This window comes from Felis catus, chromosome E2, assembly GCF_018350175.1.
Source record: "Felis catus isolate Fca126 chromosome E2, F.catus_Fca126_mat1.0, whole genome shotgun sequence".
Lineage (NCBI taxonomy): Eukaryota > Metazoa > Chordata > Mammalia > Carnivora > Felidae > Felis > Felis catus.
In genome coordinates this window covers 10,481,866-10,548,805 of record NC_058382.1, presented here as the reverse complement: position 1 = coordinate 10,548,805, position 66,940 = coordinate 10,481,866, and the positions used below count along the sequence as shown (strand labels likewise).

The following is a 66,940-nucleotide window of genomic DNA, read 5'->3' as shown; positions in this document are numbered from 1 at the left end:
CACCTCTTCCCTTTTTTTTTTTTTTAATTTCATTATGGAAAATTTAAAATATATACATCAGCAGAGAGAACAGTATAGTAGCCTCCAGCTGTAACAATGATCAACTCAGGGCCAATCTCATTTCTCTCTACCTCTTACCCTCTCTTTTTTTTTCTGGAGTATTTTGACAATAATCTTTTAAGAGAGAGATTATGGCTATTTATCTTTAAATCTATTTATTTTTAAACCTAGAACCATCGGGCATCTGGGCGGCTCAGTCGGTTGAGCGTCTGACTGCTCAGGTTATGATCTCCTGGTTCACGGGTTCAAGCCCCACATTGGGCTCTGTGCTGACAGCACGCTCTCTCTCTCTCTCTCTCTCTCCCTCGCTCTCTCGGCCCCGCCCCCACTCATGCCGTCTCTGTCTCCCTCAAAATAAATAAATAAACTTCAAAAATAAATAAGTGAATAAATAAAACCAAGGGCCCGGACACCAGATAAACACCCAAAGGTGAAACAGAGAGGAAGACGGTGGAAAGGTGACCCCAGACCGGAAGTGCAGAGATGGGTCGAAGGATTTGGGCTGCGGGGATGTGTTGTCATGGAAACCACAGCACCGGCTTCCGTCAAGAGCGCTTCAAAACTATTTTTAGATCTGCTGGTAATCAGGGCGGCTCCTTGCTTGGAGAGAAATCAGGTGGCTGACTCCACTTAATACACACGCACACAGACACACACGCTCACCCACCCACGTACACACACGCACACACACACACACACATATATATATACATGCACATGTATAATACACATCATTGTACATTTACAAATATATATGTATATATCCCTTTTGATATGTATAAACAAGCTTAAAATTCTTATCTCTTCAATATTTATCTTTTACTCTTTTGGAATGCCTAATTAACCCATAGCAATCTGCTTCTCTGATTGATTCCTGATGGATGCCGCCTAGGCATCTGTGCAGTAAAGGATTAACTTGGCAGGCCTGGGTTGTGCCAACCTGCACATCCCAAAAAACTGACCAGCTCTTGGGGCGCCTGGGTGGCTCAGTCGGTCACCTGTTGTCCAATTCTTGATTTCAGCTCAGGTCTTGATCTCACAGGTTCGTGGGGTCGAGCCCCGCATCGGACTCTGCACTGACAGAGCGGAGCCTGCTCGGGATTCTCTCTCCCTCCCCCTCTCTCTCTCTGCCCCTCCACCCACCAAAATAAATAAATAAACTAAAAACAAATCATAGTTGCGAGATTCGTCTATAATGTTGTGCGTAGTTGTAGATCAGTTTTCTAATCACTTAGTATTCTATGGTGTGACCATGTCACAATTATCTATTCCTCTGTTGTGGGCATTTGGGTAGCTTCTAGATTCTACCTATTAGGAAGAGTGTTGCACCCACTGGTTCAACCATCCCAGAACAAACTCCGGATCGCTGGAAAGAGCCTAAAAGAAGTTTGCTCAACACTGGGGAGGCCCCTGGAAACTCTTGCCGTTACAATAATAATAACAGCTCGCTCTGTGTTAGGACCAAATACACATTTTAACAAAATATCGAATGGCTATTTGGTCACAGGCAAAGATCGCCATTATAGAATAAACTTTAGGGAATATAAGAATAAATCTGAAATTGTATCAAAACTTTTAAATTTGTATCACAATTTTATTTTTTTAATTAAAAAATTTTAAATGTTTATTTATTTTTGAAGGAGAGAGAGAGACAGAGGGTGAGCAGGGGAGGGGCAGAGAGCGAGGGAGACACAGAATCTGAAGCAGGCTCCAGGCTCCGAGCTGTCAGCACAGAGCCCAACACAGGGCTCGAACTCAAGAGCAGTGAGGTCGTGACCTGAGCCGAAGTCAGATGCTTAACCAGCTGAGCCACCCAGGCGCCCCATGTTTTCTTTTATAGTAATGCTTTGTCAATTGTCATTGATTCTTGCCACATTCTACCTCTGCAGTATCTTCGAGTTATTGATTGCTGCCTAATAAGCAATCCTAAGACGTAGTGATGTCGAACAACTGTTTGCTTACACTCTTTGACTCTCTGGGTCAGGAATTCACACAGGCTACAGCAGTGATGGCTTGTTTCTGCTACATGGTGGCTGGGTCTCCACCAGGAAAATGTCAATGGTTGGGGAGTGAGTCAAACGTTTGGGAGCTGGAGTCACCTAGAAGTTTCCTTACTCCCATGTCTGGTGCCTGGGCTGGGATCAGTTGCAGGAGGGGCTAAGCTGGGAATTGTTGACTGGGACACACACATGTGGCTTCTCCAGCTGGCTTGAGCTTCCTCACAACATGGAAGCCGGAGGAAAGTTGACTTTCCTCCTTGGAGCTCAGCGATCCAAGAATGAGTGTCCCAATGAACAAGGAAAAAGTTGCATGGCCCTTTATAACATAGCCTGAGAAGTCACATGGTTTTCCTTCCATGATACTCTTGGTTCAATCTTTTCCCTTTGACCACACTCTTTATTAGTCAAAGATCTTACAAGCCAACTCAGATTCAGTAAGAAGGACAGAGATCACCACTTTTCCACAGGAACATCAAAGAATTATGGCCGTGTTTGAAAGCCGCTGCATGATGAAATACATTCATTCTTCAGTTGATTCAATAGAACTCCAACAGGTAAAGTGCATGAGCTTTTTAAACTCTAGTTATAGCTTGAGTGTTTATTGGAATGTGATATTCAGATTTAACAATGTGAATGACAGGTTTGTTTTTTGGTTTTTTTTTTTTTTTTTTTGGCATGAAACATCATGGGAACTGGGGCAATCACACACATACTGCTACATCAAGGTATCGATCCCACCCAAGTTCAGGGATGCTAGAGATGAGTGGAACACGCATTTTGGCTATTTGGTCTTGCAAAGGCCAGTTCCAAGATAGGATTCAAATAGCATTCAAGTTGAATACTCAGGCCCAAACTGTACTTCAGTGCATGCGTCACATATGATATCCCTTCCAGATCAGGGTGGTTTTTATTGCTACTCCTTTGGGGAGAAGAGGAAGGAGCTTGGAGAGCTTAATATGTCCGAGACTGCACAGCCAGTAAGCAGCATTCTAGATATGTCAGCGAGGGCCCGACCAGGAAACAGCCGCTCTAAGAGTCACTGAGGAGTGTTTCATCAACTAACAACAAAGGTGCTGCCCCTGGGCAGCAAGTTGAGGAAACCAGCAAGGCAAGTGAGGCACTATATCCAGGCCTGCAGCGCACGTGTGGGCAGAAGCCGGGAGTTTCTAGAAGTTTCTGGATATTTCTGGAACCTGGGAACTGTAGCCGAAAGGGCTGGCAGGAGCTGTGGTTTTGTTAGAGGACCTCATGGGGGGTTAAAGCTGCCCTTTCCTCTCGCCCTCTGATTTCTGGAGGCTCCCGGAGGGGGGGGGGATGGGGGGGTGAACCCAACAGGAAGGCGGAAGACAGGAGGGCTAGTTGGTTGCCATGCTAAAGTCAGGGCATTCCACCTCCATCCCCGAGGCCCCCGTTGAATCGAAAAGGATGGAAAGAGTGCGTCTGGAGGGAAAATCGGAGAATGCGCAGACCCCCGGGTCGGCGAGCTGACCGATCATCCGCTCTCCAGCCGGGCTCCCGGGGCCCCAGGGGCACGTCCCCAGCGCCCCTGCCAGCGGCGGCCGGTTGCCATGGCGACCGCGGGAGCCGCGCGGCCGGGCGGCGCGGGCGCAAGTGCGCAAGCGCGCGCTGCGACGCCGGCCTGGGCTCCGCGCAGCTGCAGGGCTCGAGGCGCCGCGTGACCCGTCCGGGGCCGGAGCGGACGCCGGCCCCTCGGCCCTTTTCGCCGGGAACAGCCGGCCTGGGTGGCCCGAGCTGGCGCCTGGCGAGCGGCTGCCTCCCCGGCGGCCTGTCCTCAGCCCGACCCGACCCGGGAGGCCGGGACGCGAGGCTGCAAGGATCCCTCCCGGGCGGCCGCCACCCGCGGGGCGGGGCGCGGTTTTCGGCCGGTCGCGGAACACGTGTGAGCACCCGGGGCCCGGTTTGGGGAGGAGGGACCTGGGAAGGCGCGAGGCCCGCCGGGAGGCCCGCCGCGCTGGGGGCAGCAGAGATCCCTGAGCCCGGCCGTCTTCCGGGGAATCTGACCTCCCTCTCCTGTCACTTTACAGGATCAGTATTTGGGGCCCGCTGCAGCCCTCGCCCACCTTGTAGACGGTTCGGTGCACGTGGGATTAGAGCCGCCAGGTGCCCGCCACCATGGCCATGAACCTTCTGGAGGACTGGTGCCGGGGTATGGAAGTGGACATCCACAGGTCCCTGTTGGTCACGGGCATCCCAGAGGACTGTGGTCAAGCAGAAATTGAGGAGACCTTGCATGGGGTCCTCTCCCCGCTGGGCCCGTACTTCGTGCTCAATAAGATTTTTCTGAGGGAAGAGAACGCCAAAGCTGCCCTGATTGAGGTGGGAGAGGGTGTGAGTCTCAGGGCCGTACCCCGGGAGTTCCCAGCAAGGGGGGGCGTCTGGAGAGTGGTTTGTAGAGACCCCACCCAGGATGCTGAGTTTTTAAAAAATCTGAATGGGTTCTTAGATGCCGAGGGGCGCACGTGGGAGGATGTGGTCCGCCTGCTCCAGCTCAGCCACCCCCCGCGGCCCCAGAATCAGCGCCCGGAGAACCGGGCAGAAGCCTTGGGGGTGCTCCTGGGGGCAGTGGTGCAAATCGTCTTCTACATGGATGCCGAGATCCGCAGCCGCGAGGAAGTGAGGGCGCAAGAGGTGACTGATGCCCAGGCCGTAGCAGCTTCAGCTTCGGCATCACGGAGGAAGGTCAAGAAGGAGCCAGGATGGGCCGCAGAAGTAGGGTCTGCTTTGAAGACGGAGAATCCCGACAGCTGGCATGACATGGAAGACGAAGGTGACCCCCCCAAACCTCTGGTTCGCAGAGCTGGAGCTAAAAGTCGCTCCAGGAGAAAGAAGCAGGAAAAAAACCCCAAGCAAGAGTCAGTGGCCTGGAAGAAACCCAAAGGCCACCATTCCAAGAGCTCAGCCGCCTCGGAGGATCCTGAGGCCAATGGCGCGGAAAATATGGAGGTCTCAGAAGCTATCAGGAGCAACAGAAAGCCCTGTGTGAAGCAGGAGGAGTCGGCTTTGAAGAAGCCTGCGGGCAGATGTGCCTGGAAGGCTCCCAGCAAGCCATCCCGTGATGCCCAGTCGGAAGCTGTGAGTCCTGGGGTTGCTTCCGAGTCAGACCAAGATGGCGGTCAGGAAGGCCCACCAAAGAAGAAGGCCGTGGGCTGGGCCTTGGCAAAGAGCCCTGCCCCCACGAGAAAGAAAAAGAAGGTAAGCTTGGGCCCTGTCTCTTACGTCCTTGTCGATTCGGAAGATGCCAAGAAAAAACCGATGATGGCAAAGAAAGGGCCAGCCGCAAGAGAGGCATCAGTTCAGAGGGCCCTCCGAGGCCCACGGCCCGCGGAGTTGCCAGCCTCGACCTCACAGGGCCCAGAGGCCGACCCAGAAGGCTCCCCTCGTGCCTCCAGTGGTGAGAACGACCACAGAAGCCATTTGGGGTGCGCCGACAAGTGGATGAGTGGGGAAGAGCCGGAGCGCCGGGTGGGGGCAGGTCAGGGGGTGCATGAGGAGGACCCCAGTGCAGTGGAAGAGGCAGATGAGGTTTTCGAGGGCGAGAGCCCCGACCTCCCTCCTAGGAGCCCCTGAAGGCCAGCATGGGGGACACCGGTGGGCAGGAGGTGGCCACGCAGTTCCGCCACCTCTCATTTGTCGGTGACTGTCGCTGTGGTAGTCTCCAGTCATTCTGCCACTCCGTCTGACCCAGCTCCCTTAATAAAAACCCAGTGGTTTGGAGTGATAATGATCAATGGGGTCGTCAAGGTAGATGGCTTTGAAGGTGGAGTTTTCTGGAGGCCTGGTTGGGGGATAGGAATGTTCAGGCACTGTAAAGGACCAAGGGAGTGAGAAGAAAAAAAGATTCCACAGGACACCCACTTCCCCTTTTGAGCTCTTCTAATCCACAGAACCCAGAAAGCTTTGATTTGGAGGACCACCCATAGCTGGTTAGTTGAAAGACGTCCAAGGAAGAAGCATCACATTGGGAACAAAAGTTTTTTCTTACTGAGTGAACTTTTGACTCTTAAAGGACCCCGTTTGTAAAGATGGGGCTCTCAGAGGGGAAGTATCCGTGAGCTCTTAGGTGAGAGAGATTAAGGGAGGGAGGTACATCGCTCTTTTCTCTGCCACGCCTGCCTTTGCCCCTCCCCTTGACTCACCTTCAGAGGTTAGAGGGCCACTAAGCAGATTGGGAAAATTCTAGAACATTTACCTTTACATACACAGGCGGGATCCCTGTTAACGTCCACCCGTGTTCTCCCTTTCTTCCTCATTCCCTGCTTCCTGGATGGCCAGCCAACCTCTGCATGCAGGGTCTGGCATATTCTCCCACCTTCTCTGTGTTTCCGTCATGGGTAAGTTAAGCTGAGATCGTCCAAGCGGACCTGCCTGCCTTGCTCCTGTTGGTTTTCAGCTTCCATCCTCCAGTTAACTGGCCAGAGGGTGAGAAGATCCCAAGAGTTAGTTTTGGGGGACTTAGGCCTTGACGTACTTGAGCTTTAGATTCTGTTAATAAAAGTGGTATTTGGATTCCTGTTTAGCGTCTGGCCGTCTCAGGACGCCCATGGGGAGAGGGGGTGATCGGTAGGGAAGGACTGAGGCACTTCGGGCTTCCCAGCCCCTAATTCCATCCAGCGCCACCAAACTCTGTGTCTTTGGGGCTAAAGACCCTCCTCACGTTGGAATCAGAGAGGGAAGAAATTCTTAAAAACTTGGCTGTTAATTTCTGTCATCCGAATAGACCAACATTCCTTGTCTCCCGTGTGTGTGTGTGTGTGTGTGTGTGTGTGTGTGTGTGTGTGTGTAGGGGGAGGGGGTGGGGTACCTGACACCATTGGTTTTCAAATAGTGTCCTGGGAGGCCCAAAGCATGCTCGAAGATGTAATCCAAACCTTTTTTTTCCCATGTATTTTATTTATTTATTTAATTTATTATTTTTTTGAAAGAGTGTGCGCCCATGCGGGGGAGGGGGAGGGACAGAGGCAGAGAGATTCTTAAGCAGGTTCCACGCCCGGCGCAGAGCCCTATCTCACAACCGTGAGATCATGACCTGAGCTGAAATCAAGTCATCAGATGCCCAACCAACTGAGCCATCCAGGCTCCCCCACGTGTTGGGAAAAGAAAGAAAAAAAAAAAGGTTCTTGCTTCGGCAGCACATATACTTAAAAAAAAAAAAAAAAAAGCTGGAACTTAAACAGTTGTAAGCCAAACCAGTCACATAGGAGACTATCAGAATATTACCTTGTGTTCATAAGTGAACTTGACTTTGTACAGATCTCCCATGAGTTGTTTCTCCCATCCGTTTGCGTATAATTGAACTTGTAAACGTGGCGGCCGAGAAAGGTCGGAGGTGGGAGAGATTCAGTCACGTGCATGCCCTGTGACGACGTAACCCTGCGGAAGAAGTTTCCCTTTGTAATTCACACGCTCCTGTTAACTTTAGTTGTGTGATAGCACATCCGTGTATTCGCCTAATATTGTCACGCGGTTTTAGCCCTTTCTGTGTTCAGGGGCCTCCCTTCTGTTTTTGTGATGGAGAACGTGAGCACTCGTTAGACGTTGTTAGTCATTCCGCTTTGAAAATACATTTCTTCGTAACAGTTAATTTCAAAATCCTGGAGGAGTCTAACTGAAGGTGCAGGGGGAAGAAAAGAAAAAAAAGAACCCGGCTTCTATCTGCGGCCCTTCCGCCGTGTGCCTCGAGGCTTTCCTTGGGTTTGTGCAGAACCGAACACAGGAGTGCACTTGCTCTCAAGCTGGGAAAGCCTGTGACTCTCCAGCACCCAGTTTCAAGGACAGGTCCATTAAGGGCTCCATTGTGTTAACAGATCGACACCATGATGGGTAAATGTAAACATGTATGGTACAAAATAAAGTTTAGCAAATTAAGTAGCTGTTGGCTCTCTTGTAGGCTATGTCCTGGCTTATTTGAGAACAGGGTTCCCCCACCCCCACCCCCATCACCAGTGAACTACACACAGCGGCCCAGCCTGGCACGAGTTGTCGTCAGTCCTGCGAGGGTTGTCAGTTTTCCATGACAGAAGATGCCACCGAGGTGTCCTTTCTGCGCTGTACCCTTCCACCGACGCGAAAGGATGTCCCGCAGATCTTGGGGGTTTCCAGAAGTTTCGAAAACAGGTAACTGGTGACATGAATTTGTGTGAACACGTTAGTGTGTTTTGAAAAGCGGCCGGAAGATGAAAACCCTTCCCTCCCCTCCCTTCAGACAGAGGCAGGTTTTCAGCTTAAAAATTCAGTTTTCTCCTGCCCAACGCCCTCCCCTGCCAGGGCTTCCTGAACCAGGGTGGCGGCTGCATCAGTCACCTGGGGTCTCTGTGAAAAGTACCATTCCTGGGCCCCACCTGCTGATCCGGGGTCGCTTGGAGGTGGCATTTGTGCTGGGAACCTGTATCCTCGGCAACTTCTCCTGAGAATTCTCATGCACGCCCAGCGGAGCAGCTGGTGGAGAGCTCTGGACAGAGAAGTTTGCGCTTGAGGAAAGGGAAGGATCCTTCAGGGGCAAGGTTGGGGGTTTCTGAAAGGTGAAGGGAAAGGTCAGGGAGGGAAGATGCACAGGAGACCGAAGGGGAAGCCGGCCTTTGGGGAGAGGGGATGGGGGGGATGAGGCGCCAAGGAGGAGGCACATGGAGACCCGGTAATTGATCTGGTATTGACTGGGTGCAATTGATCTGGTATTGACTGGGTGGACCGTCCTCCCTCGGTGCAAAAGCCGTATCTGGCCAACAACTTTACCTCCCGAGATGCAGTCAGTTACTCCCTCTATCTAGTTCACCTAGCCCTGCAGCAGAGGCTGAAAGGCTGACACGGCCGGAAGTTGAGGGGACAGTCAGGGATGCCCCCCCCCCCCGTGAGATGCAGGGGAAGTCGGCCACCTGCAAGGAAGCCCTTCAGCCCCTCTCACACGTGGGGGCGGCATCCTGTTCAGGGTCGTGCCTGGGAGCCACTGTGGGGGACTGGAGTGATCCCCAAGAGCCTCTGCATACACAGGCCGAGGCCCCGCAGGCAGTGTCTTCCCTCATCCGTGCTGTCCGCCCAGATGTGGTGGGCATCCACTGTGTGCTAGCCAGGAACAAGACAAAGACTCCCACCCTCCCAGGCTGGCGTTCTGGTGGGAGGTAGACCGCGCATCCGGAGACGCTGACAGGTAAGGGGTGGTGGGTATGACGCTGAAACAAAGCGGGAGGGGGGTCCAGGTGAATGAGAGTGTATTGAGACAGAGTGTTGCTGTTTCAACGCAGCGGTCAGGGAGGGCGTCTCTGGGGAGGCAATACCCGAGGGAGGTGAGGGAGCCAGAGAGACGGCTGGCTGGTGGAACAGCATCCCAGACAGAGGGAAGAGTCAGCATGAAGGGGGGCAGGAGAATGCCTGGTGTGTTTGAGAAAAAACAAGGAGGAGGTAGGTGTGGCCAGAGGGGGGTGGCGAGGAGGACAGGAGGAGGTGAGGTCAGGGCCGTTTGGGAGGCTGATCTCTCAGGGATTGTGGGCTTCAGAAAGGGCTAGATTTTGGCTTCAGTCTGGGTGAGTCCGGAGCCATGGAGGTTCTGAGCAGAGGGTCAGGATCAGACTTAGGTTTTCACAGGCTGCCTTTGGCTGCTGGTGGGGAATGGGGCTATGGGGTTGGGGGGTGGTGGGGGTGAGGGGAGAGCTGGAAACCCAGTGAGCATGTGACTGCAAGAGTGCTGGTGGCCCGGCTGGGGAACCCCGGAGGCTCTAGAAAGAGCTGCCAGTTACGTACTTACAGGTCAAGAATAAAGATGTCAACTTACCCATGATCCATTTATCCTTTTTTTTTTTCATTTTTAGGTAAAATGCTGCATATACAGTGAAATGCATACTCTTAAGCGAACTCAGTGGTGAGTTTTGACATAAAATTTACCATCTTCACCATTTTCATCTTTATTTTTTATTTTTTTAATGTTTATTTTTGAGAGAGAGAGAGAGTATGAGCAGGGGAGGGGGAGAGAAAGAATCACAGAATCTGAAGCAGGCTCCAGGCTCTGAGCTGTCAGCACAGAGCCCGATGCGGGACTCGAACCCACGAACTTCGCGATCATGACCTGCACCGAAGTCGGACGCTTAACCGACTGAGCCACCCAGGCGCCCCCCACCTTCACCGTTTTTTAAGGGTGCAATTCAGTGCTGTCGAGTACGTTCACATTTCTGTGCACCTGGCATCACCACCATCCACTGAACTCTCTTCACCTTGTAAAATGAAAACTTTACAAACAATAACAGTGACCCCTTGTTCTCCCACCTCCAGCCCCAGCAGCCACCATTCTACTCTCTTTTCTTTCTTTTTTCTTTTCTTTTTCTTCCTTCCTTCCTTCCTTCCTTCCTTCCTTCCTTCCTTCCTTCCTTTTTCTTTCTTTCTCTTTCTTTCTTTCTTTCTTTCTTTCTTTCTTTCTTTCTTTCTTTCCTTCCTTCCTTCCTTCCTTCCTTCCTTCCTTCCTTCCTTCTTTCTTTCTTTCTTTTCTTTTCTTTTCTTTTCTTTTCTTTTCTTTTCTTTTTTGAGTTCTGTGCCCACCGTGGGGCTCGAACTCATGACCCCCAAGATCAAGAGTCGCGTGTCCCACCGCCATTCTCCTTTCAGTCTCTCCACTCTGACAAGCCTGGGTACTTCCTGTAAGTGGCATCACACAGTATTGGTCTCTTTGTGACTGGCTTGCTTCTTAGGATAACATCCTCAAGGTTCATCTCTGTTGTAGCCTGTGTCAGAATTTCCTTCTTTCTCACGGTTGAACAAGATGCATTGCGAGTATGCAGTGCATTTTTCATTCATCCCTTCGTCCACTGATGGGCATTTGGGTGGCTTCCACCTTTGGGCTGTTGCAAACAGAGCTCCCAAGATCATGGGTGTACAAATACGTCTTTGAGTCCCTGCTTTCCGTTCTTTGGGGTACGTGCCCAGATGTATCTGCTGGATCATATGGTCGTTCGACTTGTCATATTTTGAAGAAACGCCGTGTTGGTTCTCATTGGGCTGCCTTGATTTTAAAATCCCAGCCCAAGCATGCCCTCTACAATGCAGTTATAGAAGCGAGGGAGCTCAGCCACATGGCAGAAACTTCTCCGGCCCATCTACCAACTGCTTCAGTTTCACTGCAGGGATTATGAGGGAACCTGGAACCAATTTTACGGGCACGGTCTGGCATTATAGCTGACTCTGTGCCAATTGTCAGTTGAGGTGTTCTCCCGATACCGCTTTGTGGGAAGGAATGGAAGCAGTTGTCCGGGTTAAAGATTCAACACTGAAAACAAAACAAAACAAAACTACCGTGACTCCTCCAAGCCTCTGGATCGGGTTTAACTTGGGCATTTCCTGTATGTCCTGTGATTGCAGGACGAATGGCTTAACATTTTTACAGCTGGGGTAGCCAAGAAAATTCTAGAACAGACAAGGCAAGAGGATGGGCTTGTGGGTTATTAAAAGATACTATACACATATGTTATGAATCCAGAGTCACAGATGAACCAGTAGACCAGGAGAGCAAATCCTGGAAGAAACACATAGATTTGGGGCATTTCATTTGGTGGTTTTGCAGATCAGAGGGAAAAGAGAGATAAAGAGTGGTGTTGTGCCAGCAACGGGGAAAGGGGCTAGTTTCCCTAAAAAAAAAATAAATTTGAGGGATCCCTGGGTGGCTCAGTCGGTTAAGTGTCTGACTCTTAGGTCATGATCTCACGGCTTCATGGGTTAGAGCCCCGCATCGGGCCCTGTGCTGGCAGTGTGGAGCCTTCTTGGGAATCTCTCTCTCCCTCTCTCTGTGCCTCTCCCCGACTCACGCTGTCTCCGTCTCTCTCAAAATAAAGAAACTTGAAAAGAAACTGAACACATGGAAGAATAAAATACTTAAAATGGCATTACAAAAGTGATAGAAGAAAATATAGGTGAGTTCATCCATCATTCTGGTGTGAGAAAGCCTTTTCTAAGCAGGATATAAAACCTCAGGGCCATGAAAGGAAGAAAATCAATTGTCAACATAAAAATTTTAACCCACCTCACGGCAAACGTTACTATAAACAAAAAGACAAATGGCTCACATGGAAGATATTTCCACTATATATCACAGCAAAGATCTACTTTTTAAACTTTATTGACAACGAATTCAAATTAATAAGCAAAAGACAAACAACCTAATAGAAAAACGGGCAAAGCGTCTGAACAGGCAATCCACTAATGACTGAGAAATTGCCTCACCGCACTCACGTCGCGATCGACACAATCAAAACAAGGTAGCATTTTGCCACCTGATGGGCAAAAGGTTTTACACTATACATATTCCCTGCTGCAAAAGTATCAGGGAGAAGTCTCATAGAGCATATTTGTTTACTTAAGTTGAGGCCAAATTTCTGGAGTTTTTATTGACTTCTGACAATTACAACTAATACTTCCAAAGAACACTGGTAAACCTGTGTTGCTTTTACAAAATATCAATTTGATGGTGCTCCATCGGTTGATGGGATTATGAGTCACATGTGTCTTATGTTTCCTTTATATATGTGTGTATATATATATATATATATGTATATATACATATATATACATATATATATATATATATATATATATATTTCCCCATATGAAAAAAATACCACGTCACGGACTTGTAAAAAGCACCCAGACGAATACATTATTTACTCCAAACGACATGAGCTAGTGTGGTCGGATTAACTCGTTCCCCCATAGATGACACAGTAATTCTATCTACCACTGCTCATCGATTTGCACTTTTTGTGATGGAAGGGGTGCTAGGGAAGACCAGAGAGCTGTGCTGATCTGTGCTAAAGCTCGCCACGGGCCATGTCGGGGCCTGTCATGTTGCCCCTGGGAGTCCTGGCTCTACCCAGCACATGTGTCCCGCTCAATGAAATGTCAGGTGCAGCTCTCACAGATCCGGTCCTGGCTCGTGTCCAGGCCTAATGGCCACGTACTAGCAAGAGAATGTGGGGCAGGTCTCTGCCAAGCAGCATGGTCTTAGGGATTATCTTAGTGCTTCGTGTGAGAGGGGCATTTCTCCTGCGACTTTTGCAATTTCCAGGAAGATAAGGAGTTGTCGGAGGCTTAGTGCTTCCGTTGTGATACCACGTTTCCTAGGATTTCCACTTTCAAGCTGCTGGCTGTGTTTAACCAGAGCCATATCCTGGGTTGACAACACGAGCTGTTGAAAGATTGTTCTCATATGAGAAGATACGGAAATGTCTGGGAAGGAATGTACTGGGGAGGAGCGACCCTATAATCCAAAAATACGTACACAACACATAAACGTGCAAACTTATGTTACGTAGTGTAATTCATTTAGAAGTGTAGAGTCTGTGCTTTTGGTCGCTGGAAAGACAGTAGGGGAAAAGAAAAGAGAGAAACCACAAATGGGGAAAAATACTCACAGCACATGTAACAGACACAGGCTAATTTGTTTACCAAAAGCTAATCATGGAATAATTCGACAACCTGGCAGAAGAATACGCAAAGGACGTGAACAGAGAGTTTAGAGGAAAGAAATCAAGATGGCTAATAAGTGTGTGAAAACACAACGTTCAACACCATTCTCATTTAAGAATTAGAATCAAAAGCGATGAATTATATGGGGGTGCCTGGCCGGCCCAGTCAGTAGAGCATGGAACTCTTGATCTCAGGGTTGTAAGTTCGAGCTCCGTGTTGGGTTTAGAGATTACTTACAAGTAAAATCTTAAAAAAAAAAAAGTGTTTTTTAAAGCAATGAATTACACAGTTGCGCACCAATCAGAAATTTAAAAGTTGGGTAAAAACCCACTGCTGGTGAAGCTGTGGAGAAATGGGCAGTCTCACCCACTATTGGTGGGAAGGTGGATCCGTCCGCTCTGGAGGGAGTCTAGATGCCTGTGATTTCAGGGCTGATGAAATCAATCACTGGGCATTCTTGGGATGAATTACCATGTGCTGAGGGGAGAAGATTTCCAGGCCATCGTTTAAGGAGAAATTCACAAGAATGCATATTAAGACTGCATTTGTTTAAAGGTGACAGATTTGTATGTGAATGCTGATCTGTGGGTAATTTATTCTCCGGAAGTGATAAGTAAATAAGCAGTAATAAGAAATGGTCACTGTTACATTTTGGGGAGAGGGACCATGGGAGGAATAGCGATATGGAGAGTCTTACTTTTCACATTATGCTTTTAAATACTCTTTGAATATTACGATCACACGCACACACAATAACTAATTAAACAATGAATGAATTAACTAATTAAAAGTAACAGAGAGGGGCGCCGGGTGGCTCAGTTGGTTAAGCATCTGACTTCGGCTCAGGTCATGGTCTCACAGCTCGTGAGTTCGAGCCCCATGTTAGGCTCTGTGCTGACAGCTCAGAGCCTGGAGCCTGCTGTGGATTCTGTGTCTCCCTCTCTCTCTGGCCCTCCCCCACCCACCTGTGTCTCTCTTTCTCTCTCTCAAAAATAAACATTAAAAAAATAAAACAGGGGTGCCTGGGTGGCTCAGTCAGTTAAGCATCTGACTTTGATTCAGGTCATGATCTCACAGCTCGTGAGTTCGGGCCACACGTCGGGCTCTGTGCTGACAGCTCAGAGCCTGGAGCTTGCTTTGGATTCTCTCTCTCTGCCCTTCCTCTGCTCATGCTCTCTCTCTCTCTCTCTGAAAAATAAATAAAACATTAAAAAAATTTTTTTAGGGGCACCTGGGTGGCTCAGTCGGTTGAGCGTCCGACTTCGGCTCAGGTCACGATCTCACGTTTCGTGAGTTCGAGCCCCGCGTCGGGCTCTGGGCTGATGGCTCAGAGCCTGGAGCCTGCTTCCGATTCTGTCCCTCCCCCATTCATGCTCTGTCTCTCTCTGTCCCAAAAATAAATAAACGTTAAAAAAAATTCAAAAAAAAATTTTTTTAAATAAGTAAAAATATACGATGAAATAAAAATAAAAACACTTAAAAAAAAAAAAAAGCTAAGTTACCCCCAAACCACATTCACGGATATTGCTACATTAACCAGTTTTTCTACAGTTCTTAGACGTGTCTGCTGCCGTTTCTGAACAAATATTTGCACTTCTTATAAAGCGTCTTTGTCTTGGAAAGTGTATCCCTGCGGACACCGGGTTTTAGATTAGGTTTGGGGTCCGGCCATGCCCGTGCCTGAAAAACTCCGGCAGCTATTCCTGCAAAACACATGCCTTGTCACGCTTAATTCAATGGCAAGCACACCGCGGGGACAGCTGCCGTGAGCGTGATTAGCCCATAAAAGCAAATGGATGTGTAAGAACTGGGTGGGAGCTCATGTGCCCCGGGGGGGTGGGGGGGGACGGGCTAGGGGCCTCCCGCTGACTTTGACATTCAGGCTAAGCCATGCGAACGGCTGTCAGTGGTCTCGAGAGCATAACCAAAACCCAAAAGGTCTCCACTACCTCTTCCAGCTCCTGGAAGCTAAGGTAGGAGGGCGAGATGAAAACTTGTTGCCACGTGAGAGTAACGGAGAATTTTTGGGAAGGAGTGTAATGGCGAGGGGAGGGGGGTTGGCTGGGGTGCAGAGAAAGCCCCATCGGACTGTAAGATGCATTATAAATGTACGGGATTCCTAACAGTTTGGTGCCCCCACATACGAGATTTTCGGGGTGGATGAAGGCAGTATTGCAAGTCAGCACCAAGCGGCCAAACCTTTGGAGAATAGAGAGATGAAAACCGGTTTCCTGTGTTCCTTCCACGGAAATAAATTCCAAATGGGTCAAAAACTTAAATGCGAACCATGGAGGCGTCAAGGAGGCTCAAAACCAAAGCAAAACAAAACAGTGAGTTGTGTTAACTATACTGGAAATAAAATAAAATGATAAAATAATAAAATAAAAGTAAAGCAAAATAAATATGAATTAATAGGCGCTCTTAGAAGTGGAGGAAATATTTTCCCAGGCAGAAAAACAAAACGCAGAAGGTATTAGAAGCAAGCTTGATACATTTATAGTCTAAAGCTTGTACGTGACCAAAGAATTCTAAAGGAAGAGTTATTTATTTATTTATTTATTTATTTAAATGTTTTTTTTTTTTTCATTTTTGAGAGAGAGTGCGAGTGGGGGGAGGGGCAGAGAGAGGGAGACAGAGGATCCAAAGCGGGCTCCACGCCAACAGCAGAAAGCCAGATGCGGGGCTCGCACCCACAAACCTTGAGATCAGGACCCGAGCCAAACCCAAGAGTCCGGAAGCGTAACTGACCGAGCCACCCAGGCGCCCCTCATAAAGAACGTTTTAAAAACTAACAAGCTGTGAATGCTGTCTTTAAAATACTCCCGCTGATGTGTTTTTCCCCCTCTATTTTCAAAACTTTGTTTTTCTAATGTTTATTTATTTTTGAGAGAGAGAGAGAGAGAGAGAGCACGAGTGGGGGAGGAGCAGAGAGGGGGACACACAATCAGAAGCAGGCTCCAGGCTCTGAGCTGTCAGCACAGAGCCCGACGCAGGGCTTGAACTCGTGAACCCCGAGATCGTGACCTGAGCCGATGTTGGACACTTAACTGAGCCACCCAGGCGCTCCTCAAAACCTTTTTTTTTTTTTCTAAAGAAGTTTGTCTTTATTTTAACTAATTTCTGCACCCAATGTGGGGCTCGAACTCACAACCCCGAGATCAGGAGTCACTCGCTTTACTGACCCAGCCAGCCAGGCGCCCCCAAAACGTTCATTTATTGTATTTTTTTATTGTCTTTTTCTTGAATGTTTAAATGGTTGTTAAACGAGCGGGTCCCATTTTCTTTTCAACAATGTCCTGTCTCGTGCCCCTGGTTTTATTTTTTTTATTTTTGTTAATTTTTTTTTTAACATTTATTTATTTTTGAGACAGAGAGAGACAGAGCATGAACGGGGGAGGGTCAGAGAGAGGGAGACACAGAATCTGAAACAGGCTCCAGGCTCTGAGCTGTCAGCACAGAGCCCGACGCGGGGCTCGAACTCACGGACCGCGAGATCATGACCTGAGCCAAAGTCGGCCGCTCAACCGACTGCGCCACCCAGGCGCCCCTTGTGCCCCTGGTTTTAAACAGCTGCCTCTTCTGATCTCAGTTGCACAGATCCAGAAGGATTCAAAGTGTGACAGTGGGGGAATGTTTTGTTTGTTTGTTTATTTATTTAATTTTTTAAATTTCTGAGCAGAATTGCAACACTCTTGTCATTTGTTATCACAGATGGAAAAGTCATGAGGGAGATACCCTGACTTTGCCAGGATGGGGCCATTTAGAACAGCAAAACCCTTGTGTTCGAGCTCTTTCCACAGCCACTTGTTGCTATAGAGTTCTTATGTCACCATGGCTGAATGAATCCTGGACAGATGCTCCTGTCATTTCTCGGAGCCTGAGGAATGTGAGCAGGGTGGCAGCTGCTGGCCGGGACAGTCTCACATGTGCGGACGTGTTCGGGCCGGGATATTCAGATAGGGCTCTGTGTCTTATTCGGGCAGCAGATTTGCAAGGAGCGATCACGCCCGCAGAAAAAGAAAAAAGGAACAAAGAAGAAAGAAAGAAAAGAAAGAAAAAAAAGAAAGAAAAAGAAAAGAAAGAAAGGAATGAAGAAAGGAAGAGAAAGAAAGAAAGAAAGAGAAAAGAAAAAGAAAAAAAGAAACACTGTTGCTGCAGCCAGTAACGTGGTCTTGGCTTCTAGCACATTTTATTTTTAGGTTGTGGCGATTTGGTTTTTATTTAATCCGTGTGCCTATAAAGAAGGAAACAAGAAGTGACCCGCAACCCCACTGCCAAAATAGCCCCTCGTGGACATTTGAAAACAAAATATGCACAGTGTTAGACATCCAAACTGTGCAGAATTGAAAAGAGGGGGCACTCCACCATCGCGCTCCTCTGCCGTCCCCCAAAACCAACGCTCATAACACGTCCTCGCTTTCCCTTCCAACGGGAAAAAAAATGCTTGTGTTTATACTAGCACGTCTCTGTGTGGGTGCATGCATTTGTGTGAATGTATATGTATTTATATGTGCCTCTATTTGCGTCTATATGTGTGTAAATGTTTGCATTTATGTGTATGTGTGTATAAACGTCTGTATATATATGTGAGTGTGTGCGCATGTATGTTTTCACGTATATGTGTGTATATGATTGTGTGACCACAGCAAGGCGTCTCAGGACCTCGCCTTGGAACTTACACTCCCTCACCCCTGCCCCCTGCTAGGGGTCAAAGCAGTCGCAAGACCCGCCCAGATCCAGGAGGCAGGAAGCGGACCAGCCCGGTCAATGGCAAAGGCACACAGCAAAGGGGTGTGGCCCAAGGAGGCGCGCTTCCTCCGGGGCCATTATTTTCACAGTCCGCCACAGTGAATTATTGTACCGCATTTTCGGTGCTTTACTAGTTGAGTTGTGGATTCAAGAGTGTGTATCATAAACGGAACAAACAGATGGGTGCATACCTAAAGCAGAAACTAAAGAGTGCCAGCGAAAACAGAAAGGGGTTTAGGAGTACCTGACTTCTCCGCATCGAGGTCCAGAATTAAAAACAAGATTCTCTATTTCTCGTTCACACTTCATATATCCAGATCAAAGATGACTCATCATGGATGTTCCAGTTGATTTTGGAGCATCTCCTCCAACTTTTGAACAAGTTTTGTTAACGCTTCTTTATTTTTGAAAGAGACAAAGAGCGTGAGTGGGGGAAGGGCAGAGAGAGAGGGAGCCAGAGTCTGAAGTAGGCTCTAGGCTGTCAGCTCTGAGCCCTACGCGGGGCTCGAACCCACGAACTCTGAGATCATGACCTGGGCCCAAATCAGGAGTAAGACACTTAACGGCCACCCAGGTGCCCCTTGAATACAGTTCTCAGTGGTTATTTTATCCAGTCTTTATCGTTTGTTCTTTCGTTATTTTAAAAATTAATTTCAGGGGCGCCTGGGTGGCGCAGTCGGTTAAGCGCCCGACTTCAGCCAGGTCACGATCTCGCGGTCCGTGAGTTCGAGCCCCGCGTCAGGCTCTGGGCTGATGGCTCAGAGCCTGGAGCCTGTTTCCGATTCTGTGTCTCCCTCTCTCTCTGCGCCTCCCCCGTTCATGCTCTGTCTCTCTCTGTCCCCCAAAAATAAATAAACGTTGAAAAAAAAATTTAAAAAAAATTAATTTCAGATTTGGCTGGTGGTCTGTCCTTCTGGAATGTGTGCGACCACATTCTCTGATATTTGCATTTACTACTCTTTTTAAATACGTGTAAGCCTTTCAAAGTTGGCTTCGTCACAAAATCAGCTGCTTTTATAATAATCATCTATTCTTTTAGCGTTTTACTCTTAAAAAAAATTTTTTTAATGTTTACTTATTTTTGACAGAGAGAGAGAGACAGGGCACGAGCGGGGGAGGGGCAGAGAGAGAGGGAGACACAGAATCTGAAACAGGCTCCAGGCTCCGAGGTGTCAGCACGGAGCCCGACACGGGGCTCGAACTCACGAACTGGGAGATCACGACCTGAGCCGAAGTCAGACGCTCAACCGACTGAGCCACCCAGGCGCCCCTAGCATTTGGCTCTTAAACTACAAATTATTCTTTTATATTTCAACTGAAAGAATTTCAACTATAAACAACATGAGAAGAGTTTTGTTCCTTGTTACACCAAGAGCTAAATTCTAAATGGGACACCGTGTGTTCAGATAAGGACAGTCGATGGAAATGAGGATAGTGGCTGGGTCCCCACCACTGATGGGATTAGACGGATGGTCACCTAGGCAACCAGAGCATCGCTGATGCTGCTGGGCTCAGGGTGGGGCAGAGATGGCTGCTTGGCTCTCCAAACACTCAGTCCGAAGGCTGGGGGGGGGGGGCCAAAGTGTCACATCTTTCTGAAATAGACTATGCTGATCCTGCCGTATATCTCATTGTTCCCTACCCTTTCCCATAGGTGTTTTGTCTCTGAGCTCTGTCCCTGTTGCTGTGTGGAAACAATTATTAAATTCCTATTCTGGAAAGTATTGTAAATGAGAAGGAAGGGACTCTGTCTGGTCCTCCTTCTTAATGATCGGAATTCAGATGTGATGACTGGAGCTTGAGCAGCCATGTTGGGCCATGAGGTGGAAGCTACCTGACAGAGAATGGCAGAGCCACAAGTTAAAAGGAGCTTGGGTCTCTCATGATTGTGGAGCCACATGCAGCCCTGAGCTGTCAGCCTTCAGATTTCTTCCCCCCCCTCTCTCTCTCACATTAAATATTCATATCTTTCACTTGAGTGGTGTACTAAATGCATTTTCTTACCGTGCTCAAGGACCGTTAACATGTCCAAAGGAAACATCACAGGCATTACTAAACTGTAATTGGGAGAACTTCAGGGAAGTTGCATTGAATCTTTAGATGAATTGAAGAGACAGGCACCTGGGCGGCTCAGCGGGTTAAATGTCCGACTTCGGCTCAGGTCATGATCTCACGGATTGTGGATTCAAGCCCCATGTCAGGCTCTGTGCTGACAGCTCAGGGCCTGGAGCCCGCTTCGGATTCTGTGTCTCCCTCTCTCTCTCTGTCCCTCCCCTGGCTTGTGCTCTCTCTCTCTCTCTCTCTCTCTGTCAAAAATAAATAAACATTAAAAAAATTTTAATAAAACATTTAAAACCACGGCATCATACACCTTGCTTTATTATGTAAGCCATACCTCTTGAGGATTTCAGCATATCCTTTCACAGAAAAGGAATCTTTCCATGTTAGCATAGAGAGACGCCCTTCCTGATATATATATATATATATATATATATATATATATATATGTATATATATATATATTTTTTTTTTTCTTAACACAGCAATTTGTTCCATACTATGGATGCTTAACTGTCCTCTATGAACGGATATTTGGTCTAACTGCAATCTTGGGCTAATGCTCTTTGCTTTTCAAACTCCCACTCTTTGTGTTCTCCTGCCCCTCCTCCTGTACAATCCCTCTCCATGATTCCTCCTCTTCTGCCTGACATTGACCCCTAGTGGGGCCTGGGGGGTTGGGCCTCGACCATTTTCTCTCCCCTCTGAACACCCTCCGTCTAGATGATCTCATCCGGCTCCGTGGCTTAAAATTCCTCCCATGGCCCCATGGCTTCTAAATTTATACCCCACCCTATGTCTCCCCTGAGCTCCTGGCTCGCGTGCCCGACTCTGCTTGGCTGTCTGCTGGCCATATCAAATTTAAGACCTCTAAAAATGGGACTCCTGAGCTCCCACAGCCCGTTTCTCCCTACAGCTTCCCCATCGTGGTGAATGAACCCACCACCACGTAAGCCAAAAACGAAGGCAGTAAAAAAAAATTTTTTTAACCGAGGTGAAAGTCACATAGTAGAAAACGAACCCTTTGAAGTTGCACGTGAAGTGGCCTTTAGTGCGTTCACAATCTTGTGCAACCATCACCTCCGTCTAGTTGCAAGAACTGTCATCCCCCACAAAGAAATCCCGACACCATGAAGCAGAGGCTCCCCCTTCTCCCCCTGCTCAGTCCCTGGCAGCCGCTGATCCACCTTCAAACTCCGGATTCATCTATGTTGGGTATCTAATCCAAGTGGAATCATGCAGTGTGTGGTCTTTTGTGCATGATATCTGCAAAGTTCACTCTTTTTGGAGACTGAATATTATTCCATTATGTGGCTATTCCTCATTTTGTTTATCCATTCATCCACACAACGGAGAGATCTAGGTCTGTGGGAAGGTACATGTATCATGTGCCCTGTGTAACAGGGGCACCTGGGTGGCTCAGTCGGTTGAGGGTCCAACCCTTGGTTTCGGCTCAGGTCACGATCTCGCGGTTCGTGAGTTCGAGCCCCGCATCGGGCTCTGTGCTGACAGCTCAGAGCCTGGAGCCTGCTTCAGATTCTGTGTCTCCTCTCTCTCTCTCTCTCTCTCTGCCCCTTCCCCCACTTGCGCTCTGTCAAAAATAAACCCTAAAAAAAAAAAAATGAGCAAAGGGTTTGCATCGACATTTCACCAAAGCGGATGTACAGAAAAGCACATGAAAAGACGCTCAACGTTACTAGTCCTCAAGGAAATGCAAATCAAAACCACCATGAGATAGCACTTTGCACCCACTAGGATGGTTATAATAATAATTAAAAAAAAAAAAAGCAAACAGGCATTAACAAGGGTTGGCAAGGAGGCAGAGCAGTTGGAGCCCTCGGGCGTCGCTGGTGGGAACGTCAGTAAGATGTTACCGCAGCTGTGGATATTGCCACGCGATCCAGAAATTCCATTCCTGGGTATACACCAAGGTAATCGAAAGCGGAGGCTCGGATATCATAGCAGCGTCATTCACAACAGCCAAAAGGTGGAAGCAAAAAAAAAAAAAAAAAAATGTGTTTATTCCACACCATGCAGTATTTTTTTTTTAAGCTTCTTAATTTATTTTGAGAGAGACTGACAGAGCGCATGTCTCGGGGAGGAGCAGAGAGAGACAGAGAGGGAGGGAGCGAGAATCCCAAGCAGGCTCTGCGCTGTCGGCACAGAGCCCAAGGCGGGGGCTCAAACCCACGAACTGGGAGATCATGACGCGAGCTGCAGTCGGATGCTTAACTGACTGAGCTATCCAGGCGCCCCCGCGATGGCTACCCTTAAAAACGAATATATCTGTTGTGGTTACACGCATCAACAAGCCCCCGCGGAACTTTAAACTGTGGCAGAACATGCCCCGGTTAGCGAATTCCGTATTTTACGCCCCACACCGGGGATCAGAACACATCTTCATGATAATTACAGGGCTCCCCTGTCTGACTGTCAACAGGCTGACCCAGCCTGTCCCAACCACCAGACCAAGCTCCTAAAAGCGGAGCTTGTCTCACTCACTCAAGTATGCCCAGCACGTTGCCCAGAGCCTGGGACAGGGAAACTTCTCAGTGGGTGTCGGGGGATCGAATCAATGGACCATTCTGCCGCCCGCTTCTCAATTTGGAATGTGCCTAAGCCCAGGGATATGGCGATGGCAATGGCACCCCAAGGACTCACGAATCTACGGCAGATTTTCCTTGACATCCCTCACAACACATAGTTAACGACAATTTTTTTTTTCTTGTGATGAGAATTTTTCAGATCTCCTCTTAGCAACTTTCAGATATACGGTCCAGCGTTCTTAACGACAGTTACCATGCTGGACCTCGCATTCCCAGGACTCCTTTATCTTGTAAGAGGAAGGGTGTGTACCTTTTGACTACCTTAGCCAATCCCCATCCGTGGAAACCACTAGACTGTTCTCAGTTTTGGTGTTTCTTTTTTGTTTGTTTTTGCGTTTTTAAGATTCCACATATAAGTGAGATCATAAGGCATTCCCTCTCTCTCTCTGTCTCTCTGTCTATTCACTCAGCATAATGCCCTCCAGATCTATCCTTGCTGTGGCAAATGGCAGGATTTCCTTCTTTTTAAATTTTTTTTAACATTTTTTTATTTTTGAGACAGAGAGAGACAGAGCATGAACAGGGGAGGAGCAGAGACAGAGGGAGACACAGAATCCAAAACAGGCTCCAGGCTCTGAGCTGTCAACACAGAGCCCGACGCGGGGCTCGAACTCACGGACCGCGAGATCATGACCTGAGCCGAAGTCGGCCGCTTAACCGACTGAGCCACCCAGGCGCCCCAGGATTTCCTTCTTTTTAATGGCTGAGTTATCGTCCTATGTATAATATTCATTCGTATATGAATATTCATTTGCATATGAATATTCATATATATTAACATACATATGAATGACTACATGAACACTTAGGTTGTTTCCAGCCTGGCTATTGTGTATTTCACAATACACAATGAACTTGGGGGGTACAGACACCTTTTCTAGTTAAGTGCTTGCATTTTCTTTGGATAAATACCCAGCAGTAGAATTGTTGCATCCTATGGTAGTTTTCTTCTCTTTTCTTTCTTTTCTTTTTCTTTCTTTCTTTCTTTCTTTCTTTCTTTCTTTCTTTCTTTCTTTCTTTCTTTCCTTTCTTTCTTTCTTTTCTTTCTTTCTTTTCTTTCTTTCTTTCTTTCTTTCTTTCTTTCTTTCTTTCTTCCCTCCCTCCTTCCTTTCTCTCTCTCTCTCCCTCCCTCCTTCCTTCCTTCCTTTCCTGGAGAAGGGACAGAGGGAGAGGGAGAGAGAGAATCTTACGCAGGCTGCACGTCCAGGACAGAGCCCCTTGCAGGGCTCGATCTTGCAACCAGGAGACCATGACCTGGGTGGAAATCAAGAGTCAGCAGGTTAACCCACGGAGCCACCCAGGCTCCCACCACCCCGCCCTTTTTTTCCCCACCGTGGTTTGTTTTTTGAGGACCTTCCATAGCGGCTGCACCGATTTCCATCCCCCAGGGGGGCCGATAGTTTTGGTTGCTGATTGTACTTCATACTTTGAGGGAAAACTCATCTTTGTGTTAAAACGAACTGTTGTGTTATGCAGCCAAACGTGAATTTTCGATGCCAAAATCCGAGACGCCGAAGAAAGGCCTAGGGAACAGCTGGTTCCTCTCACCCCTAGATGAGAGGGCACATTTTCCTTCTTTCCTGGAAAACTTGAAAGGCCATGCATTCGTCCAAACGTGCCATTTCATAAAGGAGGAGTCCTGGTTGTTTATGATCAGTCAGTGCGCAGGCGAGGCAGGTGCACTGTGAGTGACCCGGGGTGAGGCCCTCCTTCTGGGGACCCGCGGGACTGGGGCAATCGTCCACGTGGAGGAAGCTGGGGGGAGGGCAGACCCAGAAAGGAGAGGTGGGAACATCAAAAGTTACTAAATACGGGGGGGGGGTGTTGGTGGTGGGAGCTGGGTGGTTCAGCCTGTTAAGCTTCTGACTTCGCCTTGAGTCATGATCTCAAGTTGGTGAGTTTGAGGCCCCCCTTCCCCCCTCCCCTCTCCCCCTTTCCGCCCTTCCCCCCTCCCCCTCCCCCTTTCCCCCCTCCCCCTCCCCCCCCCCCCCCCGACAGTGCAGAGCCTGATTGGGATTCTCTCTCACTCCCACTCTCTCTGCCCCTCCCTCACTGGCGCTTTCTCTCTCTCTCAAAATAAAGAAAAGAAACTTTTTTTAAAAAGTTACTAAATAGGGAGCTGGGGGGGTGCTAAAAAAATATCTATACTGGAGGTCTGTTCCTCTGTAGCTAGTATTGGGTTTGGGGTTTGTTGTTTTTAATGAGTTGGAAGCTTTTTTTTTTTAATTTATATTTTTATTTTGAGAGACAGAGACAGCGCGAGTGGGGGAGGGGCAGAGAGAGAGAGAGAGAGAGAGAGAGAGAGAGAGAGAAAGAGTGAGAGAGAATCCCAAGCAGGCTCCGAGCTGCCGGCACCCAGAGCCTATGCAGAGCCTGTCTCGGGGCAGCAAGGTGAGCCGGCAGATCAGTGACAGCGTGCAGGAACCGCTGTGGGGCCTGGGGCCTGCGTAGACCTTCCCTCCCTAATGCCCATCTTGCCACCTAAATCCCATGCAAATCTCTCTTGCAGATAACTCTAAGCCAGAGGCACTTGGGGGAAAGGAATTCTGAGATGCGTAAACCCAGGTTGGCTAAATTAGAACAAAATCACATGGTCCAGAGAAGGAAAGCCGCCTGCCCAACATCACACAGCAACTGCCTGAAAAGAGCAGGAACTAAGCCAGGTGACACCCCCCCCAGACCCCCTTTTCTCAGGGGACGGCGTGATGTTGTATGAGGTCGGATGTTTGGGCCCGGGAGTCAAGGCGCTGAAGAAGGAAGCCTTGGCTTTGCCATTCATTAGCTGTGTGGCCTTAGGTAACTGAATTAACTTCTCTGATCCCCAGTTTTCCTGACTCTAAAATTGGGGTCATTAATAGTATCCATGTCATAGGGCTGTTGCAAAATGAGATACATGTGCCAAGCTTAGCCTGGTGCCGGGCACATTATGAGAGTTGGGGGGGGGCATTCCTGTGTTACTATTATTTCCAAGTGCCCTACACTTCCGGGTCCATGGGTGATGGCACCTTCCCTCCCCCACCCACCCTTGAAGTTTCGGTGTGGTCCTGTGATTTGCTTTGACCAACGAAAGGAGAGCAAGAGTCACCTGTGTCCCCTCCCGGTGGAAACGTCCGGATGCTCCTTCGAGTGCGTCCCCCGTGCTCTCTCTCCCCTTGCCGTGGTGACCATGGGAACACACGTGACATGGAGATCAAAGCAGCTTGCGACACTAAACCACAGCATGAAGGAGGTTGTCCCGAGAGGCACCTGGACCCACAGCCGACTTTGCACTTTGCCGGTGAGAAAAAAAATAAAGCTTTCTTGTGTCAAACCACCGGGATGTGGGGGCTTAGCTGTTACTAGCCGCAGAACCTAACTTATCCTGACTGATACAGAAGTTAACCAGTGAATGTTAAAAGTACTAGAAACTGTTTTAGTAATTTAGTCATAGTATTTGTGATGGCATTTGTTTTTTATTTTAGAGACAGAGAGAGTACATGCGAGTAGGGAAGAGGGGCAGAGGGAGAGAGACTCTCTCTCTCTCTCTCTCTTTTTTTTAAGTTTTATTTATTTACTTTGAGAGAGAGAGTGTGTGTGAGCCAGGGAGGGGCATAGAAAGGGGAAGAGAGAGAATCCCAAGCAGGCTTGTGCGGTCAGCACAGAGCCTGACACGGGGCTCGATCTCACAAACTGTGAGATCACGACCTGAGCTGAAATCAAGAGCCAGACACTTAACCGACAGAGCCACCCAGGCACCTCGAGAGAGAGAGAGAGAGAGAGAGAATCTTAAGCAGTTTCCACGGCCAGAATGGGGCCAAGTACGGCGTCTGGGGCTCCCCTGACCCCGGGATCATGACCTGAGCCGAAAGCGAGAGCCTGACGCCTAACCGACGGAGCCACCCAGGAACCCCCAGATTCTCTTATTTTGAAGGAAAGCCAGAAATCTGTCTTTTCGTCTGAATTGGGAATTGAAAAGCTAGCTATCGATTCAGATTTTTGAGAAGTAGACGGAGCCAAATTAAAACCAGCCTGAAGTCCCATTTCCCAGGCTGAGGCTTGCCGTCGGTGGCCTCGGACCTGAACAATTCCCTCCAACTAACAATGGACCTTTGCCAAGACGTTGTCCAAGGTCATCCCATCACCAGGTGCCGCCCCGGGTTCTCGCTGACGTAACACTCCGTCATTCAGTGTGGACACTCACGGGTGGACGAGGGTGCCGTTGTGAGGTGCTGGGTGTAAAGTCTCACGGAGGGGCCACATTTGGAGTTCAGGCTGATTTCCAGTGAAAGGACTTTTCACATCCCGGGTCACCCCCGGGGTCCCCGCCAGTCCTACCCTCAAGTTCACACATTCTACTTGTCCAGTCTGCTTCCAGGGTGACCAAGGGGGGGAAATACTTTGAGAGCTGGAGAAGTGTCTTTGAAACTTAAGCGAGAGAGAGAGAAAAATCGCACAATAAACGTCAGCCCAATATTGTGCCCACGTCATATATTACAATATAACCGTGGCCACCACAACTCCAAGGTGTGAAAAAGACGAAGCAAAAGGTTGTATGCAGTAAATACTCGTGACTCTTTCTGTGTTAATAAAGCTTCATTTTGGATGCGAGTTACAGAAGGTCCAGGTCAGATCAGCTTCAAACAATCAAGACAATATGCAGATTACATAAAGAACTACAAATCGATAAGGAAAAGATGACAATCTAATTTAAAAAAAACAAACAAACAAGGGGCGACTGGGTGGTTCAGTCCGTTGGGTGACCGACTCTTGACTTGGGTGACCGACTCTTGACTTCGGCTCAGGTCACGATCTCAAGGTTCATGAGTTCGAGCCCTGCACTGGGCTCTGTGCTGACAGTGTGGAGCCTCTCTCTCTCTCTCTCTCTCTCTCTCTTTCTCTCTCTCTCTCTCTCTCTCTGTGTCTCTCTCCTCTTCCGCTCGCTCTCAGTCTCTCTCTCAAATATCCTCAACGTCACTGGCCATCAGGAATATTCAAGTTAAAAACACAACGAGACTCCACTCCCCAGACACTGCGCTGAGAAACACACCCAGGTTGCCCACGTGGAAAGTTCTGACAGTAGCTAGTGTTGGCGAGGACCCTGAGGGCCCCTGGCGGAGTGTATCTGGTCATAATCTCACAGTTCGTGGGTTCGAGCCCCCTCTCCTGGGCTCTATGCTCTATGCTGACAGCTCGAAGCCTGGAACCTGCTTCAGATTCCATGTCTCCCTCTCTCTCTGCCCCTCCCCTGCTCACCCTCTGCCCCTCTCAAAAAATGGAATAAACATTGGGGCGCCTGGGTGGCGCAGTCGGTTAAGCGTCCGACTTCAGCCAGGTCACGATCTCGCGGCCCGTGAGTTCGAGCCCCGCGTCGGGCTCTGGGCTGATGGCTCAAAGCCTGGAGCCTGTTTCCGATTCTGTGTCTCCCTCTCTCTCTGCCCCTCCCCCATTCATGCTCTGTCTCTCTCTGTCCCAAAAATAAATAAATAAACGTTGAAAAAAAATGGAATAAACATAAAAATAATTGTTTTAATCCTAAACTTCGTTCTGATCGGACTGGGTTGAGGTATCCAGCCCTTAACCAATCTCTGTGAGCTGGGAGATGAAACACGCTGATTGGCTTAGGCCTGGGTTACCTGGGTGACCATTTCTGAACCAATCACTGTGGCAGGGGGGTGGGATTATGATGATTAGTCCAAGCTTATTGGCCCACTCTGGACCTGGGGGTTCGGAGGAAGTCAATCCAACTGAAACTTTATGGCTTTTATTACTGGGCTGGGGAGGGGGGCGAATGGACATTGTGAAGGTGATCGTATGTGCAAGCCATTTCTTTTTCTTTTTTTTTAAATTAATTTATTTATTTTGAGAGAGAGAGAGAGAGAGAGAGAGCAAGTGGAGGAGGGGGAGAGAGAGAGAGAGAGAGAGAGAGAGAGAGAGAGAGAGAGAGAGAAGGAATCCCAAGCAGGCTCACTGTCAGCGCAGAGCCTGATGCAGGGGCTCAAACTCAGGAACGGGGTGAGGTTGGGGGGAGATCGTGACCTGAGCCCAAGTCGGACACTTAATGGACTGAGCCACTCAGGGGCCCCTCTTGTTTTTTTTTTTTTTTTTAAATACAGTTGAGGGGCTCCTGGGTGGCTCGTCTGTTAGGCATCCAGCTTTGGCTCAGGTCATGATCTCACGGTTGGTGGGTTCGAGCCCCGCCTCAGGCTCTGCGCTGACAGCTCGGAGCCTGGAGCCTGTTTCAAAAATGTATATATTTCGAAACAATCACAGACTTACAGGAAAGTTGCAAGTGGGGCACCAAGCATTCTGTTTCCCTCCTGAACCATTTTGAGAGAAAATGGCCAGTGTGGTGCCCTGAATGTTGCAGTGGGTGTGTCCTTCAAAGACATTCCGAGGTAAAGAGACTTATGTTCTTTTTGGTCCCTAAGTTTAAAAAAAAAAAAAATTTTAACGTTTATTTATTTTTGAGACAGAGAGAGACAGAGCATGAACGGGGGAGGGTCAGAGAGAGAGGGAGACACAGAATCCGAAACAGAATCCTCCTCTGGTCCCTAAGTTTTATATGAGCCAACGTACAGCCCACATTCCTCCACCACACCTCCCATTTACTCACGTGTTTGTGTCTACACAGACTCCTGGATTCTGATTTTATCAGGGGGTTATGGTCTCATTTGTCACATCGGTGCTCAAATTGTCCCAGATGGGGCCAGCGGGAGCCCTCTGAGCTGGCTCTCGGTCCTTCCACCTGTTATCCTCATTCTTTGGCCATTTCCTGACTTTCTCGACCCCCCCTCCAAAAAAAGATGCTCCGGAATAACCTTGTATCTCCTCTGTCCCCTCTCCCTGGAATCAGCCATTCTCTCCAAGGAGAAGGGAGGGTGCTATTGAAGGCAGGGGGCTGACCCCTCACCCCTGAATGACCCCCTCCGACTCCGATTTCAATGCGGCTGGCCCCGGCCAATGGCAGAAGCGATGCTCTAGCGGTTGCCATGGAGACTTCAGGGGCGCCCGAGCCGAAGGAGGTGGTGACGTCACTGCGGGAACAAGTGCAGCGGCCACAGCCACATCCAGGCGGCCTCTGGGCCAGCCAGCCTGCCTTCTGGGCCCCCACCCACGACACCCCGGTGGCAGCAACCCCAGGGAGATCTGGCCTCCCAGATCCGCTGAGACCGCCAGGGCCGGCGAGACCTTTGGAGACCATCCCCAAGAAAGGACAGCCCATCTCCGGGCCCTCCTCGGTGCGGCCTTGCCCAGGCGGGGGGAGCCCCCAGCCGGCTGGCAGACGGCACCTCCATTTCACTCGGCCTCAGTCCCCGGGATCTCCTGAGAGCCCCCTCAGGGGAAGGTTTACAAGAAACCTGGACGCCGGGGCCCTGTGGGCAGGGCCAGGGGCCTCGTCGACTAGAGGGACCGACCGGGCCCCCTGCGGCCTCTCTCCGGCTCAGCCTTTGCGAGGGGATCGTGGCATCCTGGATCGCCTTCCGGATCCCCGAGGCAGCTCGGGGGTGCCCCAGCGGGCATACTGCTGCCTCCGCGAGCTGGGCAGGATGCTGTTCGGGGTGAAGGACATCGCCCTGTTGGAGCACGGGTGCAAGGCTCTGGAGGTGGACAGTTACAAGTCCCTGATGATCCTGGATATCCCGGAAGACTGCGACCACGAGGAATTCGAAGACATCATACGGGCCCCCCTGAGACCTCTGGGCAAGTTCGAAGTGGCTGGGAAGGCCTTTCTGGAAGAAGAGAGGTCCAAGGCAGCCATCATCAGGCTGGCGGAGGACATCAATTATGCCGTCATCCCCAGGGAGATCAAGGGCAAGGGCGGCCTGTGGAGGGTGGTCTACATGCCCCGGAAGCAGGACATTGAATTCCTGACCAAGCTGAACCTCTTCCTGCAGAGCGAGGGCAGGACGGTGGAGGACGTGGCCCGGGTCCTGAGGCAGGAATTGTGCCCCGCGGTGACGGGCCCCAGAGAGCCACCTGCCAGAAAGTGCCGCGCGCCCGGGGCCGGGGCCACCACCGGGGCGGATGCGGCGCCGCCTCTGGACTCCACGGAGAAGCCGAGCAAGCCTGGAGATGACAAGAGAGGCAAGAGGAAGCATAAGAGAAACCGGCGAAGGCACCATGCATCTGACAAGCTGTGAGGTGACAGGGGGAGGGCGCGGGGGCGGGGGGGGGGTGGGGGGTCGCGGCAGAGCGGGAGGTGGGTGTCATCTGAGTGGGTGTGGGTGACGACTGGGTAGCCTCTGAATTCGTCTGGGGAATTTGAGGGAGTGTGGATAATACAAAGGATGGGGAGTAGTACTCAAACGTGGAGGTCACTTTGAATGAGTGTCATCTGAGTGAGCCAGGGGGACATCTGACTAGCGGGGAGGGAGGGCGGCTCTTCTTATCCGAGTCAACTTCTGGGTCACCTCTGCGTGGTGTGGTCCCTGTCCGGTTGGGCCTGGGTCATTCATTCATTCATTCGTTCTCAGATATTTCCTGCACACCTACTATGTCCCAGGCGCTGTTCTAGGAGCTGGGAGAAGCGAGTGGACCCAACGCACATCCCTGCCTTCGTGGCACTCATAGAGGCTGGGGGACATTCGAGTCACGTGGGTACATCTGAGTGGGTGTGGGTGCCGTTTGAGCGGATGTAGGTAATGCTTGCGCAAACTCACTCACTCAACCAGTGTTTTCTGGGCACCCACGGGGTCCGAGGCACAGCTTCGGGCACTGGCCGTACAGCCGGGAGCAAACGGACCCACGCCTTGCCCTGGCGACACTCCCAATTCAGTATCCGAGTAGGTGCGGGGAACACCTGAGTCGCTTGAACATACGAGCGACCCAGGTACCATTTGGATGTGCGGGTGGCATCTGAGTATGAACGGGATGTGGGCGTAGTGGGGGGCAACATGTAAGTGTGGGGGGAACACCTGGGTATGTGCGGGTGTATCATTTGAGGGGGCGAGGGTAACTTCTGGGTGAAGAAGGGTCTCAGAGACCCTCCAACAACGTCTGACAACCTGGAGACCCCAGAAGGTCGCAGGCTGAGCCCAGAAGCGCCTCTCGGGCTGTTTCCCTGGAGACCGAGGGCCGTCCTCCCCCTCCCCCACCTCGCGTGAGCAGGTGTTTACGGGAAACGGAAGAGGAGAAACAGGGCCTGGGAGTCCAAGGTTGTGCAAGAGGTCTCGCGCCAGAATTGAGGAAAAGCCAAGAAGGAGGAACGTGTCAGGGAGCTCCCTGCTCTGGAGAAAGGCCACTGCCCCCTTCAGCACCGCCGTCCCCTCTCTGTGGGCTGAGGTTGGGGGACAGCGAAGCATGTGTTGCCAGGAAGAGATCCAGAACCTTCTGGCTTTCAGCCCCGCTGGAAATGCCGCCATTGCAAAGTCTAGACCCATTTTGGTTTTTCAGCGGTTTCGTTTGGTTTTTGGTTTTTGGTTGGTTTGCTGGGGGGGTTGTTTTTGGTTTTGTTGTTGTTGTTGTTGTTGTTGTTGTTGTTTTGTCTTTTAAAAGGATGTACCTTGAATGTACCTCTGGCAGAAAGTCGCCCAGGGTGGACCACCCTGTTTTACACACGGCAAGCAGAAACCATGCCTGACAAAGTGAGATGCCTGCTCGCCACACCTGAGGAGCTCCGTGCTCTAGCGCTTGACTCTCAAAAGCTGTCGCTGTTCCGTACTCACTCGGTGTCCCTTACAGGGATGGTCAGACGGGGGACTCTTCTGCTCTGATTGGCGCCTGGGCTTGGGATGTGGGTCTCCCCAGATCCACCTCCAGAAGCTCTGACTTGCACAGAGGGGGCGCTCGGCTCTACAGAGCAAAAGGCAAGACTCCCAGGAAAGAGTCCAAAAGGAGGTAAATAATTAAAGAGGTCACCTTCAAGGGTTATCGATTAACAACATGAACCTTGAGTCCCCCCCGTGACGGTGAAGAACAACAACAAAATTGGTCAGGTGACATCCAAATGCCCATGGGGAGACAGACGTCTCATTCGGGGACGTCTGACCTGTGAGTCTGCAAACTTCCATTGGTTCAGGGATTTGCAAGGGTTTGAGCAGAATTTCTTTTTTTTTTTTTTAAATGCAATCTACACACACACACACACACACACACACACACACACACAGAGGCTCAGATTCTTACCAACGAATTGTAATAGTGGACCCACCCCCCCAATGTATTACTATGGTGGGCATCAGTCATGTCCGTGAATTCCAGCATCCAACCTCTGTTCTCATTTCTATGGGGCTGCCCCCCGTGGCCCCCTTAGCAGAGCCGAGAGGTGGAGATTCTCTCTCTACCCACCCCTTCACCTTGGCAGCCAAGGTGCAGGGTGCAGGACCCACCCTCAGGCGGTCAGAAATTCCTCTCCGGTCCTTGCATTCCCAGCAAGTGTCAAGACCGAAGGAGTTTCTAGAGTTCGCTCGCAGTGACAACCCAAAACCCGAAAGCCCCTGATTTGTGTAAACTCCCCAAGCTGACTCTGCACCATCAGCCTCGACATCCCTTTTTGCTGTAAAGATTTCCCTGCCCTCCCCACGTGTGTATTTGATCTTGCGAAGTGCATCCAGGGTCTAGAAGTTTGTAGTTTTCTATTGATCTTTTCCGCCCTTGTAAGTTTCCAGCCTGGGCAAAGCCGCTCACAGTGTATCCTTCTCCTGTGTTCACTGTTTCCTTTTCCTCTGAGTCCCAAGCGGAACAAATGCTACACAGACCTCAGGCACGTTTGTTTGTTGCATGCTGTTCTTCCGTCAAGGCATAATCATTGCATCGTAACAAGGCACAGCGTGACATTTCTTACCGTCTTATCGCAGTGTCAGGGCTCTTCTTTGTGCTGATTGTGAGTTTCAGGTGTTTCCTCTCCACCGTTCATGCTTGTGATCCACGACGTTGCGTGGTCGTTCAACGTGGCCCCTGAAACCACATTTCCGGACAGAGCAAAGCAAGCGGTTGTGCAGAACTGTTAACGGTTTGAAGCCAGTTATCTGTGACTCGAGGCATGGCTGGCACACAGCAAATCCTGAGCCAAAGTTCCCCAGGGGATTGGACACGCTGGCTGAGAGAAGCCTGCGGCTGGCCTCTGTAAACCCCCATTTGCGAAAGCGGGTTCAGCTAAAAACCCTTCATCGTTCTTTGCGGCTCAGGCCCTATTGTACAAATATGAACGTGTAAAATAAATGTTTGCGGATGCACTCACGGCATGCTCTTTGATATGTGGGGGGAATCCATGGGAGATCTCATGTGGAGAAACAATCTAGCTGCCGAAACAACATGTGGGGCTTTTTTTTTTTTTAAAGTTTATTTACTTTGAGAGAGAGCGTGCGCACGTGGAGAGAGGCGGAGAGAGAGAAAACCAACCCCAAGCAGGCTGTCGGCGCAGAGCCTGATGCAGGGCTCGATCTCACCACCGAGAGATCGTGACCTGAGCGAAAATCAAGAGTCAGACGCTTAACCGACTGAGCCAGCCACATGCCCCTAAAAAAGCATTTCGAAAACTGCGTCCATGAGTTGCCTGAAGTTTTCCAGGGCTGGATGATTTTTTGTAAGGGGCGTCATCCTATCTCATGGCCAACGGAACACAAAACACGCACCCCTCTTCTCTCCCAGTGGCTCCCAGGGGCTGAGGGAAAAGGTGAAATGGTTTATCTGGGATTAAAAACAAGATCCAGCCCGTGTTCCAGGGACTGTGCCCAGTTTTCAGTACTCATTAATTCATTGTATCTTCCCAACCCCCAAGGTGTGGCACTATGGATCCACAATCCCTTATCCAAAACCCTTGGGCCAGAGGTGCTTCAGAATTCAGAGAGTTGGAATTCAGGAATTTCAGAAAAGTGAGACAGTGTCTATGTTTTATGTTGTGTAATTCATCCCATGGACGGGTTGGGGCACCTCCCATAATCAAGCCTATTATATTAGTGTTCTCCAGGGAAATGTAGGATTTTGACATTAACGGAAATAAATTAAGACTATAAATAGCCCCGTGTCCTCGTAGATCTTGTCTCTAAATGTTTTCCTCCTTCTTGTGGGGGGGGGGGGGTGATGCAAAGCTCTGGGAATTTTTTGGACCTCAGAAGGTTAGGGATGATGAGTTCTACTCACGCTACGGATAAGGAAAATGAAGCTCAGGTTAGGTGACCTGCCGGAACCACACGGGAAAGCTCAAGAAGGACCGAAGCCCGGGTCTTTCTGTGGACAGTCTGTGCTCCTGACGCAGGGCTGGGTCTCTCTGCGGCTCCTCCAACAGTGCTCCCTGAGGACCACGGATCCTGAAGGAGGGCTCTGAACCTTGGAGAGGCCAAGCTGTATCCGATTCCCATGGGACTGGCGCTGGTGATCCCCCATGGGTTCCCCGGATTGCCTCTCTGTGCTTCTGCACCCTGCTCGGCGCCCTGGGAGACCGACCACCCTGCACTACATTACCCAAGCTCCTTTGCCCATGACTTCCGGATGGGATCAGCCAATGGGAGGCAGCAGCGGAGGCAGGGGGGGCGGGAGGAGAGAGAGAGGTCGGGGTGTTTCTTCCCCGCTCTCTCGCTGCTGGGCTCCCTCTGTTTTCTGGAAATTGTCGTATCCTTGCACGGTGATACATCTGTCTGTGTGGTCACTCCTCTGCCCACACTCCTCCTTGACTTCCATCCCCCTTCAGAAAGAAGCTCGACTTCTTCATAACCCGCCCACCTCAGCACGCCATCTGACGACATTAGCCATCCCCAGACACGCTCCTAGCCACCTGAGAACCTTTGCCCCGTGTTATTGCCTCTGCCTGGGACACTCTTGTAGGACTCCCACGGACTCTTACCCCTTAGGTCCCTTTTTCCAGGAAGCCTTCCAGGCCACCCCCCAGGATGGATTGTTCCCCCTAGTTTATCTCCTTATAGCTCCCCTGTATTTTTCTGGCTTGGTATGTCTCCCGATGGTGATTAACTTATTTGTATAGATCTGTTGAATGCCAGTCTTCCAAATATAGATCTTATTTGTATAGATCTGTTGAATGGGAGCTTCCTATGAGCTCCCAGAAGGCAGAGCTGGGTCTATCTCGTTGCCCACTATATCCTCTGGGCCCAGCACTGTACCTGGCACATAGTAGGTACTCAAGAAATGCATATACAGGTGTGACTGTTTTCACGTAGGTTGTATTTTCATTCGGAAACGGTAAAGCCATGAGATAAGGAGATGGCTCTCATTGAAAAGATAGTTCGGGGCACCTGGGTGGCGTCTGACTTCGGCTCGGGTCATAATCTCCCGGTTTGTGAGTTCGAGCCCCGCGTCGGGCTCTGTGCTGACGGCTCAGAGCCCGGAACCTGCTTCGGATTCTCTGTCTCTCTTTCTCTCTGCCCCACCCCCGCTTGCACTCTGTCTCTCAAAAACGAAAAGCATTAAAAAATTTTTTTGAAAGAAAGAAAGAAACGATAGTTTGTTACATTCCATATTCTATCAAGAGGATGGGACATGTCACACCATGGGGTGCCATATGACGCAACACCAGCATTGGTCAGGAGGCAGAGGGAGGAGCAGGGGAAACCGTGGGCAAGAGCTTTTATTGTGGTTTCTGCGGGAAGGAATGGGTGAGGCACAGGGTAAGCAGTTTTATGATTGGCTAGGTTGAATAATTTCAGCAGATTCTGGGGTGTGGGGGTTGTCCCTTCTTGTCCGGGACCTGGCCCTGGGGTGAACAGAGCAGGTGGGTGGTGCTAGAGTGTGAGGGCCTGATAAAGGACATAGCTGGGGGTGTGGGCTCTGGGCTGGTCGGTTTGCATTCAAGGAACATGCTCCAAGGCCGGCACCGCTTACTTTCTCTAGAAATTTCTTAACCCCGGCGGGGCAGCCCCTCAAGAGTCAGCGAGGCCCCAGACATCAGAGCGGCAGAATATGGAAAATAGGGGCACCTCAGTGGTGCAGTCGGTTAGGCATCTGCCTCTTGGTTTCGGCTCAGGTCATGGTCTCACGGTAGTGGGATCGAGCCCCACGTCGGGCTCAGCACCTACAGCGAAGAGCCTGCTTGGGGTTCTCTCTCTCTCTCTCTCTCTCTCTGCCCCTTCTCCATCTCTTGAAATAAATAAACATTAAAAAAGAACACGGAAAATAAAAGACACAGTTGTTACGATAACACACATAGAACACAGACAAATATCTATGCACGTCAATAGTGGAACTAAATCTGAAATTCCTCGCATTGGCTCCCTAGGCAACCTGCCAGTTCAGGAAGCAGGTGCATCTGTCCCGTGTACGGTGAAGAACAGAGTTGGACCTATGGCCTGGGTTCAAGTCCCAACTCCTCCGCTTCCCAGAGCATGGGCCTGGGCAAGCCACTGACCTCCTGTGTCTCAGGTTGCTTACTTATAAAATGGGGGTAGTGGTAACTTAGTCCCCCAAGGGTGGGGAGGAGTGTACCCACGCAGACCTGTAAACGACTTAGCACAGAGGCTAAGAGGGAGAAAGCTGTTGAGCGTTGGCCACTGGGATCCTGGGTCTGGTGACTGTTGTGTTTCGCACGGACAAAGAACGCATTAGCCTGGTTTTACATCTCAGACTCCTGAACTAAATGTGTCCCCAGCTTCCTCAGAAGACAATCTGGTCTCTGTGTAACGACAAGTGGCTGCTTTGGAACCCGAACAGAGTAGCGAATACACCGAGGTAATACCCCTCGGGAGACAGTACCCGACCCGCGCCCCCAGCATCAACGGGACACATGACGGAGGGAGTGTCCAAGGCTTCAGAGCTGCGCAGACAGACCTGGGTTCAAGTCCTGACTCTGCCACCGACTAGCTGTGTGCCTTCAGGGAGGTGACTTCACCTCTCTGGGCCTCGGTCTCCTCATCGGTAAAGTGGGGCTAATATGACCCATGCCACAGTTTCTTTGCAGCAGAGAGAATACAGACCCACCGGCTCTGGGGGCGCCTGGGTGGCTCAGTCGGTTGAGCGTCCGGACTTCAGCTCAGGTCACCATCTCGTGGTCTGTGAGTTCGAGCCCCGTGTCGGGCTCTGGGCTGATGGCTCGGAGCCTGGAGCCTGCTTCCCATTCTGTGTCTCCCTCTCTCTCTCTGCCCCTCCCCCGTTCATGCTCTGTCTCTCTCTGTCTCAAAAATAAATAAACGTTAAAAAAATTTTTTAAAAAGGAAAAAAAAAGAAGAAGAAAAAAGAAAACTCCTGAAAAAGGAACCCTCTAAGGACAGAAATCAGATCCGTGGTTGGGAGTAGGCAGAAGGGGGATGCCACGGAAGACACTAAGGAACTTTCTGGGGGGTGATTGAGTCTTCCATATCTTTTCTTTTTTTTTTTTTTTAATGTTTCTTTATTCTTGAGAGAGTCATAGAAGCAGGTAACACCCGTACCTGATTCTGGGGGTCAGGAGACTACAACGGTAACACCTTCACTTGGGGGATGATGGTTCTTGAAAGACCAGGTCACAGAAGAAAACGTGGATGTTTTCATTTGGAATTTGCCTCATCCGAGGCTGGGGAATTACCCGCCACACCGCCGGGGTCTAGATTTGTTCCTTGCGCCTGTGGTAACAAGTTACCACAAACCGGACAGCTCAGAAGAGCAGCAGTTTATTCCCTCGTGGTCCTGGGGGCCAGAAGTTCAACACCAAGGTGTCGGCGAGGCTGAGCTCCCTGTGAAGCCTCTAGGAGAGGATCCTTCCTTCCTTCTTCCAGCTTCTAGTGGCTCCTGGTGTTTTCTGGGGCGCCTGGGTGGCTCAGTTGGTTAAGCGACGGACTCTCGGTTTCGGCTCATGTCATGAGCTCACTGTTCATGAGTTTGAGCCCTGCATTGGGCTCTGTAGGGAGCGCGGAGCCTGCTGGGGATTCTCTCTCACTCTCTCCCTCTCTCTCTGTCCCTCCCCTGCTCACATTCTCTGTCTCAAAATAAATAAACTTTTTTTTAAAAAAAAAGGACACTCCTGATGCCCCACCCAGATAATCTAGGGTAATCTCATCTCAAAATCCTTCATTACATCTGCAAAGGTCCTTTTCCAAATAAAATAACAATTTCAAATTCCAGGGATTTGGACTTGAAATCTGTCGGTAGCCACTATTCAAACTATTACAGGATCTCTGCAACTCCCACCCCTCTTTTAAGGGTCCCTCTATGTTGCTCAAATGGGAGAAACCCTAACGTCCAACGTCCACAGCAGGTGCTGTGTGGTATTTCCAAGTTCCTTCCCTGCTTCTGCCCAGCCCCACCAACCGTCACCTCTGTCAGAGTCACTTGGAGAGATTTTTTTTAAATGTTTATTCATTTATTTTTGAGAGAGAGAGAGGGAGATTGTGAGTGGGGGAGGGGCAGAGAGGGAAGGAGAGTATCCGAAGCAGGCTCCACACTGACAGCACAGAGCCTGACGAGGGGCTCAAACTCAGGAACCCTGAGATCATGACCTGAACTGAAGTTGGACGCTGAAGCGACTAAGCCACCCAGGCGCCGCAGGGAGATTATTTTTTGTAACACAGTACCCCGCTCCCCACCCTAAGATGTTCTGATCCAAAAGGGTGAGCTCGGGAAATTGAGTGATTTCTAAAACTCTCCCCAGTGATTCTAATGGGCAAACCAGATTTGCGCATCACTGCCTCAGAGAATGAATGAATGCGTGAATGAATGAATGAATGAATGAATGAATGAATGATTTTTCAAAAGCACAGCTATTTTAACTGCTGGCTTTGCTTCTACACTTGCCAAACAAGCTCCAGATTCTGGGTTGAAGAGGGGAGAGGCAGGGGTGGCCCGATATGTGGCTGGTTCTGGTGGTCAGAACGTGGATCACAAGGCCGCTTCCTGCCTTGTTTGTTGAGCACCTACTACGTCTTGTCAATTAACCCATTGATTAAAAACTGTAGATAATTAACATCCTGTTCGTTCCAGACAGGGATCTGATTTCTGGGCATTTGAGACGGAGGACAAGTCTAGTGACCGTGCCAAGGTTACAAATGTCACCTGGGGCGGCCGGGGCGGTGGGGGAGGAAGTCTCCACGGATTGCCCACCAACCTTGTTCCCCATCCCCAACCTGCCAGAGGGAACTGACAAAATGAAGGAGCCGTTAAAGGTACAGGGGGTGGAACGTAAGGAACCTGAGTGTTTCAAGGCTCTGTCACTTACTAGCTGTGTGGCTTTCTTTGGCCTCATCTTTTCTCATCAGAAAAATGGGAATAAACACTTTAAGAGGGGTGCTAAGGAGGAAAAGAAAAAAAATCCATAGGGACAGAGACAACGTAGGTGTCCAAAGTGAATAATTATCAGGATTATCATGTTCCCTGCTTTCGGGCATACCGACGAAGGGGGGAGTCGTCACAAAAAAAGAAAATCAAGATTGATCTGCATACACAGATACGGAAAGGCTTCAAGACAGGCTATGAAGTGAAAAAAGCAAAATTTATAGTTAATAGATCCGGTGCAATCCTCTCGTTCATTCACTCAACAAACATTTTGAGTGCCTGGGGTGCCTGGGAGGCTCAGTCGGTTGAGTGTCTGACTAACTCAGGTCATGATCTCGTGGACCATGAGTTGGAGCCCCCCGTTGGGCTCTGTGCTGACGGTTCAGAGCCTGGAGCCTGTTTCGGATTCTGTGTCTCCCTCTCTCTTATTCCCTGCCCACCTCCTCGCTGTGCTCTGTCTCTCTCTCTGTCTCTCTCTCTGACTCAAAAATAAATAAACGTTTAAAAAATTTTTTTTAATATTTTGAGCACCTGTCAGTATTGTTCCAGGTTCTGAGAATTTAACAGCGAACAAACTAGAGAAATAGCCCACCCCTCATGGGGCATGTATTCTAATAGTGTGAGACAACAAATAAATAAGAAAATACTAGGAAGTGGTAAGTACTATGATAAAAATAATTCAGGGGGCGCCTGGGTGGCGCAGTTGGTTAAGCGTCCAACTTTAGCCAGGTCACGATCTCGCGGCCCGTGAGTTGGAGCCCCGCGTCAGGCTCTGGGCTGATGGCTCAGAGCCTGGAGCCTGTTTCCGATTCTGTGTCTCCCTCTCTCTCTGCCCCTCCCCCGTTCATGCTCTGTCTCTCTCTGTCCCAAAAATAAATAAATGTTGAAAAAAAAATTAAAAAAAAAAAAAAAGGAAAAAAATAATTCAGAATGATGTGGAAAATCCACCCTCCCCCGGGGGAAATTCTGAAATTACACATGTAAGCTTTATTTATTTATTTATTTATTATTATTATTGTTTTTGGAAAAGTACAGAGGTATTTCACTGTGGTTACTTTGGGGCAGGGGGAGGCCGGAGGCTGGCAGAGGGAGACTTGTTTTTCATTTTATACCTTTCTCTAACTTCATTTTCTCTTTTTTTTTTTTTTTTTTTTTTTTTTTTTAGTTTGTTTTAGAGAGACAGAGAGAGGGAGAACAATCAGGGGAGGAACAGACAGAGAGGGAGAGAGAGAATCCCAGGCAGTCTCTGCACTGGGCTCGAACCCAGATCATGACCTGAGCCAAAATCAAGAGTCAGACACTCAACCGACTGAGCCACCCAGGCGCCCCAGGGGTTGGCACTTTTTGTAAGAACGTTGACCTTTTGCGGTTTTCATTTCTAAGATAACGTTCCCCTCCCTCCTCCCCCCCCCCCACAGACCCCCGCACCCCCTCCCATCCCCGCCCTCAAGTTTTTTACCAATTACAGAAACCAAATGTCTCATCTGCGAGAGGTCATTCCTCTCGCAAGTGTTGACTTTTCCGACCTGGATTCTTAAACCAGTATTTCTCAAACGGGGGGCCTCGGGATTCTTAGTTTCGGGTGGCTTTTCAGGGAGGCTGATTGGGGAATCGGGCCTAGAGAAAGGAGATGAAGCCTAGAAAAGGCTCTGCCCCGCCCCCGCCGCCCCAGCCCTCCCCTCCCCTCCCCTCCGCGGGCCGACTCGCGCTGCGGAGCGCGTCTCCTCGTTGCCGGGGAGACCGCTCGCGAGGCTCCAAACCTCGCACCAGGGAGGGGCGGGGCGGTGGGAGGCTGGGCGGGGCCTGAGCGCGCCCGCCGGGAAGGAGCTGGGGTGAGCGAGAAAATCCGGCAAAGCCCAGCGGCCTGGCTCTGCACAGGCGAAAACAACCCGAATGAGCCAATACTTGTGCACAGGCCTCGCGGAGATCTTCACCAACCCCTGCCCGCCGAGCATCTCCCTTCCCTTCCCCCTCTCTCTACACATCTGCCTGGTTCCTTCAAGAATTAAAATCCCACGTCGTGAGTTAAATACAATCACATGTATTCATGGGGCGCTTGGGTGGCTCAGTCGGTTAGGCAGCCGACTGCTTGATTTCGGCTCTGATCGTGATCTCACGGTTTGTGGGTTCCAGCCCCACATTGGGCTCTGTGCTCACAGCTCCCAGCCTTCTTCGGATCCCGTGTCTCCTCCTCTCTGCCCCTTCCCCACTTGTCCCCCACCTTCACTCTCTCTCAAAAAAAAAAAAATGTTAAAAAAAATTTTTTTTAATTACATGTGTTCATTTTTACACTTTGTGTTTATGTCATTTCACAGGTTTTTTTTTTTAACTTGCTGAAATTTTTCTTTTTAAACAGATTGTATATTTCATTATAATTGGTTTCCTTTGTAATCCAGTGAATGTAATTCCTTTTTTTTTTTTTAATGTTTATTTTTGGGAGAGAGGCAGAATGCGAGCGGGGGGGAGGGGGAGAGAGAGAGGGAGACACAGAATCCGAAGCAGGCTCCAGGCTCTGAGCTGTCAGGACAGAGCTGGATGCGGGGCTCAGTCTCACCAACGGCAAGATCATGACCTGAGCGGAAGTGGAACCTTAACCGAGTCACCCAGGAGTCCCAGTGGATGCAATTCTATGCACTGAAAAACTTTATCTTGAAATGCAACCCGTAGCACTTAGGAAGGGTTGGGCGCCTGGGTGTCTCAGTGGGTTGAGCTACTGACCAGGTCAGGTCACAATTTCGCGGTCTGTGAGTTCGAGCCCTGAGTCGGGCCCTATGCTGACAGCTCAGAGCCTGGAGCCTGCTTTGGGTTCTGTGCTTCCTCTCTCTCTGCCCCTCTCCTGCTCATGCTCTGTCTCAGAAATAAACATTAAAAAAAATTTCTTTTAAAAGAAAGGGTTAAGGATTCCTCAGATGAAGGGCCTTGGAGAGGGTAGAGGCCACCCTATATTTGGCAGGTGTAGGCAGTGTAGAATGACCTTGAGCAGAGGGAAATTGCCAAGAGAAGGTGGGCCCATAACATTCTGGGCATTGGGAGCAGCAAGTGCAAAGGCCCTGAGGCTGGTGTCTCTGCTGAACAGCGAAGAGGCAGGTGTGTCTGGAGGTGATGGAGTCAGCGAGGAGGAGAGAAAGAAAGCGGAGGAGGTGTGCTAGGGCTTTGTGGACGGTGGTGAGGACTTCGATTTTACTGAGTAAAGTGGAGGATTTTTGAAAGAATAGAGACGGCGCTGACTTCAGTTGTTACAAGATCCCTCCAGCTGCCGGGGTTGGGGAGGATTACAGGCGGTGAGAGGGAAGCAAGGAGGTGTTTGCATGGGTCCAGTGACCTTGTAGCTCTGAGAATTCATTCTGGGCCCATTCAGCAGGGTGCCTGCTTCCAAGGAAACTCTCCACGCAAGTTCAACGTTACTGTTACCAATGCCACCGTGATGCATACTCTTGCTCAGCTACCTGCCTCAGAGTTCCCTGAGTGGGGCCCCCTGTGTGGGGCACATCCTGGGCCCCACATTCCAGGGATACCGACCTACTATGTCCGTCTGAGTCTGAGGACCTTTGAGTTAATTTAACTTAGTGAACATTTTTTTTTTTGAACGTTTTTTTTTAATTTTTTTTTCAACGTTTATTTATTTTGGGGACAGAGAGAGACAGAGCATGAACGGGGGAGGGGCAGAGAGAGAGGGAGACACAGAATCGGAAACGGGCTCCAGGCTCCGAGCCGTCAGCCCAGAGCCTGACGCGGGGCTCGAACTCCCGGACCGCGAGATCGTGACCTGGCTGAAGTCGGACGCTTAACCGACTGCGCCACCCAGGCGCCCCAACATTTTTGACAGCTAAAAATCCAAGCAATTCAAGCAAGAAGATAAAGAGTAAAAAATGCAGGTCTCCGCCACCTCTGGGGATCCCCAGTCTCCCTCCCCAGAAACAGTCACTGTTGGTAGTGGTGGTTTTTTTTTTTTTAATGTTTATTTTTGAGAGAGAGAGAGAGACAGAGTGGGCAGGGGCAGGGGAGGGGCAGAGAGAGAGGGAGACACCGAACCGGAAGCAGGCTCCCGGCTCTGCACACTGCCAGCACAGAGCCCGACGCAGGGCTTGAACTCACCAACTGTGAGATCATGACCTGAGCCAAAGTTGGACGCCCAACCGACGGGGCCACGCAGGAGCCCCTGTCAGTGTTTGTCCCTGTGAGGAGTACATGCACACACCTAGGTCCTTTGCCCCCGCCCCCCCACTCACACTCACACACACACACACACACACACACACACACACATCATACTGTTTCAGATTCAAAGCCAGGTCCCATCGTTTCCGGTAGAGGGACCTTGAGGCAGGGATCTCACATTCTCAGCTATAAAATCAGAATCATCACCACTCTACCTGCATCATAGTGTTATAGCGAGGATGTCATGAGTTGATTCGAAGAAAGCACCTACAACCGTACCTAGGACATACGAAACCTGACCATCCTTCTTTCCACTAGGTACTTCTTTTTACGTGGCTGCGTAGTATTTCACTGGGAGAACCGGACAACCGGGCCAGTCCCTCCTGATGAACACTGAGGTCCATTCATTCACGCCAACATCTTTACTGAGCCCCTACTGTGTGCGGAGTCCCACGCTGGAGGCTGGCACAAGAAGGCCCTGGTACCAATTTCTGCGCCAAGACGCACGGCAGGTACCAAAAGTCCCATGGTGCGAAAGGGTAACGGGCACCGCCAGTGGCCTTCAAAAGGACTGCCCCGTTAGCGCACCCACCTTCCAGGGCTTGGCTGGAACCCGCACGTTTAGAATGGCAGGTTGGGGAACTGCTGCCTTTCTGGGGAAAGGTGCTGACGTGGGCCTCGGCGGGCGATCGGCTGGGAAGCGACGGCCCCAGCGAGGCCCGCAGCGCGGCCACACCCCTGTGCGGGAGGGGAGCGAGGGCGCCCCGAAGGGAGTGGACAGCCCCCCTGTCAGTCTTCCCGAGTCGGGGAGTGTAAGATGAGAAGGGGGAAGGTGGGCCTCACCCTCGGGGAGAGCGAGGAGGAACTTCCTGCCCGCGCGCGCGCTCCTCGGTGCCGAGCGCACGGGCTGGGAGGCCGTAGGCGCGTCAAGGTCAGCCTGGACGGGGGTGGCAGCCTGCCTGGGGGCGGGAGACCCTCCCGGGGGGCTGGGCTGCGGCCTCCGAGCGCCTCGGCCATATTGAACAGCCACGGCTGAGTCGTCTTTGTCTGCGAAGTCCTCTCCCAAGCTGCAGGCGAGCCCCCGAGGCAGGAAGAGCCACGGGGCAGCCCGTGCGCCCCAACTCGGAGCCCGTGCACCGCGTTCGCAGCTGGCCGGTGGGCTTTGAGCCTCAGGACCCATCTCACCCCCGGCCCACGTAAGCATCCCTGGGGGTTGATTCCCGCCAGTCCTTGGTGGGGAGCCGGACTTGACCAAGACTGGACTCGGTTACGGGCAGAGAAGTTAGGAGGGGCTGGCTCCTCCCTGGCTGGAGAGGTGAGACCCTCCGGGCAGTTCGGCCGCGACCCCCCACCCCCAAGACCCAGGCCTACTTGTAGTTTGGGGTCGTTGCCCCCACCCCAGCTTTCACCCTGGAGATCTTAAAGACCCTCGAGAAAAGCCACGTGGGGGGCTGGTTCCCCTGGGGCTTCCTCCCATCCCCCGACTGCCTGATCCTGTGGAGCGTCCCAGATGTCTGCAAAGACGTGGATCTGGATGTCCTCGTGGAAGCCTTGAAACCCGTGGGGACCTTTAAGAAGATTGGCAAGGTGTTCCGCAGGGAGGAGGACTCCACGGTGGGGATGCTGCAGATCGGGGAGGACGTCGACTATTTGCTCATCCCCCGGGAGGTCAGGCTGGCCGGGGGCGTGTGGAGGGTCATCTCCAAGCCGGCCACCAAGGAGGCCGAATTTCGGGAGCGGCTGACCCAGTTTCTGGAGGAAGAAGGCCGCACGCTGGAGGACGTGGCCCGCATCATCGAGAAGAGCACCCCACACCCACCCCAGCCCCCCAAAAAGCCCAAGGAGCCCCGAGTGAGGAGGAGAGTCCCGCAAATGGTGACCCCTCCCCCGCGGCTGGTCGTGGGCACCTATGACAGCAGCAACGCCAGCGACAGCGAGTTCAGTGACTTCGAGACCTCCAGACGCAAGGGCGACAAGGGTCCCAACGGCCCGCGGCGCGGCAGGAGGGTGCGCAAAATGCCTGTCAGTTACCTGGGCAGCAAATTTCTGGGGAGCGACCTGGAAAGCGGGGATGACGAGGAACTGGTGGAGGCCTTCCTGCAGCGAGGGGAGAAGAAGCCCAGCGCGCCACCTGCCCGCCGCCGCGTGAACCTGCCGGTGCCCATGTTTGAGGACAACCCCAGGCCGCAGCTGTCCAAGGCGGACAGGTGGCGAGAGTACGTCAGCCAGGTGTCCTGGGGGAAGCTGAAGCGGAGGGTGAAGGGCTGGGCGCCGAGGTCCAGCCCCGAGGTGGGCGAGGCCCGGCAGGCCTCTCCCAGGGTGGAGAGGGACGGGGCATGGGCGCCAGGCGGGGCCAGCCTGGGGGATAATGTGGGCAACGCAGGAGGCGGCCAGGCGCCCGAGACTGCCCCAAGACGATGGAGGCCCAGAATCAACTGGGCCTCTTTCCGCCGTCGTAGGAGGGAGGAGGCAGCAGCATCCACAGTTCAGGCGGCAGAGGCTGCAGACGATCAGAGGGCAGAGGCTGCAGACGATCAGAGGGCAGAGGCTGCAGACGATCAGAGGGCAGAGGCTGCAGACGATCAGGGGGCAGAGGCTGCAGACGATCAGGGGGCAGAGGCTGCAGACGATCAGAGGGCAGAGGCTGCAGACGATCAGGGGGCGGAGGCTGCAGGTAATCAGAGGGTGGAGGCTATAGCTAATCAGAGGGCGGAGGCCATACCCGTCCAGGGGGCAGAGGCCGAGGATAATCCCGGGGCAGAAGCCATGGCTGTCCAGAGGGCAGAGGTTGCAAATAATCGGAGGGAAGGGGCTGCAGATAATCAGAGGGCAGAGGCCCCAGTTGTCCAGGAAGCTGAAGCCTCAGCTGCCCGGGTGGCCACAGGGGCAACCCAGGGAGCTAGGGCCCGGAAACAGGTCAAGACAGTGAGGTTCCAGACTCCTGGACGTTTCTCATGGTTTCGCAAGCGGCGGAGAGCCTCCTGGCACACTCCTCGGTTGCCAACCCTGCCGGAGAGAGTCCCCAGGGCAGGCGAGGCCAGGAGCCTTAGGGTGTTGAGGGCAGAGGCCAGAGCAGAAGCGGAGCAGGGAGAACGAGAAGACCAGCTGTGAGGTGAGGGCAGGGGTGCCCCGGACCACGCCGCCACCGGCCACGCTCTCGGCCACGCAAGGCACGGTCCTCCTCTCCCGCACTTGGATGGAGACGCTCTTCCTGCCTCCGTACTTGAAAATGGAGGTTGGGGCGCCTGGGTGGCTCAGTCGGTTGGGCATCCGACTTCGGCTCAGGTCATGATCTCGCGGTTTGTGAGTTCGAGCCCCGCGTCGGGCTCTGTGCTGACAGCTCGGAGCCTGCTTCGGATTCTGTGTCTCCCTCTCTCTCTGCCCCTCCCCTGCTTGTGCTCTGTCTCTCAATAATAAATAAACGTTAAAAAAAATTTAAAAAAAAAAAAGAAAGAAAGAAAATGGAGGTGAAGCAAGGGCCAGACCATGGACCTCCCCCCTCTACCCCACATCCCTCTTTCTTGTTAAAATTCGTTCGTGCATTGAGTTTTTTTAAATACAGACTCTTTCTGGACACCCAAAGAATGTAAAGAAAGAGACCCATGGGGAAGAGTTGCATCACCTATGATCTGAACTTGCTCATATGCAGCTTTAGGTGCTCGGCTTGAAAAAAAAAGGGGGGGGAACGGCTGGGGAGAAATCCCCTCCCCTCCCCCTTCCCCCTCTCCTTTCTGCCTGCGCACTTAGCATTGCCGGCCTCCTTGAACTTAAAAAATGGGCGCAAGCCAACATGCAAATAAAAATGTTTACAAAGCGATCTTTTCCTGGCTTTGGACCTGGCCACTGAGGAATGCGCCAGGGTGATCTTGTCACTCCCTTGTGTCCCCTCCAGTCCCACCCTCTAAGATGGTGACCTGTGTTTATGTCGCTTTGTGGGCCATTCCCTCCCTTCCCCGTCCACTCCCCCCCCCCCCCGCTGTGCCCCCTGGGTTCGGGCCCAGGGCCCGCAGTTTACACATTTCACCTGACCCTGGTTACAAGGTAGAGAAGAAGGGGACCGTGTCCACAATTCAGATCCCGGGGCCCTTCACACCAGAGCTGCGGATTCGCTGAAGGTGGCTGTGCGGCCCAGGAATCTGTTTCCATTAAGCCCCAGCAACATCCCCAGGGGCAGACTGGCCACAGGCCACATCGGAAACGCTTTGCAGGGCGCCTGGGTGGCTCAGTCCGTTGAGCGTCCTTGACTTCAGCTCAGGTCATGATCACGATGGCGGTTCGCGGGTTGGAGCCTCACGTCGGGCTCTGTGCTGACAGCTCGGAGCCCGGAGCCTGCTTCGGATTCTGTGTCTCCCTCGCTCTCCGCCCCTCCCCCGCTCGCGCTCTGTCTCTCAAAAATGAATAAACGTTAAAAAAAAACTCTTTGCAATAGAAACAGTCCAAAAAGCAGGACTGCGGCGTAGCATGTCGTGGGCTGTGACTGGTGCTTATAATCAGGGAGAGATTGGGTTGCTAAGGCCCCGTGGGCACTGGCGGGCATCTCTCTGTGTCCCCCAACCCCAACTCCACCAGTGAAAACCAGCAAACGGCCACACCCCAGCCTAGCTGAAGGCCGGAGGAAAGGGAGGTCGTGGAGCAGGGAGGCCTGAAGGCCAGCCCTGTCCTGTGCCTGCACTCCTGGCCTGAGCTGCTCAGTTCTGTTTTGGAACTAAAGAATGACATGCTGTCACCTGCTCCCTCCCCGGAAGTAGTCGCTGCTAAGAGGCCCTTTGCACCTGTGGGGTTTGGAAGAAAGATGGTGTGGACCCCACCGGGAGGGATGAACTTGGCTGCAGGCGAGGGAATAACCAGGCTGGACCCGGCCATTCCAGGAGTGCCCAGCCTTCTGGCTTCCAGGTGGGTGGTGGCCTGGGGTCTGTGACCGCTGCCCGTCTGGGAGAACAGCAGCCATGTGACCACAGGGGGCCTAGCCGGCTTGGGTTGCCTGAAGGTGACAGAAGGTGGGAGCAGAGATTGCCACAGACACCAGGAGAGGCTCAGGGGTCTGGGGCAAAGCCAAACACCCGCCGATTCTCGGTTTGTCGCTCGCACCCCAGCGTTAGAGGCACGAGCATACATCAAGGCCCGGAAAGCAGAGGTCCCTGGGGTTACCTGAAATTCTACCAGGGTTTTTATACTATTTTTTTTTAAGCTTATTTATTTTGAGAGAGAGAGCGCGCACAAAGGGGAGGGGCAGAGGGAGGGAGGCAGAGAATCCCAAGCAGGCTCCATGACGTCAGGGCTGAGCCCAACACGAGGCTCAAACTCACAAACCGTGAGATCACTACCTGAGCCGGAATCAAGATTTCCACGCTTGACCGTCGGAGCCACCCAGGTGCCCCAATACTATTTATAATCCAAGGGGGATTTCATTTACTGCTTGAAGGGCTCAGTCCCCAAATGCAACCCACCTGATGCCTCCAGGGCTGTGGTTTGAAACATACCAGGATTTTCCTGGAGAGAAGCCCCAGAAAACCAGAATGTCCTCTCCAGACCAGCTTTGTCTGGATGTGCCCAGCCACCCCTAGACGTCCCCAAAGGGAAAAATAATGGAACACCTCCACCCTGCAACACGGTGGTGTGACATGACAGGAGAAACCTGTCATGGGGGGACATTCGGGGGGACAGAGTAAGGAGGGATTTGGAGCCTGGGTCACCCCTAGCACCAACCCTTACAAGCTGTGCACACTTGGCTGGTTACTTAACCTCTTTGTGCCCCTACTTACTCATCTGAAAGGGGGATCTTTCTAGATACGGAGCTTTCCTCCCAGGGCTGGTGAAGGACTGAAGGAGATGTAATGTGTTGGAATTCAAATCCGCCCCAACGGACATCATCTGTCCTATTCCTGTTATACACCAGAGGCGGTCAGTTCCTCACGAGACATCTCAGCCCTGATTGGGGCCCCGGGGACGGTGGTTTCCCCATCCTGGCTGGTGTGGAATGACCCGGGAGCTTTCAAACACCCCCGCCCAGCCCGCACGCTCAGAGACGCTCACCGAACTGGCGCAGGTGTGGCTGAGGCATCCAGAGCCCTAAGGCTTCCAGATGATTCCACTGTGCACCCGGGACTGCGAACGGATCCCCCCAGGGCTCCGGGAGATAATCAGACCCCACAGCAGACCCGTCTCAAGCTGGGCGTGCATCAGAATCATCTGGAAGGCCTTCTAAGACACAGACTTGCAGGATCCCAACCCCAAGGCATTCCTTCCGTCTGGGGTGGGCTCAAGGATATGCATCTCTAGCTCCAGCGGAGGCTGATGCTGCTGATCTCGGGACCTCCCTTGACGGGCCTCTGCCTGACGTTCAAAGGCCACGTGGAGCTTTGGCCCTTTAAGGTCCTGGGCCAGTGGCTGCAGCCTCCGGCGCCCTCCGGGGGAGCCCGCGCCTTTAACCAGCGGTCCTGGGGCGCCCCCTGGCGGGAGGCGCGGGAGCCGCAGGTCGTGCGGGCTCTCTCCCCTCTCGCGAGGGGTGGGACGTGGGCAGGGGGCGGCGCCGGCCGGCCCCGGAGCCCTCGACCTCCCCTCCGGAAGATGTGGGAGCCGACCCCATTCCCAGGAGCGCCGGGACCCGAGCTGGCCGACGGGGCGGACGGGTCCGGCCCGAGCGTGCGGGCCGAGGTGGGGTCGGGGACGGGGTAAAGGGACACCGCGGCCACGTGGTCTGGAACGGTTCCGCGGTTCCGCGAGGGAGCCCCGGAGGAGGACGAATCCGGGTTCGAGCTCCCTTGCCCCGCCCCGGAGCCTCCCTTTCCTCGTCTGGGAAATGGCAGTGAAAACCTGCCTTCCTCCAATTCCCCCACGCCTGTTCTGTGCGCAGAATCCAATAAGGACGCACACGACGGCCCGAATCTCTCCCCCACCAACTGACCCCGCGGGGACACAAACAGCGCGGGAGGCTGGCCCCGGTGGGGACCGTGATCCCACGTGAGCGACCCCTAGGCTCGCGCCTCCCGAGGGAGCCTCCCTCGGGCACCGGCCCGCCCCAGCCCTCACCTCTTCGGGTCTTCGCCCAAAGGTCGCCTTATCAGCGAGGGCTGCCTGGCCCCCCCGCCCCCGAACTAGGCGCCGATCGCAAACCCTGCGCCGCGCATGCTCGCCCCGCGGCCTCCCGGTGTCGTGCATCAGCGTGCACTTCTCCGGCAGCGTCCCCGTGTGGAAGCACGTTTTCCGTCCCCGGGCCCACGACGCTCCGCAAGGGTCTGCACTTGGCGTGCGTCCTGCCGCCGCGCCAGCGCCGAGCACCGGGCCTAGCTCCGGGTCCCGCGCGGCCCGCCCCGTCCCTCCCGCCTCCTCCCGGCCGCCACCGAGAGGTGTCCTCGGTGTCCTCGGGGCCGCGGGCCCTCGGGCGCGGGGGACAGCGGGAAGGCGGGGGACGCTCTCCGGGAGCCGCTCGCGCTGCGGCGTGGGCGGCAGGGACGCGGGCCCGGGGCTCCCTGTTCCCTCCTCGGGGAAGTCTGCTGCTTGGTGGAACCCTTCAGCGCGGCGACCTGGGCTCCGGGCTGCGGCAGTACCTCCCCCGGGGGCCCCTGGGCCACCTGCCCTGTCCTTCTGCACTTTGGCCCGCGATGGCCGCGTCACCCATTCCCTCCACGAACCCCCCTCCCCGACAGATACAGTCAGTGGGTCATCAGGAAACACGTGGGTGTGTCCGGTGGCTGTCAGAGCTCTGAAAAAGGGGGCATGTAGGGGAGGGTTACATTTTTCGTGGGGTGGTCAGGGAAGCCCTCCCTGGGACCGGGACAGTTGAACAAAGGCTGGAATGAAGTGAAGGATGGAGCCGTGCCAATATCCTGGGGAGAAGTACTCCAGGCCACGGGGGGGGGGGGGGGGGGCAGCAGGTGTAAAGGCCCTGAGGCAGGAATAGGCCCCAAATGTTAATCTGTGGGGACAAAGAAAAACTCTAAAGGGTTCGGGGAAGGGAGACACCGAATCACACATCAGACTGATCTAAGAGGGCCCCTCTGTGGCCTGTAGCCATGTATGGATGAGGACTCCAAAGGGAGGCAAGACCCCCAGGGAGGAGTGGAGACAGTTCCCCTCAGTCTGGGTCCATGGTAGATCTATGGCACAAGGGCCAGGGGACAGGCCTTGAGCTGGAGCGTGGGGGTTGGGTGGTGGGCATAGCAACAGGCCACAGAGCAGGGTGAAGCATCCACCCTGAGGTGGGAGGTGGAGAAGGAGGCCAGGAGTGGGGGCAGAGAAGAGTCGAAGCATGGCAGGGTTTATACGGCTGCAGTTAGGCCAGGGGCCTGGGTGGGGGTACGGCCACGGAAGGACATTGGGGGCAAAGCAGTGACAGGGCAGTCCCAGAGTGGTGGCCCAACCTCAGACACTCCCCATTCGTCCAGAGCATATTGAAACCAGACCAGAAGGCTCCATTCGCTTTACTGATGGGCCCCAGGGGACAGGGGCTCCAGGAGAGGAGCCCAGAGATGCTCCGCCCTCCTGCCCCGCCCCCAGGCAGCTGCAGAGGCCACTCAGACCAGGGCCATGGCTCCCAGGGAGGACGGGCTTCCTCCCCAGCCCCAGGGCATCCTGACTGCTGCCAGGTGATCTCAGTCACTGTCCCTTGGAGGTCCCTGCAGCCCTGAAGGAGACTCCTTCCCGTGTAACGGAAGCATTCTGGTGTCCCGAGGTGGGGGTAGGACAGTGCAGTCCGGCCGTGGGGACACCCCCAGCCCCCTGTGCCTTCCTGGAGACGTGGAGGGAGGGCCCTCCTGGCACGATGGGCCCGTCACCGCCTGGGGACGGGAACTCTGGCCCGGGCACACACGCAGCCCCAGGACGAGGGGACGAGAAACAGCAGCCAGCCCAGAACGAGGGTCCACCTCCCCACCCAGACACCGACGGGCACCGAAGCAGCTACGCGGGGACAGCAGGTGCTGACCGGACAGCGCGGAGCCAAGAGCCTGGGGAATCAGGGCTGGGCTGCAGCTCCCTCCTGGGGACATTCCGTCCTCTCAACACAAGACCCTGGGCGGCTCCTGCACTGGCTGGACTGGCCCTGCCCCCTCAGGCGCCACCTCGGGGTCCTTCCCGTGTTTAATTCACTCAGAGGGAGAAACGGGGACCCTTCATCCTCTTAAGACGGGGCTGCAAAGCCAGCGCCTAGGGGTCGGTCAGCCCACGGGACCCAGAGGAAGGGGACAGCTGTAGGGACAACGGGGATGGGGGGTGAGGGGACCCCAGGCCTGTTGGAAGTGCGCTGCCCTCACTGCCACGGACAGAAGCCAGAAATCGGGATTTTATGTGATCTACCCAGAGGTGCAAATTTTGGCCAATAATTGAGATGTCTGGGAATCCCTGGGCGGCCTGAGTGGCAGATTCAGCCCCGGACGGTGGCAGGTGGCCAGCCTTGGCCTTGAGGAGCTGGGTCCCTTGTCTCAGCTGTGGCTGAGGGGGGCAGGGCTGCTGCTCTTTCCCTTGCTTCCTCCTCCTCCTCCCCTGCCCCCACCCTTCCCACCTCTCCTCTCTTCTCTTCTCCCACGGGACCTCTCCCCTCCCCTAGGGGCTGCCCCCTCTGCCCCTCACATTCCTCTTTCTGGAATCATCTCCTCCCCCAAGCAGGGAGGATCAGCCTTCAGGCCTCGGCTACACGTGGGGAGAGTGGGTGTCAACCCACTGCCCAGCTGGGTGGCGGGGGCTCCATCCCAGATCCCAGGCCCCGTGAGACTGGCTGGAGTGGGGGGACAGTGGCCCACAGACGCTGGCCAGAAGCAGGTCTCCGGAACCATGGGGGCCTCCGGAGAGCCAGAAGGAACTCTCTGGCATGGCTGGCCTCCCCACTGCCCCATGTCCCCCCACTGTCACCTCCCCCCCATGCTAACCGGGTGCCACCTGGGTGGCCCGAGACACCGGCCCATCACCTGGGGCTGCTGCCTTCCGGAGGGGCCGAATCTCTCTCCTTCTTCCCTGGGGATCCTCCCGCCACCTGCAAAGGAGGGACAGAGAGGGACCCGGGAGGCCGGCGGCGGGTGGCTCAGCAGAGCGCGGGTCCCAGGGTGAAGCCGGGAGGCCGCCTCTGTCGCAGGGCGTCGGGGGAGGGGGTTGCCGGGATGGGGGGGGGTGAGGCCGCGCGTCTCCGGGTTCCCCTAGCGGCACTGGGGTGGGTCAGTCTCTGGCCGCCACGACCCTTCTCACTACCGGCCGACTTGGAGACGGGGGTGGGGGAGGGTGAGCAGCTGACCCCTGGCCTCGCCGGCCTCCGCAAGGGCTCCGGCGCCCCTTCTTTTGCCGGTTCACCGCCTTCCCCTCGGGAGCGACGTCAGCCCCACCCCACCCCCACCCTGCCGCGGCCTCTGCCTCCGCCTCCCCTGCCCCCACCCCGGCTCCTGCCCAAGCCCGACGTGGCGGCGCCCGCTTGCCCCCCGGCCTCCTGGACGCCCCGGCCTCGGGCCCCGACTCCCCGCTCCCCGCGGCCTCCGGCGCCGCCTCCGAGCCCGCGCCCGGCTCGCCTCCCGCGCGCCCGCACCTCCCGCCTTCCCAGGCGCCTTCCTTGGCGTCGCTCGTCAGCCCCGCCGGGTCCCCGCGCCCGTGGAGGGGGGCTCGGGCTCGGCCAGGCTGGAAATGCGCTCCCGGCGGCTCCCGCGGCCCGCGGCCTTCCGCAGGACCACGGCGTCCTCCCGGCGGCCCGCCTCGTCCACCTTCTCGCGGGCTCCCCGAGTGTCCCTGCGCGGGACGAGCAAGACCGCGGGGAGGGCCTCTGTCTGGCCTCGCTTGTCGCTCCAGCCCAGTGACTCCATCACCCAAGCGACTTTCAGCGTCTCCCCTCCCCGCCACGGGCCCACGGGGCCCACGGGTCCGCACAGGCCGCGATGGCCACAAACTCGGGACTGTCCACCCTCTCGTCTCCTGCCTCCCCGCTTCGCTGTGACTGGCTTTCGGGAGCGTCGCTGTCCCTGGGCTCCTGCTGCCACGTGTCTCTCACCGCCAGCAGGGCCGCTAAAGCCGGGCCGCGCCCCCCTGGGCGCCGGGCTTCTCCGCTGTGGAGGCTGAGGGCCTCGCCCCCCGGGGCTCTGCCTCCGCCCGCTCCTGCTTGGCTTTGTCCGTCCCGTCACCAGGGCCAAGAACTCGCGGGACCCGCTCCTCCGCCCGCGTCGCTCCGCAGGGTCCACTCCTTCTTCCTGAGCTTCTTGGCGACCTCCTGGAGCGGGCGTGGAGCGCTCAGGTCGTCCTGGGCTAGCTCGCGGATCACCATCCCCAGAGAGTCGTCGGGCTCCCGCCTGGCTCTCTCTCCTGGCCCTGCTGGGCCCACCTACCTGTTGCCTCTGGCTGTGTTTCTGCGAGCCCGGCAGCCCTTCCCTGGGGGGAGCCGGCCTTCCTGGGGGCGGGCCCTGAGCCCTGGGCCGGGGTCTCCCAAGCCAAGCGGGAGAGGGGGGCGTGTCCCCGGGGCCTGCAGCGCCTGCGGCCTGCCTCCGAGGGCCCCTCATCCAGCAGCAGGCCTTTCATCTGCCTCAGGACCCTTGTGTCCTCCGCGCGGTCGTGACACAGAACCCTCTGGACGCCGCCCTTGCCCGGGATCTGTCTGGGCACGGAGGCGTGATTTATGGCCTCTGCAAACTCCACCGGGCGGCCTCGGCCTTCTGGTCCCTCGCGGCCCTAGTGTTGCACAGCCTGCACGTGCCGGGGTGGGGGTGGGGGGGCAGGAAGGCCGGCTGCAAGATGGCTTTGACGGCCTCCTCCTCCAGGCCCTCCGGGATGCTGGTGACCAGTAGGGCCCCGTGCATGTCCGCGCGCAGCCCCCTGCCCCAGTGGTGCAAAGCCTGGTGGCCATGGTGCCTCCTGCCCACGGGCACAGATCGCCGGGCGGGGGGAAGCCCGCAGCGGACTCGGGCTGGGGCGCCCTGTGCAAATCCGGCCCTGGAACAGCGCTGCAGGCCTTGGGGTTCAGGTTCCAGCGAATGTGGCAAGGCTGAGAGCTGGGGGTCTCGGGGCTCCCTCTGCCTCTAGCCAGCTGATGCGGCGGCCTTTCTGACACCCCCTCTCCTGGGCTGTTGAAGGATCCGCGGTGCGGGAGGTGGGGGGCGGGGCTACGTGTCACGTTCAGGGCTGCCGCCAGCCCGGCTGCGATTCCCTTTTTCCCTGACAGCGGCCTGAGTGACGCGGCTCCTGCTCAGGCGCCCCGGAGGGCGGCGCCGTGGTCACCTTAGCGGCGAGGGGAGGGGAGCGGGGCCCGGCCGAGTCTGGGCGCTCACTTGCTCTCCAATCCAAGCAATGGCGAGGCGACCCGACTTCTAGGTCCTACGCCTGCGCGGATGGGCGCGCCCCTCCCCCAGCTGGGCCCGGTCTCCGTGGTAACGCTGCGGGCTGGAGCGGGAGTCAGCGTCGCTGGGGTCCAAAGTGCTGCTCCAAAGGACAGGAGGAAAGGAGGACGTGGAGACAGGCGGTCCCACCTGCACTGATGAGCCCAAAAAGGCCAAATCCACAGGGGACAGCGAGACGTCAGGACCGGACCTCCACGGTCACCTTCGGGACAGCCGGCTGTAATCCCGTCCCCTGTGTACAGGTGGAAGTCAGGATGTGACTCCGAAGTCTAGGAGGCCTTGGCCTCACACAGTGGTACCAGGACTCATTCTCGGGGAAGGAGCCTTGTTCAGCGTGACGGGTGTCACCCACGCGTCAGTAAGGGTCCGCGGGCTTCATATGTGAGGTGTATATATCATTGAGGGTATACAGACCTCATTCCCGGAGACCACGCTTCATTCTTGCTCGTATTCCTGGGTTGGAAATGGCACCCACAATCAGTCGTGTGTGTGTGTGTGTGTGTGTGTGTTTGTGTGTGTGTGTGTATCATGTTGTATGTGTATAATCTTCAGTGAGATCAGACCTGAATTCTGGTTCCCAGAGAAAGCATTTGCCCCTGGCCGGGGGCCATTCATGGGTGTGAATATCACGTTTCTTCCGCATCGTTTATCTGCCCACTCTATGTAAATCAGGCTCTGTGTGGTCCAGCCGTCCCATGTCTATCCTAGTTCTCCTTCTCCAGTTCCCCCCGCCTCCCCCAATCCCGGGAAGGTTTCTGAACTGCCCCCAGGCCTGGGTTCCGCTCCTCTGTTACACCGCAATAACCATGAACCCTACCTCCTAGGACTCTGATGGGGGTTAAAGTGGAGGAATCATGAAAGAAAGCCCTTTGGAACAGATGTTGGCCCAGAGTGGGTGTTCCCTAGAAGGTCACCGCCGTGGAAATCATTTATTGAGGACTTAGCATTATGTAAGCATTTGTTAAATAAAATGAGGCATCCAAACAGTGGATGGGACCCTTGTCTCCAGAGCAAAATGGTCCAACAGAAATCTAATTGGAGCTCCAAAGGCAAGCCACATGTGTAATGTTGAATTTGCTCTGGCCGCCTTCAGTAAATACAAGGAAGCCGGGGATTTCAGTTCATTCTAAGAACAGGCTTCACGGGGCGCCTGGGTGGCTCAGTCGGGTAAGCAACCGACTTCAGCTCAGGTCACGACCTCACGGCTCAGTTCCTGAGTTCGAGCCCCGCGTGAGCGCTGAGCCTACTTTGGATCTTCTGTCCTCCTCTCTCTCTCTCTGCCCCTCCCCTGCTCGCCCTATCTTAACAATAAAATAAAATCTTTTTTTTTTTAAAAAGGATGGATGGGGCGCCTGGGTGGCGCAGTCGGTTAAGCGTCCGACTTCAGCCAGGTCACGATCTCGCGGTCCGTGAGTTCGAGCCCCGCGTCAGGCTCTGGGCTGATGGCTCAGAGCCTGGAGCCTGTTTCCGATTCTGTGTCTCCCTCTCTCTGACCCTCCCCCGTTCATGCTCTCTCTCTGTCTCAAAAATAAATAAGCGTTAAAAAATAAAAAAAAAAATAAAATACAAATAAAAAAGGATGGATTTCATGTATCCTGAAATGTACACAATACGACCACTTACGTATCATCAATTTGAAACAATTATTTTTTTTTAATTTATTATTCTTGAGGGAGGGAGAGAGAGAGAGGGAGAGAAGGAATCCCAAGCAGGTTCCTTGCTGGGATGCCCGTGAACAGCCCTGACTTGTTCCATATCTTCCATGCCCCTCAGATGTACCACCAGGCATTCACGTCTGTGCAGAATCGATTTACAAGGATCTGAGCCCAGAATCCAACTCTGCTTTATACATAAACACGATGCATCTTTTTTTTAATTTTTTAAAAAAGTTTTTTTTCATTTTTGAGACACAGAGAGAGAGACAGAGCGCAAGCAGGGGAGGGGCAGAGAGAGAGGGAGACACAGAATCCGAAGCAGGCTCCAGGCTTCGAACTGTCAGCACAGAGCCCCACGCGGGGCTCGAACCCACAAACTGTGAGATCTTGAACTTGTTACGGAACCGGGCTGGAACGCTGGCGGAAAAACCAAGCGGCACTCAGAGATCTTGGTGGATCGGAGATTCATTTAACACCGGCGGGCTCAGAGGAGACCGTTTCTCCAAAGATCTGAGCCCCGAATGCGAGCGGGAAGGGTAATTTATAGTTGTAAGCCTCCATATTTCGGGGCGGAGGGTTCGCGCACGCAGCAAACAAAGGAAGAAGAATCCAGACGAGGGGTCTCTAAGCTAGAGACCAGAGTTTGTTTTACCCCATGGGCCACCTTTGGCGTATTTTATTCACTTGTCCAACAACGTGAGCTGAAGTTGGACGCTTAACCGACTGAACCACCCAGGCGCCCCCACGACACGTCTTTCCAAACACGGTTTTCATTGCCACTGACCAGGCCCGCTTTTATTCTAGTGTCTGTGCCCTACTTCCAAGTAATTCCATCTGGCCTCCCCTCCCCTTACCTCTACATCCACACTGGGTCATGAACGGCAGGTGCGATCATCTGTCCTCTTCACCCCACTTTCTGGCTGCTGTGTCCCCCCAGAAGCTGGCCCCATTCATTTCTCTCCCGGGAGGCGGGGGGGGGGGGAGGGCGGGAAGTGGGGCAGAGTGGGTGGGGACACGGTCCCAGAAGCCAAGTAGAGAATTAGAGAGTCTCAGAAACTTCCGGAAGAAGACTGTGGCACCCAAGAAACGGAAACATTGCAGAAGCTCCAGGGCACAGGCTCGGAGTAGGCCTTGAACTCTGAGCCCTGTGAGCGAACGATCACACGGGCACCGGCCAGGCAGGGCGATAGGAAGCCCGAATGTCCTGCCCAGCCCTGGCTGTTGCCTCCACGGTTCCCATAGAAACAGCTGGAAGAGAAGGCCATATCAAATGCTTGGCACAATTCTTCTCCCACCTCCCTGTGCCTGAGGGGAAGGAAAACAGAACAAAATAAAAAAACCCGAGCCTACTTGAGAAATGGCAAAAGCAACCATTGGGACAGGGGTTCTCATAGTGTGCTCCAGGAACCCTTAGGGGTTCCCAGAGGCATTTCGGGGGGTCCATGGGATCAAAGCTGTGGTCACGAGAGGACTAACGCGTTATTTGCCTTTTTCACTCTCAGTCTCTCCCCAGTGTTCGGTGGAATTCTCCAGAGGCTACGCGGCGTGGCGATGTTGCAACTGGCTGAACGCAGAAGCAGGTAGGAGGATCCAGTAACCTCTGTTGAATCAGACACGAAGGAGATTTGCAAGAACGTAACACAACGCCATTCTCCTCTTGAATTGGTCGATTTGGGAAAATAATAGCTATTTAATTAATTAATTTAGTTAGTTTTTTTATGTTTTTATGCATCTTTGAGAGAAAGAGAGAGACAGAGCACGAGCAAGGGAGGGGCAGAGAGAGAGGGAGACACCGAATCGGAAGCAGGCTCCGGGCTCCGAGCCATCAGCACAGAGCCTGACGCGGGGCTCGAACCCACGGACTGAGAGATCATGACCTGAGCTGAAGTCGGACGCTTCACCGACTGAGCCAGCCGGGCGCCCCTGGATAACTTGTCTGAGAGCTGTTCCCCCGCTTTGGTTACTCAAAGCGTCCTTTGCTTAGAGCCCTTGTGGGTAACGTGTCTCAGAGCGACCGTCGTTAATACGTCTCGTCTATAATTCTGCCCGCCGGGTGGAGTCGCACAAGGAGAACTCAGCCCATTTCACCTTTTTAACGTCCCCTCCTCCAAGGCGAGACACCGATCACGGTTTTAAGACACGGCTGCAAGTTCCGGGCCGTCCCTAGAGGTGGGGGTCCGCATCCCCCTTCCTTGAACCTGAGCCTGGGTGAGCTTTGCGGCTGCCCCCAGTGATAACGTGTGGCGGGAAGGATGTCCTGGGACTTCCAAGGCCAGCGACAGAAGGCTTTTGTGTGCAACTCAGCTGCCGGGCTGCGAGGACGCCTGATTCACACGGATAGACCGCTTGGAGGCACGCCAGTCCTCCAGTCAGGCCACCCCACACCAGGCCCTGGACACAGGAGAGACGAAGCCTCCAAGGGCTCCCAGACCCCTGATGTTGGTGTCACCTCAACCAAGGCCCCAGACCTCGTAGGGCTGAGAGAAGGAAGCTGTTCCCAACGGCGCCCTTTCAGCGCTGTTGACCGCAGAATCCGTGAGCGTAAGCAAAAGTTGTGGTTTTATGGCACGAAGTTGGGGGTGGCGGGGTACCCAGCAGAAGTACGGGGCACACGCCTGTCTGCATCTCTCCCGCCTCCCCGCCCCCCACCCCACGCTGCTAAAGACGTGACGATCCACACCCTCGCCCCATCCTCTTGGGCCGAGTGGGACAGTCCCTGGCACGCGTCCCAGATGCAGATTGCCAGGAGGTAGGGTCTGTGGACTGCTCCCTCTCCCAAGTCCCCCAAGCCACCCGGTGCAAGGACTGTCCCCGTTCACGCCCCCACCGTTAGCGCTTGAGGATTCCCGGGCCCCGACCCCCTCTCCCAACACTAGACGTTATCCAGCCTTTGAAGATTTGTCTGTCTAATGAGTGCAAAGTGATGGCTCCTTGTTCCCTTCCCGCCGTGGTAGCACCTGCCATTTGCCCAAGACGGGGGACAGAGTTGGGGGAGGGGGTCCCAGGCAGGACACCGCGGTCTCAGGTTCAAGGATCGGATCTATCTCGCCCAGGGGCGGGGGGTGGGGGGGGGGGGACCCGAGCGGGCTGGTGTCAGAGGTTTGCTCCGTTCAAGTTGAGGCATTGGGCTCGCACCTGCCCATGACACGATCCCACTGACACGCAGACCGACACGTTTACAAAAACCCCTGCACCCCTCACACACACCCACCTCTAACACACATCACACACACCTAGAGACATACACAGAAACCCAGTGTCCACTATCCCTCGCCCACTCTCGCCCCGCTGTGGGAGCCAGGAGGTCGTTCCTGCCCGTGCAAGGACACAGCCCGCCCCAAGTGGCCTGCCAGACTCTCCCTCAATCCCAGCAGAGCCACCCGGAACTCACCCTAGGGCGGGGGGGGGGGCAGGGATCTCACACCCGTCCTCCACAAGGCGTCACAAACTTGACCCTGCCTCTCCCCTTTCTATGGCTCCAGTGCCCTCCTCGCGGCGGCCCTTGAGGCCCCTGCACACTGCAGTCCTGCCCTCCTCCCCGGGGGTCTGTCCAGCCTGGAGCACAGGAGTCACGCGTGAAGCTCCCCTCGGGAGGGATCCCTGTGTCCCCCCACCCCACCGCCCGAGGGACTGTGAACCCCAGGAGGGCAGGGCCTGGGCTGTCTCAGGCGTGGCTGGGTCTCCCGCTAGGCGGGAGCAGGCTCTGGGAGAGCGTGTGGGGAAGGAAGATTAGCAAAGAAAGCAAAGGAGAAAGGAGGGGAGAGAAGAGAGGGAGGAAGGATCTGCAAAGCTCTGGCTTCATTCTTTTCTGAGCTGTGTCCCCAGGCGCCCACCAGAGGGCGCTCTGAGCCAGCACATCCCTCCTGCAGGGCCTCAGGCTCCCCGACAGACAAAAACGGATCATAACGAAGAGGATTGCCGTGAAGCCCTTCTACCCAAAGCCCCACTGCGTCCTAGGAGTGCGCTGCAGCCGCCAGGCGCCTAACTCCACGCAGCAGCTCAGAGTAACTTACAAAGGAGGAAAGCGAGGCTCAGAGGCGTTGTTTAACTTTCCCAGGGTCACACAGCACCTAAACTGAAAAGAAGCTTCCAGCTCTGACCTTGGTGACCCAACAAAGTTGTGCTCCTTGGTCACATCCACCAGTCCCCACGGGCCTGGCCCTGACACTTCCCCCCCACCCACCCACTTAGCCACACTCCGCCCCCCCCCCCAACCATTCCATCTGGCCACTGGGGCCCTTGTAAACCAACCACCTGGAAGGCACTTCTTCCCTTATGCTACCCCGCAGAGGGCCACCTCCTCCCTTCAGGCTCAGCTCGGTGTCACCTCCCGCAGGAGGGAGAGCAGTGACCCTCACCCAGGAGATGCGCAGCCGTTCTGGGGAGGGAGCCGCTGTTCCCTGACCCAGAACCGGCTTCAGCTCTTCCGACCCATTTCCCCCCTGAGAATCCAGGCCTTTCCCTGCTAATGCTCACGTCTCTATGTGATTGTGGGAACCCCCTCCCCCACCACGGACCAGGTGGTTCCTGTGGGGACCACTAACCCTCACACACCCAAGCCTGGCCAATCAGAGAACTCATTCCCCTTCCCAATCCCTGTGATTGCAGGCACGTGACCCAGCTGGTCCAATGGGAGTCGGTCCTCAGTCTCTGGCTGAATAAATGAATGAAAGGGCCCTGGAACCAGCCATGCCTGAAGCCAATCAACCCGAACATTTATAGTAACACGAGCCGATGAATTCCCTTTTCTGCTTAATCCAGGATAATTTGGGTTTCTACACTTGGGACCCAACGAGTGCTGTGTAATGTGCCCCCTAAAACATTCTGCAAGCCCTGCCCCAAGAGAAGGTGTGCAGTGGGGCTCTCCGTGCCTGCCAGATAACACCTCTGGCTCCAAGGGCTGGGACAGGGCTTGGAGGGATAAAGAAAAGGGTCTTCCCGATTTCTCAGACCCAGCATCACCACTTGCCATACGTTCTTGGGGCTTCTCGCTTCCCTCCAGGGACCCCAGGTCTCATACCAACAGGGGACCAGTGAAGGCAGTCTCACTGCCCCCGCTGGAGCAGACCATCAGCGAGCAATTTGTCAGACACGGTGTTTGCAAGACAGACCCATGCTTGGGCAGACTGGCATCTCGGCCACAGGTAGGCTGAGGAGAAAGACATCACTGAGGGAGCCTGGGTGGCTCAGTCGGTTAAGCATCTGACTTGGGCTCAGGTCATGATCTCACGGTTCGGGAGTTCGAGCCCCACGTCGGGTCTGTGATGACAGCACAGCACAGAGCCTGCTTCAGATTCTGTATCCCCTCCCTCTCTCTGCCCCTCCCCCACTCAAACATTGTCTCTTTCAAAAATACATAAACCTAAAAAAGAAAAAGAAAATCACTGGTTTCACATCTCATATCTTGCCCAGATAGAAGGAGGGGCGTTCCTCCTGTGGTCTGGGACTGGCTCACCACCACAGTGTGCCCAGAGAGGAGGGGTGGGCAGGGGAGAGGAGGGGCAAGGCCTGGGGCTTGAGAAGACCGTTCTGGAAGCATCGTGGGGTGCGGCAGCCCTGAAACACACTGGGGCAGCGCTTTGAGTGTCCATGGGGGCAGCTGAGATATTATTAAAGTGAGCTCCTAGGGGTCCCTATGATATGATTATTAGTGGTGTCCCAGGGGCTCTCCCCGGAAGCCCAAAGCCCCGCCCGCTCAGCCTGGGTCTCATCCGGCCACCTCTGGGCATGCAGCCCTGCCTGAGCAAGGCTTCTCTTGCCCTGTCACACCCAGTTTTAGCTTCAGTTCAGACCCTGCCCTCCGACCCTGAACATTAAACTCACCCCAGATGCAGAGTAACCCCCCCCTCCGCCATTAAAAGCCCGGTTCCAGGAGATTGGCCCCGGGTCAATGAGACCCAGTTCTCTGGGTGAGATGCACCGTCCTGAATCATGAAAGGGCCCAGTGAGCTCTTTAACACAAATGCTCAGCCCCTGGCAACAGCCTAAAAGTGGTCACCATGGAGATGGCAACAGCCACCTCGGAGAGATGGATGCCAGCGCCAGGCTTGGCAGAGAGAAACTGACAGAATGAAGAAGAAGGCGGTGCCTGTTTCATACTTGGCTGGAGCGGGAGACCAGGGATCCAACCCAGGAGGGGCCAGCAGTTGGGGGGAGGGGGTGGGGGGGGAGGGGGCTGCTCCCAGACACCTCACCCAGGCTAGTCTCACAGCCAAGCCTGCAGGGAGCCTGGTCAAACCAGCAAAGACACGTAAGCTCCCCCCCCACCCCCCGCGGAGCCTCCAACAGCCCAGGAGAGGGGGTGTCAGAAAGGCCGCCGCATCAGCCGGCTAGAGGCAGAGGGAGCCCCGAGACCCCCAGTTCTCAGCCTTGCCACATTCGCTGGAACCTGAACCCCAAGGCCTGCAGCGCTGTTCCAGGGCCGGATTTGCACAGGGCGCCCCAGCCCGAGTCCGCTGCGGGCTTCCCCCCGCCCGGCGATCTGTGCCCGTGGGCAGGAGGCACCATGGCCACCAGGCTTTGCGCCACTGGGGCAGGGGGCTGCGCGTGGACATGCACGGGGCCCTACTGGTCACCGGCATCCCGGAGGGCCTGGAGGAGGCGGCCGTTGAAGCCGTCTTGCAGCCGGCCTTCCTGCCCCCCCACCCCCACCCCGGCACGTGCAGGCTGTGCAATACTAGGGCCGGGAGGGACCAGAAGGCCGAGGCCACCCGGTGGAGTTTGCGGAGGCCATAAATCACGCCTCCATGCCCAGACAGATCCCGGGCAAGGGCGGCGTCCAGAGGGTTCTGTGTCACGACCCCTCGGAGAACACAAGGGTCCTGAGGCAGATGAAAGGCCTGCTGCTGGATGAGGGGCCCTCGGAGGCAGGCCGCAGGCGCTGCAGGCCCCGGGGACACGCCCCCCTCTCCCGCTTGGCTTGGGAGACCCAGGCCCAGGGCTCAGGGCCCGCCCCCAGGAAGGCCGGCTCCCCCCAGGGAAGGGCCACCGGGCTCGCAGAAACACAGCCAGAGGCAACAGGTAGGTGGGCCCAGCAGGGCCAGGAGAGAGAGCCAGGCGGGAGTCCGACGACTCTCTGGGGATGGTGATCCTGGAGCTAGCCCAGGACGACCTGAGCGCTCCAGGAGGCCGCCAGGAGCTCAGGAAGAAGGAGTGGACCCTGCAGAGCGACGCGGGCGGAGGAGCGGGTCCCCGCGAGTTCTTGGCCCTGGTGACCGGACGGACAAAGCCAAGCAGGAGCGGGGGGAGGCAGAGCCCCGGGGGGCGAGGCCCTCAGCCTCCACAGCAGAGAAGCCCGGCGCCCAGGGGGGCGCGGCCCGGCTTTAGCGGCCCTGCTGGCGGTGAGAGACACGTGGCAGCAGGAGCCCAGGGACAGCGACGCTCCCGAAAGCCAGTCACAGCGAAGCGGGGAGGCAGGAGACGAGAGGGTGGACAGTCCCGAGTTTGTGGCCATCGCGGCCTGTGCGGACCCGTGGGCCCGTGGCGGGGAGGGGAGATGCTGAAAGTCGCTTGGGTGATGGAGTCACTGGGCTGGAGCGACAAGCGAGGCCAGACAGAGGCCCTCCCCGCGGTCTTGCCCGTCCCGCGCAGGGACACTCGGGGAGCCCGCGAGAAGGTGGACGAGGCGGGCCGCCGGGTGGACGCCGTGGTCCTGCGGAAGGCCGCGGGAGCCGCCGGGAGCGCATTTCCAGCCTGGCCGAGCCCGAGCCCCTCTCCACGGGCGCGGGGACCCGGCGGGGCTGACGAGCGACGCCAAGGAAGGCGCCTGGGAAGGCGGGAGGTGCGGGCGCGCGGGAGGCGAGCCGGGCGCGGGCTCGGAGGCGGCGCCGGAGGCCGCGGGGAGCGGGGAGTCGGGGCCCGAGGCCGGGGCGTCCAGGAGGCCGGGGGGCAAGCGGGCGCCGCCACGTCGGGCTTGGGCAGGAGCCGGGGTGGGGGCAGGGGAGGCGGAGGCGGAGGCCGCGGCAGGGTGGGGGTGGGGTGGGGTGGGGCTGACGTCGCTCCCGAGGGGAAGGCGGTGAACCGGGAAAAGAAGGGGCGCCGGGGCCCTTGCGGAGGCCGGCGAGGCCAGGGGTCAGCTGCTCACCCTCCCCCACCCCGGCCTCCAAGTCGGCCAGTAGTGAGAAGGGTCGTGGCGGCCAGAGGCTGCCCCCCAGTGCCGCTAGGGGAACCCGGAGACGCGCGGCCTCACCCCCCCCCCATCCGGCAACCCCCTCCCCCGACGCCCTGCGACAGAGGCGGCCTCCCGGCTTCACCCTGGGACCCGCGCTCTGCTGAGCCACCCGCCGCCGGCCTCCCGGGTCCCTCTCTGTCCCTCCTTTGCAGGTGGCGGGACGATCCCCAGGGAAGAAGGAGAGAGATTCGGCCCCTCCGGAAGGCAGCAGCCCCAGGTGATGGGCCGGTGTCTCGGGCCACCCAGGTGGCACCCGGTTAGCATGGGGGGGAGATGGCAGTGGGGGGACATGGGGCAGTGGGGAGGCCAGCCATGCCAGAGAGTTCCTTCTGGCTCTCCGGAGGCCCCCATGGTTCCGGAGACCTGCTTCTGGCCAGCGTCTGTGGGCCACTGTCCCCCCACTCCAGCCAGTCTCACGGGGCCTGGGATCTGGGATGGAGCCCCCGCCACCCAGCTGGGCAGTGGGTTGACACCCACTCTCCCCACGTGTAGCCGAGGCCTGAAGGCTGATCCTCCCTGCTTGGAGGAGGAGATCATTCCAGAAAGAAGAATGTGAGGGGCAGAGGGGGCAGCCCCTAGGGGAGGGGAGAGGTCCCGTGGGAGAAGAGGAGAGAGGAGA

General features: G+C 54.1%; 4 protein-coding genes and 1 long non-coding RNA gene across 9 annotated transcripts in view; 4 read left to right on the top strand and 1 right to left on the bottom strand.

Annotated features, from left to right (window-relative positions):
• The first annotated feature begins 3,709 nt into the window (after positions 1 to 3,709).
• Positions 3,710 to 6,754, top strand: PNMA8A (PNMA family member 8A). Its single transcript, XM_006941089.5, has 2 exons — positions 3,710 to 3,960; positions 4,106 to 6,754. The coding sequence occupies exon 2, from the start codon at positions 4,194 to 4,196 to the stop codon at positions 5,646 to 5,648; it is 1,455 nt and encodes a 484-aa protein (XP_006941151.4). The 5' UTR covers positions 3,710 to 3,960; positions 4,106 to 4,193; the 3' UTR covers positions 5,649 to 6,754.
• A 23,149-nt stretch (positions 6,755 to 29,903) lies between these two features.
• PNMA8C (PNMA family member 8C) lies at positions 29,904 to 63,457 on the top strand. Of its 5 annotated transcripts, XR_006590355.1 has the most exons (4): positions 29,904 to 31,051; positions 59,654 to 59,731; positions 60,264 to 60,692; positions 62,021 to 63,457. XR_006590355.1 is itself a non-coding variant. In XM_023245108.2 (2 exons), the coding sequence occupies exon 1, from the start codon at positions 30,457 to 30,459 to the stop codon at positions 31,048 to 31,050; it is 594 nt and encodes a 197-aa protein (XP_023100876.2). In that variant the 5' UTR covers positions 29,904 to 30,456; the 3' UTR covers position 31,051; positions 59,654 to 61,071. The 5 variants fall into 5 exon arrangements, 3 of the variants coding, with proteins under 3 accessions (XP_023100876.2, XP_023100874.2, XP_023100875.2); XR_006590356.1 differs by lacking the exons at positions 59,654 to 59,731; positions 60,264 to 60,692; positions 62,021 to 63,457 and adding exons at positions 31,384 to 31,507; positions 32,432 to 34,083 and having other exon boundaries at positions 29,908 to 31,051; XM_023245108.2 differs by lacking the exon at positions 62,021 to 63,457 and having other exon boundaries at positions 59,654 to 61,071.
• CCDC8 (coiled-coil domain containing 8) lies at positions 45,106 to 48,014 on the top strand. The gene has a single exon (XM_003997664.5). It carries the CDS (start codon positions 45,818 to 45,820, stop codon positions 47,306 to 47,308), a length of 1,491 nt encoding a protein of 496 aa, XP_003997713.3. The 5' UTR covers positions 45,106 to 45,817; the 3' UTR covers positions 47,309 to 48,014.
• On the bottom strand, positions 54,609 to 56,655 carry PNMA8B (PNMA family member 8B). The gene is given in 6 exon segments (XM_023245918.2): positions 54,609 to 55,008; positions 55,011 to 55,243; positions 55,246 to 55,284; positions 55,287 to 55,647; positions 55,649 to 55,800; positions 55,803 to 56,655. Coding segments are annotated over 6 exon segments (1,209 nt in total). The 5' UTR covers positions 55,960 to 56,655; the 3' UTR covers positions 54,609 to 54,741.
• Positions 63,458 to 66,179: 2,722 nt separating the features above from the next.
• The window catches only part of LOC123382336, a 5,636-nt gene continuing 4,875 nt past the window's right edge, over positions 66,180 to 66,940 (top strand). The window contains exon 1 of the long non-coding RNA XR_006590563.1: positions 66,180 to 66,538. This is a non-coding gene — a long non-coding RNA (uncharacterized LOC123382336). The remainder of the gene's footprint in view (positions 66,539 to 66,940) is intronic.

Bases quoted from the DNA above. Each gene is read 5' to 3' on its own strand.
- CCDC8 (XM_003997664.5), top strand. From the start codon at position 45,818: ATGCTGCAGATCGGGGAGGACGTCGACTATTTGCTCATCCCCCGGGAG.
- PNMA8C (XM_023245108.2), top strand. From the start codon at position 30,457: ATGCTGTTCGGGGTGAAGGACATCGCCCTGTTGGAGCACGGGTGCAAG.
- PNMA8A (XM_006941089.5), top strand. From the start codon at position 4,194: ATGGCCATGAACCTTCTGGAGGACTGGTGCCGGGGTATGGAAGTGGAC.